Source organism: Cryptomeria japonica, chromosome 7, assembly GCF_030272615.1.
Source record: "Cryptomeria japonica chromosome 7, Sugi_1.0, whole genome shotgun sequence".
Lineage (NCBI taxonomy): Eukaryota > Viridiplantae > Streptophyta > Pinopsida > Cupressales > Cupressaceae > Cryptomeria > Cryptomeria japonica.
The window spans coordinates 149,513,833-149,585,921 of NC_081411.1; the positions used below are offsets into that span (position 1 = coordinate 149,513,833).

Genomic DNA, 72,089 nt, shown 5'->3' on the forward strand with positions numbered 1-72,089 from the left:
GATAGAACCTACCCATATTACAAGCCTCTTAGAGGCCAAATTTAGAGTAGCAGGTCGAGACAAGTTTGAAAGAAAACTTAAAAAACTACCCCCACAATCGGTAATCATGAAGAGTTGGAAAGCAAAATTCTATTGTCAGAACATTGTAGAGCTACCACGACCTGTTACCAGTTGTGTTATACTGGAACTTTGATACCGGTATGTTTTCCTCTTAACCAATTCATAAAAGAGCCCCCATTACCGGTACTAGCCGACTAGTTAAGAAGATGACTCCACTACCGGTTCTGTTATACCGGTGGAAAAAAAAAAGACAGATAGACCAACACCGGTAATAACAAGGAGTAGTCAATTTTTTTTGGGTCATATCGATTGCCAACATATTTTCTTAAACGTCAAAATGAAGCATATTCTAAGCAGCAAAAAATAGAGCCAGAATTACTTTACTTGTCCATGGTTGCATCATCCTGGGTTTGAATTTCAAGGGCATCAAAGGCTGGAATGTTTACCTCCCATCGCACCAGTATTGGATCTTCTTGAGGGCGACGAAGGACCTCCCAGATATTGACCTTCGTGTGTTGTTGTAGTCTGCCATCTCTCAAGGGGGTCAATGTGGTCTTTTCCCATTCCTCAGCCACTTCGGGCTGAGAAGAGGTAGTCCATCCCAAGGCCTCATCCTGCACCAGTGCATTTAGGTCTAGCACCCTATCTAAAGCTCATCCCCTTTCTACGGGTCATGAAATTGGCAGAATAGGATCAACATTTCTTATTTCTAGGATCACCATGAGAGCCCCAACTTTGATTCTGACTCTATGCACAATATGCTCGTCCAATTGTCTGCCAAATTGTTGCAAGCCATTCTTCACATGGTGGAAGTTTTGTCATTCGAGGGAATGATTTATTCGGTCATAAAGCACCATGTAAGCATGGTTGGATTGAATAAAATGTCATGGAAAAAGGCCCCCAAGGAGAGCCAACCCCTTCCATATATTATAATTTACTAGGGCTCCATGGAGCGAGGCTAGTGTAAGCACATCCTGTCTTACCAACTTAAAGAACACTAGCTCAAGTAGAGGAATCGATTGCAAGAGATCCAGAGCATTGGACAGAAAAGAACTGAGAAGTTGATAGGGAAAAATAATTCTTTTGGATTGAGGGGACAAAATATACTCACCAATGAAACATTTGACAACTCTTCTCAGTTGTGGGTTGTGCAGAAGAAAAAGTTGGTCGAGGTCCCTGTCATTGATGTGTCCATGAAAAGCCATTGAGGGTTCTGTAATTCGCATTGGAACCCAGTCGTTCCATGGCATATACTCCCAATGCATTTGCCTACACCCTTTGCGAGAGTCGTTCTCCATATTGTAGAACACTGAGATACTTCAAAAATCAAAAACTTCAAAAATTTCCACTGGGAATTGTGTATATAAAAGCAGGCAAGTTTCCATTTATAAGAAAACATTAACATCTCAAAGTGCAATAATTAGTCGGACTTTAAAATCAAGTTCACAATTTCTTGCATTAACTTGTGATCGTAATGCAGTCGGGAGGATGTGTGAGAGGCCAAAATCTGTTTTGCCCCATGTGAAGTGACATCATGAAAATCCTAGAGTACTTTGCACTAATCTTTCATTCATACCATCCACAAACTACATTTAAATGCGTAAATGCTAGTGTCTTGTCAGTCATCATGTTTGCAGGCTTCCAGTTAAATGCATACATGTGAGCACTTATTAATTAGTAATTTGTGATTAGAGTGATGTACTTTCCTTTTGTACCAATTCAAGCAATTTGGGAAAAGAAGACAGTTTGGTGGGAGATGCAACCAACTCAACTGAAATGCCATCGCAACCCATATTTGCTCATATGTCAGCAACAGAGTTGCCCTCTCTTAAAGTGTGGCTGAAAATGTAATCTGAAAATGTGTCAAGTAAATCCAAGATATGCTTCAAAACATATGATACGTGCCAAGTCTTAGATCTTTTTGAGGTAATTGAATTGATAATAACCAATGAATCCCCTTCTATATTTATGTTGGAGAAAATGCATTTCCTTGCTAACACCAGGCCAGCTAGTAAGGCATTTGCCTCCGCCAAGTTATTTGTACCCGAAGGGATGGGAGAAGCTTGGAAAGCACACATTTTGCCAGGTTGATCTCGTATGAAAACTTTGATCCCTGACTTCCCTGGGTTTCCACAGGAAGAGCAGTCAAAGTTGATCTTAAAGAAATTAGGTGCTGGGGGTACCCATTTTATGAAAGACCTATCCCTAACATGAGCTGAGGACCAATTCGGGGGAATACCTATTGGAAAAATAATACCATTCCATGATTTTTCAATTACCTTATCCCATTGGGTGAATGACTGAATATTCTTGGAATTAGTGAGAGACGAATTTATAATTTCTGCAATCGAGTTTTCCAAATTGATCAAAACTTGATCCATAGAAGAGGATATTTTTTTGAAAATTCTTTTATTCCTCTCACACCAAATAGCCCAAATGATGTGAGAAGGAGCACATTTCCAAATGTCTGAGAAGGTTGATGAAAAAAATAAAAGAGGCCAAGAGTTAAACATATCCCAAAGTGATTTCGGGAAGGGCATCATAACTTGGAGTTTATTCATGATGAAGAACCAACATTGGGAGGCAAAGGTACAGTGTAAAAATAAATGATCACCTGATTCTTCCTCTAAGCCACAAAATACACAATTAAAAGCTTGTTTAGTCACCAAGAATCTATAATGGGGATAATTATGACCAGGAACTAGTTTAAACCAAGATTTTAATTATAAACAAATTATTTAATTTATAATCATTTTTTTTTTGCTGTAAGATTTTTATATTCAACTTCTATTATATGTTTTAATAATTATATTCAATGAGATGCTATCATTGGATCAGTGCTTGTGAAGTGTTTGATATCATGAAATGATAACATCTCATTGATTAAAATTTTCACAATATATTATATATGATGAAAATAAACACTCTCCATATGTACCCAATAGAGAAATATAAAGAACATGGGATGAAATGAAAACCTTAGCACAACCTTACCAATCACTTGGGCTGGGAGCGAAACTTGGAATGGATAGAAATGTAAGGTACAAATATATTAAAAAAAATGTTATAAAATTGTAGGGTGCATATTACAGGATGAAATGAATGGAGACAATTGTTTCAATTATCTTGCATTTTCAAGAAAATCTTGATTGTCTAGAGTAGGTATAAGTCAAAGCAAATAAGTTTATGGGATCTTAAGCATATAAGACAAGATTACATGTTTTGAATGTTATGTAGATGAGTTTATGGAATCAATTTATCTTTATTGGTAGCAAAGTAATTCAATAGTGAATCTAAGTTTGGTCTAATGGTATGATTAAAGAATAAGGATTTGGTCAACTACTGAGAGAGGGGGGTGAATCAATAAATAGATAAACTGATATTAACTTCACCAATCTTAGAATCAACCTCTTAAAGTAAACTTAGAACTATCAATGCAATATCATTGTCACGATGAAACTGTCAAGTTAAACCGATTGTCTGTTACAATAGATTAATAGTAAACAACTTGAAACTCACAAACATCTAAATAATTTTATTGACATAAGTAAAACTTCATTTCATATTGTTGCCGGTTATCATGACTTATCAAAGTAGATTAAGTAGTTAAGAAAATCAACCATATAAAATATAACCACAAAAACATTCACCACTTGACACAATATTTTGACATGGACACCCAAAAGGGAAAAACACGGTGAGATGAGACTCACAAGATAACTATCTAAACTCTTCTGAAGTTCGCCCTGTTAGGAGACAAGCTTGTTAAAGCTTTACAAAAAGTCCTGTTAAGAACAGATCATGTTAAGGACCATCGGTTAAGGGATTGACTATAATGCCTTGTTAGAAGCAATACCCTATGAGGAGTAACCTCAATAGAGGATTTGAAATCCAAGCTAATGGACCACCTAGTTAGAGGATTTGAATAACACCAAGCTTGTTAGAGCTTACTCGGTTAGGGGATTTTAATCTGTTGTAATTATTAGAAAACAACAATGGTTTGCTGATTTGTTTGAATAACACTACACTTGCTTGTTCAGATCCTTTTCATGCTCCTATTTGCATTTACACAAACTGCAGATACATCATCCGGTTCGACAACCACACACTCAACTAAAACTTTTCCAACTCTTAAAGAAAAACAACTCATTGACCTTATAAACAAATCAATAGGTCGGTAACACAACAAAAACCTAATTCTCTCATAGAGATTACAAACAAGTTGGTTCAAGTATGACCGTTGGATTACATAACAATCTCTACACATCATTCAAGAAAGTCTCGACCACTCCTTGATCACCGCTTCATCGAACTCAATAACTCATCATGTGCTTTGCATTACATGCAATATACTTGCTCATTCCCTAGACAAAAACCATTATCTCAACGCGCCAAAAACACTTTGAAAATCTCTTTATACAATAAGCATAAATGTCATAATCATTACCGCTCATCATCAAATCATAAACCATTATAACCAATTTACCAAAATTAATCTGTTAGGGTTTATCAAATCAACTGATAGGGTTTACCACTTCAACTCTCTAATACTTAGCAATACCGGTTACAATTCCCTTTCACTAGCTCTTCCTACCAGTTACAAAACAATATTACAACAATATCATTACCAGTTAATTGACATCAATGACAACATAACATATTATTAATGCAATCTTCATGCAAATTCCAACAATCTCACCCTTTGGCATTGATGGCAATACAAAAATCAATACCATTGATTACTGTGATTGTGAATAGGAATCCTGGTTTACATTTTACCATGTACTCTCATTGTCATCAGTTGGTAGTTGGTTGTACATCTTGCCTCTATCAATCATACAATTCATCTCCCACATAATCACATAGTTTTTCTCCCCCTTTGACAACAATGGCAAATTGAAAGTAAAACATGTAATGTAAAACTTCACTGTTCAGCATCAACAACCTACAACTTGATTCTCCCCCTGTGGAATAACTCCACTTCTACATCAATCTTGCTATAAAATTCTGCAAGTAGCTCTACGACTGATGTACTCTACATCATGCTCAATTCACCTAATGAAGGGGTACTACCCCTAGCTGACTTCTAAGATACTCAAAAGTAGTCTTGGGCAGAGGTTTAGTAAAGATATCTGCAAGCTTCTCTTTGGTACAAACATGCTCCAAGATCACATCTTTACTCTGCACTTTTTCCCTCAAGAAATGATACTTCAATTCAATATGCTTGGTTCATGCGTGCAAAACACGGTTCTTGGAAATATGTATGGCACTGGTATTGTCACATTAGATCTTTACACCTTATTTAAACTTCATCTTGAAACCTTCCAAAATGTGCCTCATCTAGATAGCCTGGGTACAATTCATATAAGCTACAACATACTCAGCTTCAATAGTAGACTGTGATATACAACTCTGCTTCTTTCTACTCCATGAAACAAGTCTTCCTCCAAGAAAGAATGCTCCACTAGTTGTGCTTTTCCTATCATCAACATTACATGCCCAGTCTGCATCTATGTACACCTTCAAGTCAAAGTTTCCTTCATATGGATACCATAATCCATAGTCAACAGTACCTTTCAAATATCTAAAAATCCTCTTGGTTGCTATCAAATGTGTTTCGTTCGGATTCTTCTAAAATCTAGCAACTAGACCAACTGCATGAGTTATATCCGGTCTGATGTGAACAACATAGTACAATTTTCCAATCATTGACCTGTACTCCTTCTCATCAACTTATGTGACTTCATCTTCCTTATACAACTTACAACCTATAACCATTGGTGTTCCAACTGGTTTACAGTCACTCATACCAAATGTCTTTAATACCTCCTTCACATACTTAGACTGTGTGATGAAAATGCCACTCTTCATTTGTTGTATTTGCAAGCCTATGAAATTTTTTATCTCTCCCACTAGAGACATTTAAAACTCACTTTTCATTTCATTTGCAAAGTCATTTCTCATGTCATCATTCCCTCCAAATATGATATCATCTGCAAACACTTCACTAACCAGTATCTTATCTCCTTCAGATTTGAGATATATATTGCTATCTTCACTAGTACTCTGAAAACTTATCTTCATCAGGTGTGAATGAAGCCTTTCATACCATACTCTTGGTGCTTGCTTTAATCCATATAGTGCTTCGTGCAACTTACATACCATGTCTTTTTCATCAGTCAGAGCATAACCATATGGCTGCTCAATGTATACTTCTTAAAGTATTCCATTAAAAAATGTTGACTTCATATCCATCTGATATACTTTGAATCCCTTATGTGCTGAAAATGTAAGTAAAGTTCTGACACCTTCCAGTCTAGTCACTGGTGCAAAAGTCTCACCATAATCTTCTCCTTCTTCTTGTGCATAACCTTTGCAAACCAATCTTGCTTTGTTGCAGACTACAACACCATCTTCATTCAACTTGTTCCTGAATACCCACTTAGTACCTATCACATTTTTATTTACCGGTCGAGGTACTAGGTTCCATGCATTGTTCTTCTCAATTTGATCAAGGTCCTCCTCCATAGCTTTGACCCAATGATCATCTCCAAATGCTTCCTTAGTAGTTCTAGGCTCAATAGTGGAGATCATGCAAGAATTCTCTTTAATTCTTCTTCTGGTTAACACTCCAGCATCCTTATCTCCAATAATTTATTCAGGATTGTGATCGAGTCTCACATACCTCGGAATAACAGGATCATTATCTTCAGGTTCTTCTACATTATCATCATCTTCTTCTGAATCTACCTATTCTGGTTGAATTGGTACAACAACATTCTCTTTACTGATTTCAGGTTCCATAGGTTCTAGTTCCAAAAATAAAATGCAATGATCTTCATCCTTTTTCTCCACACTGGTTTCCTCTGAGACTTCAGGATATTCATCCACTCGAACATTGACACTCTCAATGATTCTCTATGTTTGGTTGTTATAACATTTGTAGGCCTTACTCTTGGTGGAATAACCAATAAATATACCTTCATCACTTTTAGCCTCAAACTTGCTAACGTAGTCACGTCTCTTAATAAAACATTTGCTGCCAAATATCTTGAAATAACTAACACTAGGTGATCTACCATACCAATATTCATAAGGAGTCTTGTCCTTACCTCTTTATACCAAAATCCGGTTCATAGTGTAGATAGTTGTGTTGATAGCTTCTCTCTAGAAAGTTTTCGCTACACCTCCTTGTATCAACATCATTCTAGCTGCTTCAACAATTGACTAGTTGTTCCTCTCTACAATATCATTCTGTTGTGATGTCCTCGGTGCAGAAAGTTGTCATTTGATACCATTTTCTTCACAATATCTAGTGAATTCCTCAGAAGTAAATTCACCGCCTTGATTAGTCCTCAAGCATTTTATCTTCTTACCACTCTCCTTTTCAGCTAAGGCTCTGAATGCCTTGAACTTACTAAATGCTTCTATTTTATCCTTCAAGAATGTGATCCACATCATTCTTGAGCAATCATTAGTTAAGATCATGAAATATCTATCACCTTGAATACTTTTAGTCCTTATTGGTCCACAGAGGTTTGTATGAACCAAATCTAACAAATGTTCTACTGAAAAATATTAGCTCTTGAAAGTTGAGGATGTCATCTTTCCCAATTGACATTCTTGTTGGTGTAAATAATTATTCATCTTGAATATTATTACACTTTACTTAGGAAATGCATATAATAGTAGTTTGGGTATGAGACACTTGGGTGTTTGTGACACATTGGGATAACATGTGTAGGAGAATTTCCACCTTTTGTGGTCTTATCTTGTTGTTACATTCCACATTGAGTGGGTGATCCACCTCATATGGAATATTATATTGTTTCTCCTACCTACCCACACCTATTTCCTACCTACCCTTGTTTCTTATTGAGCCACATGTCATGTTTGTGTGCTCACATATCCATATAGCCTTGCCTATATAAGCAGGCTCATATTCATTGTATGTAACACTTGATGATCTAGTTGATCAGTATTTTCATCTTGATAGAATACAATTTATTTCTATCATCTATTTTGTTCTCTCTTATTAGTGCTTTCCATTGCCTCTAGATCTTGGCAAAATCTCACAATTCTTTACATAGAGCATTAACTGGTTTGTCCAATTGAGGCAAACCTCTCACTATCTTGGACTTACTCACTTTAATAATGTTATCAAAATTTATATGACAAAATCTCCTATGCCAAAGCCAACTATCATCTACTTTAGCAACTAAATAGTTGCTAACTTTAGGATTCAGGTAAAACAAGTTACCTTTAATCTATTTGTCGGTTGCAATTAGTTCACCTTTGCTCCCATAGATTTTGCACATACCATTCTTAAACTCCAATGGATATCCTTTGTCATTGAGTTGAGCAACACTCAAAAGATTGTGCTTTAGACCTTCAACCCAGTAGACATCATCTGCACTGCTCTTTCCATTAACACAAATAGTTCCCTTACCTTTAACCATGTAGGGTGAGTCATTACCAAATCTTACAACTCTACCATCAAATTCCTTCAAAAAAAGAAATTTTCTCTGGTCACCAGTCATGTGATGTGAACAACCACTATCAATGATCCAATCATCAGAATTATCCATGCGAGAAACTAAAGCTTTCTGATCATATGTTTCCTCTTTAATGGCTACAAACACAATGTCTTCATTGGCATCACCATCACATTCCTCATCAGTGATACCACCATCAACTGCAATAAGACCATTAGGACAGTTAGTTGCAATTTTTCCAATCTTGTTGCATGCAAAACATTGCAAAGGTAATTTACCTTTATATTTACCGGTTCCTCTGGGCAACCACTTGGCCAACAATGCTTCAAGCTCAACCAAACCGTCTTCATCATCAACTTCTCTATTGGATCTAGATTCATAACTGTGACTGACATCTCTACTTTTCCTCATAGATGGGTTAGAAACTGAAGCTCTAAATGCAGACTCAGATTTTTGAACACTACCATTATAACCATTTAATTCAAAAGCAATAGGCTTACCAATGATGGAGTCAAGGGTTACCTTAGTTTTGTCAATAGATTTCAGCTCCTGAATGGCTGCAACTCAGATAGCATAGACCAGTAGCAAGGTTCTCAACACCTTACTAAACACTGTGGCATCTTCCACTTTACCACCACCAGTCTTGATCTCACCAACTATCTATTTTATCCTCTGACCATACTATTGGATATTCTCACCTTCAGCCATCCACATGTCATCAAAATTTCCTCTTAGACTCTCTTCCTTGGCAATCTTCACATGTTCATCACCGCTATAAATCTCTTCAAGTTTCTTTCATACCTCATATGCAGTCTCCAGACCATGGACATCAACATATTCTGCATCAGACAAAGAACTGATAATAGCCTCCAATGCTTGATTGTTTTCTTGTTGCTCTTTCACTTCATATTCTATTGTTCTCTCAATTAAACTTCAGACCTTCCTTCTTCATCATGTTCTACAAGATCTTTACCTCGAGTTGTTAGGCTTAGACCCTAGAGGACCTGAGATGCTCTAATACCAATTGATGGTATGATGAAAGAATAAGGATCTGGTCAACTACTGAGAGGGGGGGTGAATCAGTAGATAGAAAAATTGATATTAACTTCACCAATCTTAGAATCAACCTCTCAAAGTAAACTTAGAACTATCAATGCAATATCATTGTCAAGATTAAACTATCAAGTTAAACCGGTTGTCTGTTACAATAGATTAACAGTAAACAACTTGAAACTCACAAACATCCAAATAATTTTACTGACATAAGTAAAACTTCATTTCATATTGTTGTCGGTTATCATGACTTATCAAAGTGGATTAAGTAGTTAAGCAAATCAACCATATAAAACATAACCACAAAAACATTCACCACTTGACACAATATTTTGACGTGGAAACCCAAATGGGAAAAACCATGGTGAGATGAGACTCACAAGATAACTATCTAAACTCTTCTGAAGTTTGCCCTATTAGGAGCCAAGCCTGTTAAAGCTTTACAAAAATTCCTGTTAAGAACAGATCCTGTTAGGGACCACCCGGTTAAGGGATTGACTATAATGCCTTGTTAGAAGCAATACCCTGTGAGGAGTAACCTCAGTAGAGGATTTAAAATCCAAGCTAATGGACCATCTGGTTAGAGGATTTGAATAACACCAAGCTTGTTAGAGCTTACCCGGTTAGGGGATTTTGATATGTTGTAATTATTAGAAAACAACAGGGGTTTGATGATCTGTTTGAATAGCACTACGCTTGCTTGTTCAGATCCTTTTCATGCTCCTATCTGCATTTACACAAACTGCAGATACATCATCCGATTCGGCAACCACACACTCAAATGAAACTTTTCCAACTCTTAAAGAAAAACAACTCGACCTTATAAACAAATCAATAGGTCGATAACACAACAAAAACCTAATTCTCTCATAGAGATTACAAACAAGTTGGTTCAAGTATGACCGTTGGATTACATAACAATCTCTACACATCATTCAAGAAAGCCTTGACCACTCCTTGATCACCGCTTCATCGAACTCAGTAACTCATCACACGCTTTGCATTACATGCAATATACTTGTTCATTCCCTAGACAAAAACCATTATCTCAATGCGCCAAAAACACTTTGAAACTCTCTACATACAATAAGCATACTTGTCATAACCATTACCGCTCATCATCAGATCATAAACTAATATAACCAATTCACCAAACTTAATCGGTTAGGGTTTATCAAATCAATAGGTAGGGTTTACCAGTTCAACTCTCCAATACTTAGCAATATCGGTTATAGTTCCCTTTCACTAGCTCTTCCTATTGGTTACAAAACAACATTACAACAATATCATTACCGGTTAATTGACATCAATGACAACATAACATATCATTAATGCAATTTTCATGCAAATGCCAACATGGTCATCTTATATTAGATCATGAATCAACTCAAATAATCACATTGAAATAGCTAGACAATATCTTATCACTTCATTTTATTCATAAATAAGTTTTGAGTAAGGACAATTTTTTTTTGAAAGAAAACATATGTTAACAAGTTTGACAAGATTGTGTAGTTATAAAGTTTGAAATGTAATTAAAATATTTCATCCTTTTATAGGTAATTATATTTAGATATTTAATTTAATTTAAGGAATATTAAATATTCAAAAAGTCAACAAAAATAATAGTGTCATTAAAATTAATCATCAACTAGTTTGTTCATCTTTGAGATATTGATTTTGTTTGTTTATGCTACTAGTTTCTACATTTAGCTATGACTGATAATTCTTTATCTTTAGACTGTCTTTTAAGAAAGTGACATCTTTGTAATCTTGGGACTCCATTTAGGGATCGGTCGTCATATGTTCTTCAACCTTATGTGATGCATATGGCTCTAAGACAATGTTTGTTATAAGCTAAGTATGTATTTTCTATTCTAGACTGTTTGTCTTCTACTCTCCTTGACAGTTTGTTGACTGTCTTATTGTGTTCTATTCTTGTATTATTTCAATAAAAAAAGAATAATTTATAATTATAACCATTAAATCCTAAAGTTTTATTTGACAAATGACATCTAACATTTTTTACATGTATTTCATTTAAAACAAATTTTTTCAATTGATTGATTTTAATATAATTAGTATTTTCTCTAATGAAATGTAGGTTGGGATATTGCAGATTGAGAACATTTACCTTGGATTTATTAATATGTTAGAACAATTAATTGTGAAGCATATGCATGAATAATTCAAGACTATTGACCATTTTTACTTTGTAATCTTCATTTATTATTAATAAATTTTGCAACCCTTTTATTAAAAAATCCATTAAAAAATAAAAAGAAACACAAAAACTCTAATTTACGTAAACAACTCTTTCAAAATACCCCTTCTACACAAAGGTTCAAGTGCTCATATTAAAAATGAAAACATGCTTTTTAAACTAAATTATGCAATCCTCTATTATACAGAGGATTTGGCGGGAAGGTGAACTGCTTCACAATCTCTCAGGAATAGTCAGGATTCACAATCCGGGCCAACGTCCGTTGTCTCAAATTGGGTAGCTTCAAACTCTGAAAAATCAATACAAACTTTGCAAATAGATCATATCTACAGAAACCCTAAAAACCATAAGCTACTTGGGCTGTATCGTGCCGGACACCTGATAAGCCCCACTATATTCAAATAGGCTTTTATGTGCCTTTTTCCTTTGTACAGGCAGAACCATGGAAATATCTTCCTCATCTTCACCATACAACTTACGAATCCCTTTTCCACCAATACGGCCACTTTGTGGGCTGTCTGTGATGGAATCACAGGAGCCTTGCATGTCTACAATGGATTCCAGTTCCTTTACCACTTCCCTCATGGTGGGTCTTTCGGCGCCCGAATCCTTAAGGCAGCTTAAGGCCAAACCTAAGAACTCTCCAAACCCTCTGAGGTTATCTTGTCGTAATACAGGATCCATTAATTCCTCTTGCAAGCTTGCTACACCCCCATTTTACAAGACATTTTTCACCAGTACAACAATGTATTTCCCTCCTTCAATGGGTAGGCGTCCTGTAATCAACTCCAGCAAAACAATACCATAACTGTACACATCGCTTTTCTTACTGAGCTGCTGGGTTATGTAGTATTCCGGATCCAAGTATCCCTGCACCAAATATAATAACACCATGTCCCAGTGAGCCTTCAAATTGGCAAGTGTGACTCGCTCTATTTTGGCTGCTTTGTCCCAATTGTGTAGATGATTTTTTTCCTTCTATGGTTCCAGGGAGATAGAAATGACTATCCAGTTTTTAGGATGCATCAATGCACAAGTTTATAGATGATTAGGGAGATAGAAATGACTATCCAGTTTTTAGGATGCATCAATGCACAAGTTTATAGATGATTAGGCAATTATATTTGCAAATGAGTACAATTGATCAATAGAGCTTTGAAAGTGCAAGTAGCTTAGAATGAAGAGGACAAACATACAATTTTGTCTGCTTTGAAATTGCAATACAATTTTGTTTTTCAAATAAACATCTTTTCAGCCACTAGAATGCACCAATGCATCAATTATCCTCATACACTAGAACATATATATTAATGCATCCTAAAAATTAGAAAGACGTTTCTCTGAGAAAGAATGCACCAATGTATAAATTATCCTCATACACTAGAACATATATATTAATGCATCCTAAAAATTAGAAAGACGTTTCTCTGAGAGACACAGTTGTGTGCTTGTCCTGTTCACTCTAAACTACTTGTACTTTCATAGCTCTATTGACCAATTTTGCTCATTTGTGGATGTTAATAGCCTAGTCATTTGGGGATATTGCTACATTTTTTTTCCGTTCATTGTTTTACTGACTGATTGAAGGGTAATTCATAATTTTAAGGCATACATACCATTGTCCCTTTGACTTGACTTGAGACGTGGCTTTTGCTTCCAGCATTTACACCTGTATCGGCAACCAACTTGGACAGACCAAAATCTGCAACCATAGCATTTAGATTCTCATCCAGCAATATGTTATTGGACTTGACGTCTCTGTGTATGATGGGGGGATTGGCAAGCTCATGCAGATAGTTCAATCCCTTGGCACAATCCAGGGCTATTTGTAGCCTTTTTGACCAGTCCAGTTTAGATTCACCTGACATTGAAAGAATTGATTTTATCAATGTCTTATAATGATCTGGATTAAGAAACAAATCTAAAATATATTTTTCTGTTCCAGAATTTCTCATACAACTAAAACTTAATCTACAAAATCACTTCTAACTCACAAAATTTCATTGTTCAAAATATAAAAGCAATATATAAAATGATTAAAATGGTATCCAGTGTTCTTCTAATCCTTGTGTCAAAACTTTATAGAACCACAATCTGATATATTAGCACAGCCTCACAAGAACTGTCCATTTGTATAGCCGGCAAGCTTGATATCCTGTGTATTTAATATTCAGTGAAGCAGAGCATCCCTTCTAGAAATCCTGATTGAGTTACAAGTATGAGCATGTGGATGTGACATTCAATTCAGCTTAGTTTAGTCACAATCAATCCAGAAAAAGACATTTCCTTACAAAGAAAGGCAAGAGTTCACTGGCAGCTACTTCAATTAATTGCAAAGTTGAAACTTGGAAACATAGGGCAGGGAAAATGCAGAGCTGGCTTTTTCCTATATTTTTGAATGGAAGATGTTTGAAATGTTTTTTGTGGAACTGCTGGGTGATAGGTTTATAGAAATATCCCCTTATGGTAAAGCTTGAGAGCAGTTTTATAGATTTTTTATTTTCTGCAAGAATGTCAGTTCAGTTGATGGTTTTAGTGTCTATCAGCTTTATGTAGTAGTCTTTTGATGGTAAAATTCATAGTTTTACTCTCATGTTTAAGGTTCATCTGCAGCCTCTTGAGATGCTTCATTGCAAGACTGTTATGTACATTTGACTTTTGTTCGTGGTTTTCATACTGGACATACTATTGTTTAAGAAAAACACCCATTTTCTCATTATAGAAATGAGGATAAGATTTTACCATTGAGATTTTCTCTTAGAGTTCCATTCGGCATATACTCGTATACCAGCATCTGTTCTCCTTGCTCGGTGCAAAAACCAATGAGCCCCACCAAGTTTTTATGGTGAACCCGGGACAAGAGCTCAATCTCATTTTTGAATTCTGTTCCACCCTGCAATGATCCCTGCTGAGCTCTTTTGATAGCTACCATTTCACCTTCTGGTAACATTGCCTTATATACCTGCAAAAAATGCCGGAATGACGAGGCGTTTTTTCCAGAAAAAATGTTTAAAAGATATGCATGTAGCTTAAACCTATTTCAAACCACAATCAAACAAACATCAAAATCCCCCACATATTTTACAACTGTAGATGTCCATACCCTTCCATATCCTCCCGAGCCAATTGCATTGCTCTCAGAGAAATTATTTGTAGCCTCCTTTATTTCAGCAAATGAAAACCATCTAGCACCTTTCAGTCTAGGGGTGTTTACACTATCCATGCTATTGGCTCCCCATGAAGCTGCAACAATCAAAACAAAAGCTGCATATGAAACCAATTGACCAAATATATTAAGCATGTTGGGTATAACTATAAATAATTGTAATCCTCCTTGGTTTAGTGATGAGTTGGTGAGTTAAACAATTCTTCAGGAGTTCCAATGGCATGTCAAAGAAAGGAATGAGAATGAAACCTAGTAATTCTTTTTTTTGCAATTGAGCCTGGACATGCTCAAGCTTCAACTCAAACCCAATCACATTGAAAATTCTCCAATGGAGGTAGACATTTATCTGTGCCTAATTACATGAGGAACCATCTCAACAAAGGTATGTTTACTGAAGCAAATTAGGAGAAAAGAGAGAAAATACTGTACCAAAGGGTTTGTGGATTTCAATGGCCTTCTCTGCTCTTTTCTTTTGCCTTAGTGCATAAAGTCCTGTTATAATAACCACAAGAGCCAAGCAAAATGCTCCAAAAGCTATTCCAACAATAAACCCCAAACGTAGACCTTTGCTAGATTCTTCAGTCCCTGCAATCAGCCAACCAAGCAAAATATGGTCACTTACAGTCTCTTGCTATGGCCCATTATAAATAGGGTCTATGAGTATTTAACCCAGCTTGAAATTCAATTCTTTTTTTACCAATGATATATGGAGTTGCTATAAAGAAAAATGGTCCAAATCCCTCTGGAGGTTTGTAAACTTGTTTGCTTAGATTGAAACCAATCTGAATAACCTCTGATCGGGTAAATAACTCAGTATCCACAGGGAATAGCTGCACTGATATGATCAGATAGTCACTGCTATCAAAATGGAGGCGAAAAAGATGCACTGCATCTACACCCAACTTGGTCTTAAGACTCTCCTCCAAGTTTTTGAATCTCTCTGTATCTCTCAGATCTGAAAATGAGGGAGCCCTAAATTTCAATATACCCTCATAAGGTTGTTGGCACTTGCATGTCCTAGGATTGAGCGTCAGGTTTCCAGAGCATTTGTTGTTCTCACATTGTGCCATATTTGTTTCATAGCTTTTCTCAGATACAATGTTTTGACATGATTTAGTGCTTGAAAGATTAGTTCCTGGGTTACAAATTGGGTTTCCTGCAATCCTGTAAATTAAACAGAGGTAATCAGAACCAAAAAAACCTTTTTTGTCCATGTGGTCGTAAAGAAATTCCATAATAGTTGTATCAACAATAACAAAAGAATAGCCCACTGTACTTAAGTGAAACTTCAATCATTTGTAGGAAATTTAATAAGTTTTTTTTGAATTTATGTTCGAGCAATTAGTTATGAAAGATAAAACTGTATAATTGATTTTTCTTTGTTGAAACGATGACCATTTTTATTTTATATTTTTCTTCGATGATTAATAATTTTTTACTGATACACTCACCATAAAGCGGTTGTACGGCCTTCCACATCAGCTTCAGTTATATTGTTATTTCTAAGGTCTATCCATTGCAGTGCACTTGAATCACTGATGTCAATTTTTACTATTCCATTCAACTTGTTGTTTTTCATTCGTACTGTTTGAAGTACTGGCAGATTAAAATTTGTTGAAGAAAATCCAGATACGCTGCAATTATCCATGACTCTGTAACAACCAAACAAATTATTAGATCATTCATTTAGATTAATTTTTTTTTTCCCAGCCCAAATACCATTGGAATTTTGAATAACTTACATGGTGATCAATTCTTTTGAGTCGGTTAACCAGCGAGGGAGTTTGAATGAATTGTAGGAATTGTTGCTCAAGTCTCTGCGATTCAAATGAATCAGAGATGTCGCAATAGTAAAATTAAATTCTTAAAATCAACTGTCTTTATAATATCACCCACTTACATGTATTGGAGCTCATTTAAGGTAGATAAATCTGGTATATCACCATTCAGTCTATTGTTTGATAAGTTCCTAAAAACATCACACAATGATCCATTTTAGTATTTTACCATATACATTAAACTAAACAGGATATTTAATTTAAAAATTATAAAATAATTTATTTATTTTACTAAAAATATTAAATAAAATAAATATATTAAAATTCTTATAATCTTATAATCATAAATTTATGAAATATTTTATAATAAATCAATTTAAAAAAAAAAATGCAATATAACTCTTATAAATATATATTATTTATATGTTGATGAAAAATGGCTATGAGTTCTGCATATCGGCATCTTCACCTCGGTGATCATCATTCTCATCAGGGCAAGGGTTGCAACGTTGTTGGAAGGCTTTCATTTGGCAGGGAAATGTCTTCACAAAACCATCTATGGCAATTGGTAAAGAGTGGAAGAGCTGCTAGGGCAGAAAAAATGGAGGCTAGGGTTACTCTGGAATGGTCAAATGTGTGGCTGATCCCCATCACCTCGCGAATCCCTGGCTGCACCACCAACGCAAATTGCATACCACTGAGATTTCAAGCAAATGCTTCTAGTCCTGGCCATCCCCTTCGAAAGCCACAAAATATATCTCGCCCACATACCGATCATGTGGAGGGTTATAAAGGACTTGCCATGGATGGAGGAAGGGCAATGCCATATCATGGCCCTAATTTAGTTAATTCAAAGTCAGCTTTGAGGTTGGGGAACTCACTCCACCATGAAAGAAAGAATGCTATCAAAGCAACAAGGAGCGAGGGTGCCCTAACATTGATAAATCCCGACCCAGATTGCATCAAGATTTTGAATCCCAAGGAAGCCATGGAATTAAGGAACTATTGTAGAGGTCATGAGCTCTTTGCAAAATCGGGAGGGAATAATCAACCTCTCGTCGGAATAGCTGAATGGTGGAAAACAACATTCCACAAGCAGAATATATTTTTTACAAAGGTGCAAATTTCAATTTTATTGAATGGCAACCTAAATTCAATGCTAATAGATATGAATTCAAAACAATATCGAAATGGGTAGAAATTCATAATGTTCATGTTGAATTAATGCATGCCAAAATTCTTATAAAAATTGGGGATAAATTGGGCAAATTCATAGCTGTAGAAAAAAAATGGTCGAATAAATCTGATATAAAACTGTTAATAGAAGTAAATAAGGGTATGGATAATCTAAAAAACATAACCCTAGAGACAGTAGATGGTAATTACACCCTAAAACCAGTATGGTATATTGGCTCGGTATCTGAAGATTTAGCATTCTGCAAAAGGTTGAACCCTAATTTATAGAAGTCTCAGGTGAAGGCAAGAGATAAAGTCTCAGGTGAAGGCAAGAGATAACCACAGAGCATCGAAAGATATAATAAATATTCAATTTAACAATGATAGGGGCAGATTTATTATAAACATTGGTCAGCAAGAGACTGTTAATATCCCAACCCCACCTCCTTCCCTGGTCTTGCATAACAGTCCAAACAGAGCTGAAAATAACAATGAAACTCCTGCTTATGATAATGAGGATCTAATCCAAGCAGAACTGAACAATGTCATAGAAAACTTAATGGGGAAATTAGCTGAAGAATTTGTCGAGGAGGTACTCATTGATACTCCGATAAATAGGGCAAATAATGTCATCACCTTGAATCCAGAATATGCTCGGACCCCCCTAAAAACCCCCTCATTAAACATCAACCCAACTGAGGTTGCTAAAGAGGAAAACATCACAGTTTCTCCCACATTGGAGGAATCTCCTATTGTGGAAGGATTTAATGCAAATGAGGAAAGAGAATTCATTGTTAATGAACCGATTAGTATGCTGGAAGGGGAAAATAGCTTATTATAAGATAATAACTCAATCAACCCACAAAACAAAGGTATCCTCTAGATGGGAGGTGAGAAACTAACTCCAGACTATGGCAAAACCATGAGCAACAAAAGAGGTCGGAAGTCTTTTTTAGACAAAAAAAAGATGGACGGGGATGCAGAGGGGCAGGCCAAAATCACAACCATGTTGGGGCAAGGAAAATCTCCCCTTCCCCTCGTAAAGGAATAAATATACTAACATGGAATGTTAGGGGTATGGGGGCCCCTAACAAACAAAGATTAATTAAGCGAAGCATACTGAAATCTACTATAGACCTAGTTATGCTACAAGAAACAAAACTGGGTAAGACTGATATGAACAATTTTAGCAGAAAATTCATCCAATGGCAAATTGAAATGGTGGAGTCTATAGGGGCATCGGGTGGATTGAGTATAATGTGGAAAAAGAACTCAATTGCATTTACATGCCATACCAAGATGCAAAATTGGATGGCTGGTAAAGTAAGAGCTCTTAGTCTAAATCTTGAGTTTATCATCATTAATGTATATGGCCCAATACCAATAGATAAAAAGAGATTAGTTTGGCAGGAAATTGAACATTTCTTAAACAATCAAGATGAGAAACACATCATCATAGGTGGTGACTTCAACACCATCTTGTACTCAACTAATAAAAGTGGTGGGATAATAACCATAAGACAACCACAAAGAGACTTCATAAACTAGATAAATAACAATAACCTTCTGGAAATATGGACTGAGATGAGTTTTCACACATGGAATAATAGAAGAAAAGGTTTCTCCAACATTGCAGAAACACTTGACAAATTTTTCCTCAAAGGAGACCTAACCGACCTCAAAAGATAATTAAAAACTACCGTATTGCCATGGTCAGGCTTTGATCATTACCCGGTGCTATTAGAACTTATGGGGGAAGCAAAGCAGATTGGGTGTCCCTTCAAGTTCGAAATGATGTGGTTTACACATGAAGACTTCCTCCCCAACATACAGAAATGGTGGAAGGATAGTGTCTTTGAAGGATCTAAGATGTATTGTCTTGTCTCTAAGCTGAAAGAGATTAAACACAAACTGTTAGAGTGGAAGAAAAAGAAATTCAAAAACATCTTCGAGGAGAAGTCAAGATTTGAAAAAGAGTTGGAAACAATAAATAATGTTGTGATGCAAAATGGGATGACCTATGAAACATACAAGGCCGAAAAATAACTTTTATGTGAATATGAAGACATTCTGGCCAAAGAAGAGATATAATGGAAATAGAAATCTTGAGAGACATGGTTAGAAGATGGAGATAGAAACACTAAATTTTTTCACAATAGTGTCAAAATGAAAAGGGCAGCAAATAAGATTACTTGGATCATTAATGACAGTGATCAAATCATTATAGATCAAAATCTGATCGCAAAAGATGCTACCAAGTACTTTGAAAATATTCTCAATAACTAGGAGCACTCGGACCTCCCTAACAATAGAACCTTATTAAATAACATACCCAAACTAATAACAAAGGGTGATAATCAAATGTTAAACTCTAAAATCACCCATGAAGAAGTCAAAATGGTTCTGGCACAATTTCAAGGAGACAAAGCCCCTGGACCAGATGGCTTCCTTGCTGTTTTTTTTCAGAAATGTTGGCACATCTTAGGGGATGAGTTTACTAATGCCTTGGAATCTTCCCATAATGTAGGGAAGTTTCTAAAAGAGATCAATAATACCTTCTTGGCCTTAATTCCAAAGAAGGAGAATCCCTCAAAGTGGGAAGAATTCATGCCCATTTCTTTATGCAACATGACTTATAAACTACTAGCTAAAGTCATGGCCAATAGACTAAAAAAATTACTGCCTACCATAATATCAGAAGAACAAACTAGCTTTGTACCCAATAGATCAATTTTGGATGGGATTATTATAGTCCAGGAAGCCATCCACTCCTGTCAGTTCCAAGGGCAACCTAATATGCTAATAAAATTAGATATTAAAAAGGCTTATGACAAAGTGGATTAGTGTTTCCTTTATAGCTATATGAAGGCCTCTGGCTTTAACAAACAATGGGTTAATTGGGTCTACTTCTGCATATCAAACCCTAGGTTCTCTATCTTACTAAATGGGAAACCAAAAGGCTTCTTTGGAGCATTTAGGGGGCTCAGACAGGGAGATCCCCTGTCCCCATTCTTATTTATCATTATGTCTGAAGCCTTAGGAAGAAGCCTGGATGCATCACGGAGAGCTGGCAAACTGGCAGGGATTCAAATCACCGAAGGGGTAGATCCATGTACTTATCAATAGTTTGCTGATGACACAATGATTCTAGGGAAAGGGAAGTTGAATGAAGCTAAGGAAATCAAGAAAATACTACAATCTTATGGGTTGGCATCCAGAGAGATGGTAAACAAGGAGAAATCAGAGATATTCTTTTTCAATATGGAAGCACAGGAGGAATTTAGAATAGCTTTGTGTCTAGGGTACAAAATAGGTCATATACCATTCTCGTATTTAGGAATGCCTCTGGACAAAGGTATCAAAACCAACAAACTCTAGGCTCCCCTAATTGAAAGGGTTAGGAAGAAGTCGTCATCTTGGAAAACCTTATGGTTGACAGGGGCAGGAAGATTAACCCTCATAAAAATAGTCTCAGCGGCAATACCTATCTATCTTCTATCATGCATACCACTTCTGAAAGGGGCCTATAAGAAATTAAATCAAACAATCAAAGATTTCTATTGGAAAGGTACAGAGGATAAGAACAAAATGAAATTGATATCATGGGACAAGATATGTCAAGGAAAGAGTGATGGAGGCACGGGAATAAGAAAATTACTATGACAAAATAAGGCCTTAGGGGCAAAACTAGCATGGATGTACACATCCTCAAAAGCCAAATGGGCTAGAATCCTTAGGAGCAAATATATATCACAAAATCATAGAGAAGCAGTATTTAGGGACACAGACCCACCCAAGGGATCTATAATATGGAATTTTATAAAAGAGAGTCGAATGCTCATATCAAATTATCTATCCTAGGATATTCATGATGGTAAATCCCCCTTGTTCTGGGAAGATTCCTGAGGGGGATACCCCCAATAGATAGATTAATGGATACAATAGGTATAAAGGACCAAATGAAATCTCTATGGGGTAATCATGTAAGGGATTATACAACAATGGTACTAGAATCACCAATGGGAGGGAAAAGGATACATGAGGGACAAGTCGTAACTGTTGGTAGGGCTCGGGTATTCGTGTTCATCACCATGGGGGCCCCACTATCTATGAATTCTAAATCGTTGGATATTCCAGTTGATGACCGATCTTCTGAAAACAAGAACCAGGGCCGGGGGGAAAAACATGCTCCCATCCTTAGCGGATATCAAAGTCCAAGAACTGATGCAAATTCTTGGATGCAGAATAATAATATTCAGACCTAAGCCAGATGAGCTTATATGGTCTAGATCAAAGGATGAACAATACAATTGTAAAGATGGTTTCAGAACCATATATGATGAGGCAAACACTATCAAGGACTACATCCCAAATACACTATGCTAGGACAAATTTTGTCTCCCAAAAGATGGCTTCTTTGCTTGGGCGACAATTCAAGGGAAGGTCCTAACTGCTGAACAATTTAAACTTAGGGGATACGAAGGGCCCTCAATTTGTCTCTTATGAAAAGGAGACGAGGAGACAAATGACCATTTCTTCACAAACTGCAACTACAAACAGAAATGTTGGTATTGGCTGATGGCTCAACTAGGTTGGTCAAGTGCCCTTATCCCTTCCCTAAGGGAATGGCTCAAAGGTTGGCGAATCATCAAAAGGAATAACATCTTCCACAATTTATGGATATGCAGACCAACAATAGTATTCTGGGAAGTTTGGAAGGAGAGGAACAAGAGAATTTTTCAGGAAGCAAAAATGAAGGTAGAGAATCTTATAGCAAAAATAGAAGCCTTCATCACAGAAATATCCAACAACAAGAATGCAACCATCCCCCAACATGATAAAACATTTACAGACTGGGATAACTTCATTAGAAGGAAGTGGAAGGGGATTAAAATGCCTCTGTTCACTAGGAAGGGTAGCATAGACAAAACCGAAGCAAGGAAAGCATGCAAATGGGTGCCCCCGAAGGTTGGATGGTGCAAACTCAACTTTGATGGATCATCCAGAGGTAATCTAGGGGAGGCAAGGGTAGGCTGTATAATTCACTCAGATGAGGGGAGTTGTATTGGATCTAGATCTAGATATATAGGTCAATGCACTAACAATAAGGCAGAACTGTTGAGCCTAATAGAGGGTTTAAACCTCTGCAAACAATTAAAAATATCCAAATTGGAAATAGAAGGGGACTCTGCCATTATAGTTAATGCAATGATGACCAGAACAATGCCAAACTGGGAACTCAGAAGTCTATTGGACAAAGCACCATCTCTAATGGAAAGCTTCTCAGATTACACGATCAATCACATATATAGGGAGGCTAATACATTGGCAGATAATCTAGCCAATATAGGGGTAGATGGAACAAACACAACCACATCATTAATACCTAGCCAATCAGATCAGGTAACTGATAGGTAGGCAGGGGTCTAGCTATAATCCTGAACAACACATTCATACACATATTGGCAGGCATATATATGTATATGCACAGATAGCAATATATATGTACGTATATATTTGTACTTATATACTTATATGTGCATACATGCATATATATGGTATCAAATACACACACACACACACACACGTAAACATATATAACTATATATAGATACATACTCACACATATATAGATATATGCGTATATATTCATATATATACCTACAAATAATAATCTCAGAGAAGAGTTCATCATAAACCCTCCTTTGATTCCTAATAGATTTCTCAATATACTAGATATATACACTCATTTGTATACACAAAATATGTGTGTATTCCTATATATATATATATATATATATATATATATATATATATATATATATATATATATATATATATATATATATATATATATATATATATATATATATATATATATATATATATATATATATATATATATATAAATATGTATATCTATACATGCATACAGTTATAAATGTATATACATACATAGACATATATACATTTAAACATATATATATTTACATATATATATATATATACATCTTCATATATATATATATACATAGAGACTGAAATCTATATATATATATATATATATCACATGTCAGACATCATCATATAGGCACTCCTCGACTGCTTAAAGCAATCATACATTGGAGATGCTAGGGAGTAAGGCTAACAGATTATCATGAAAAAGCAATCAACACTCCTATAGTTGATACAAGAGGGAAATATGGGGATGGAAATATGTTAGATTTATCAAAGAATAATCATAATACTAATCGAGAGGTGAATGGGAAACCATCACCAGATGAGCCTATCACAACCAGGGTTATAACTCGATTTACCAATAATACTGGTTAACAAAACCAGTATATCTAAGTGGAGACACCCACCATTTATCTTTGTAAAAAAGATGGACTCCGATATTTGTCTTTTCCTTGAGAAGCATGAGATGTCCTTTGTCGGAGAGATATCTAGCAAACACTGGTCGGTTATTCTGAGATCGAAAGATGATCTGGTCATTCATGCAATCAAGAGGATTCTGGGAAATGAGATCATATACACAGAGCATAGGAAATGAGTCAACAGTGACATCTCTGTGGGGTTTACAACAATATTACTCACAATGGGAGAAGGTAAGGCAGTCACAGTCTCACTATGCAGGCTAATATTCAAGAACGAATATCTGGTTAACCTAGAAATGGCTATCAAATGCGTGGATGATAAACTATATATACGTTATCCGGAAGATTACATCAAAGATGCGGAAGCCATAGACAAGGAAGAAGCACTCGATATAGAGTTTAAGAGGCCTATTCTTAGCAGCAAGGATATGAAACTATGCCGACAATGACAATCAGAGATAACAAGGAGTATTGCATTCCTTAAACAATGGCTTGGTGTGGTAGAAGAGCCAAAAGGTGATTGGTGGGTAAGTTATATGGTAGAGGAGGGTTGGACCTCGTTCCAAGCTAGTAATCCCAATAACATGGAGGCTAAGGAAACACAGGCTTCTTGCATGGAAGCCGTAGATGATAAGGATAAATAAGAAATTTTCTTAACACAGTTTTGTTTGTCGTATACTGATATAACTACTTTAATACATAGGGATGTAGGATCTATAGATAGTATAAGGCACATATAGAACTATTTATGAAAGAACTTTGATATTAGGATGGCTTAGAAATGTATGACTCTGTTATAGCATAGATAGAGAACGGTAAGGATAGTTACTTGATGTTATTTACAAGACATGTCTATACTAAAATAAGTGAAGTTTAGAATTTGGGTTGTTCTTTGAGTTACTTATATACTCTTATGTTGGCTCTCTATTATTAGTTTCTCAGACATGAATGAATAGGCTCAACCTGAGGATACCCACATTCATTCATCTGCGAAATGCAATAACAGGAAGTACTCTCGTAACTCTTGCATATTGGTTTATTTCAACATTTGCATTTAGACATCTCTAAGATCACAATATTAGGGTAATATCATGAACTACATGACACATGGGTTGTGTTATTTTCACTCTTGATGACCAGTGTTTATGCCTCTATTATTATTGTAGCCTAGGTAATCTTTCATATTATAGCCATCAATATGATCTGGATGCTGACTTAATATGAAAGAAGCCTAGGTTATAATAACAATAGTGGAAAGTATAACAAAAGTATGCAGAGATAATACTAGTTCTTTCTTCTTTTGCACTGACACCTCATGAAGTGGTTTGCAGCAGGATTGTCTTGTGCATCTATTTTGCAGGTAAAGAAGAAGGCATAAAATATGGTAAAAGCGGCAACTGTTCACAAGGAAGTCTGGTAAAAACAAGTTAGCACATGGAAAATTACAGATACTACCTGTGAAGGGCTTTTTGTATGCCCGGAATGAAGAGATTGTAAAGGAATATATGTAACTCAATAAATGATGTAGAATTTTAAATACTAGATACTGACTGGACCTATGGTCTCGGGCAAGGCCGGAGGTTTTCTCCTCTCCACTCTTTCCTACTGGCGCTCGCACTAAGCGGAGATTGTAATTTTATTTATTAATAAAATATGGCTTTGGTCTTTTACCGAGGAAAAATAAAATAGAATTATATGTCATGTCATCTTATACTATTTAATTAATTAATTTATTTTAAAATTTAGTAAATTATATTATCAAAAAATAATTTAATAATTAATTTAGGAAAACTAATAGCTATAGTTTGGTGAGAAGCACGTGCAACATCCTGCTAGTTTAGTTTAGTTAATTTATAATGAGATGGCTATGATGAGCCTTTTTTATTTTTTTTATCAAAATTTAATTTTATATATAGGTAGAATTTTCAAGATGAATGATCTATATGTTAAGAATTATAAATTTTTAATTTTATATATAGTTATGCATAGAGTGTTTATGGATTTCAAAGCAATGAAATTATTGAATTATATATATATTTTTCTCTAGATGGATTTTATCTATCAAGAAGAAAATTTAAATTTGAAGTTACTCATCTTTCATATATCATTTTAAGGTTTTTGATATGTTAATTATAAATATTAGTTTAAATTTCTTCAATAAATTACAATAAAAATAATCTATTAAAATATAAAATTTAATTTATTTTTTTTCCTAATAAATATTGGAGATAGGAAGAAGGAAGAAATGAAAGAAATAATTATCAATGTGGAGGGGAAAATGAAGGAATACAAAAAATTGGAGATAGGTCAAATTGTACAGCAAAAGAGACATGAAGGTGACTTTCTAGTAGGTAGGATTTAACAAGGAAATAGAGTAAGATCAAGAAATTTTGGGTCCCCAACGATTGAAAACCAGCGACAAGTGCAAATAAAATTCCTTTCATTCCAAAGGTCTTCGAGTAGAAAAAAGAAATCTCCTTGGATGCCTTGAATCTTGAATGCTTGCTAACTAAAATCAAATCAAGTGCCTTCATCATGTGCCAAAGATTTTTGACCATCAAGAAAAAGAGTGCATAATTAGTCTAGTGAATAGTGGGGCAAGGGAACCAATATAAAATGTATGTTGAAAGGTTTTTTCTTGGTTGAATGTAATTCGCCTAAAAAAGAGAGGAGATTCTTAGTGAATGCCCTCTCCTTATGAATGGTGTGGGACCTATGTGAATATGTGAAGGATTGGGATCCCAATTTCAACCCACTCACCCATACCCTAACAAAACCCTAATATAGATTAGATTATATAGATTACCCTCAAAATATCAAGACTTAGGTATACAAGAATTTGTGTCATGATAAACTTGGAGAGCCTATCACTGCCAAAGATAGAAATTACAATAGAAGTAAGGCCATGGCTATTATAGATTGAAGCATAAAGAGTACCAATAAATTATTCAAAATTCCATAGACTTTGGGCATAAAATAGAGGATTGTAAGAAGGAAATGGTCCATGCTCAATGTGCCATTAAGGACCGAAATTATTTGGGTAATATATTCCAAGTCACACTTTCAGTGGGCCAAAATTCTACAACTTAAATACATAGATATTAGAGGTCTAGGTAGATAGAATCCTAACCACAACAAATTCTCCCAATGGATCATTTAAATAGAAATTTATGTTATCACGCAAGCATGTGATAACCAAGCATATCACATGGGAAGTCAAAGATGACATAATGGTTGTGTTTCGAAAGGACACCTAGCTCTCAAGGAAATTCCCAACATAGACCAATCAAGACAAATATTAGAATCAAACTAGGGTTGAAGAGTGTGTGATTACCTTTTAAATAATGAAAGTGAGGGAAGTAGGGAGTGGAATTGGGAGAAGTTGCAAGGTCTTAACACCCCAAAAGAACAAATGGAAAATTGAAAAGAGTTAGTAGTTAAAAAAAATTCATCATAGGAGGAGAGGAGTGTATGAAATTATGCAAAGCTAAGAGAGAAAAATATAATATTAAAATAGAATATAATCTAGAAGAAATTGATCCAAAAAGGAGGATTGGACAACACACTTATGTTTGCATAATTTGTTATTCCCAAAGTTGAGGCGTTCACATGGGTCTCCTTCCAAAAAAGGATTCTCACAGTCAAAAGACTTCAAAATATTACGTTAAGGGGTAGGTATTTAATGTGTAAAAGAGAATGAATCTACTGACCACCTACTATTGAATTTCAAATTTGTAGACACATGATAGAAATGGGTTCATAGGAAACTACATCAATTCATCCCCCACCTCAAGACATCTTATCTTTATTCTCTATGTGGTTAGTTCTCTACAAAAGGCTACCTTCTCTAATATTTGGATACAAATCCCTTCAAAGATCTTATGAGAAGTCTAGAAAGAAATGAATTGATGTACATTTCAAGGTAAATAAATGCCAATAAGTAACTTCCTAATCAATTTAAAAAATACAATCGAGGAAATTGTTAATTACATAGAGAAAATAAAGAATTAAAAAATAAATCTTTGATTTCCTAAAATGAGATAATGAAGACTTACAAAGGCCTTAAGGTACCCCACATTAAAGGGTTTGTTAGGTATAATCCCATGTTGAATTCCAAACAAGGAATAATATGAAACCCAAGTCTTGAAGGCTAGTTCAAACTCAATTTTGACAAAGAGCCAAGAGGTTACTTGTGCCTATTAGGAGTTGGTTGTATAATTAGGGACCAAAAATGGATGGTGATTAGAGTAGGATTAAAAAAATTACATCTAGTAACACTAATAATTCAAGGCATAAATGCACGCTATCCTCTTAAGCCTCCAAACTTGTCATCATTATAGAGTTAAATAAGTGCACAATGAAGGGGATTTGACAGTTATCATATATGTTATAAGAAGAAGAGATTCACCAAATTTCTAAAAAAATGTTAAATTTGTTGGTCCTTCACTAGATCTCTAATTGCCTCCACATTTAGGTATATTTATAGGGAGATCAATGGGGCTACAAATTCTTTGGCCAACCTAATAATAGATTTATTGGTTGATCCTATAGTAGATAATTCCCCCCTCATATGAAAAATGCTAGCACCATACATGATTTGTAAGATCCCTTATCAAATAGCAAGACACCATCACTAAAAGGTGCTAGGATTGTGGTAGGCACAACTAAGGCTGATGTATTTGGTGTTCTACCAAGAACGAATTCTAGGAATATGAAACATGATGGTAAAGAGTGAAGGAGTCTCCTATTTTTAATTATTGAATTCATTATGTTTTTCCCTTTCTAGGTATGGTTTCCTTGGAGATTATGTGCATAACATAAATATTGCAATGTGTCTGGTAGTCAAGAAAAGGAAAACAATTTTTCTAAGAGTAGATTTTTGACCTCACAATCTAGAACATTCCCAAGATGCATATGGTGATAATGCTACATGCTATTAGACTCACTCTTGGTGAGCTTTTTTCTCATGAATAATAGGTATAGGGTTAACACCAACATCTCTTCCATGTTTGTCATGATTTTTGTCTAAATTAAAGAATACACAAATTATAAGGGTGGTCTCAAAATCCTTAGTTAGTCTATGGTGGTGATAAGGGGTCCGAGTTATTCTTGATGATGTAGTGATAGGCTATGGCTTCTAGCTTGGGAAGAAAGTCTAGCCTATTCTCAATATTATTTCAACCAATCCATAAAGAAACTATTTATAGTTTTTGTAGTTGGTCAAAATGAAACCCTTAGTAAGAACCAAGCCATATAGCACATTAAATTTCTAAAATTTTCCATTAGGGTAGCATCCTCATAGGGTATAGGTTGGTCATTTGCTTTTGAGGTTGGCATCTTGAAAAATAACATGGATGGGGAGATAGAATCATAATAACATGCATGGAATAATAAGATTTGTAATAATATACAATGATTGAACAAATAAGCCTAATAAAATTGAGAAAAAACTATATAGAATCTATTATATATAGTAAATATAAGAGATATACATGCACCATAGGGCATCGATTGGTCATTTGATTTAGAGGTCCGCCTCTCAAAAAATAGCATGAGGGGGAGATAAAATCATAATAACAAGCATGCAATAAAAAGATTCCTAATAATAAATAATGGGTGAACAAATAAGCCTAATACAATTAAGAAAAATCTATATAGTCTAATTATATATAATAAATATAAGAAATATGCATGCACCATATTAGATTTTTTTGTGTAGGTCCTCCACAATGAAGTAACATTTTTTTTCAAACTAATACAAAATGTATGGCCCCCCTAGGCCAAATTCATTGATTAAAAAAAGTTTTATTATTATATGATTTATTTGTAAAAATATCAAGTAATTTTTTTTATTAAATATTAATAAATGCTTACTAAAGATTTAATAGAAATAAATTTACATATTATAAATTTGAGGTGACTTGTGGCATAATATATAAAAATAATTTTAAAAAATATGAGTTATTATGTGACAAACTTCTATAAAAAAATCTTTAAATTGTTATAAGATAATTAATAAAAATTAATTACTTATTTTACATAAATAATTTTGTAAGCCTTTAAATATAATTTATATTTATATATTACAAAATATTTTTTTTTTCAAAAGATATAATGTTTCTACCATTTATAAAATTGAAACTAAAATTTCTCTTTTGAAAATCATATTTAATAATTCATCATGAAAAAACTTTACAATCATAAATTTTTCTATCAAACTACATCTTATATAAAATCCAAATTTGTACAAAATATTAAATATTTATTTAATAAAAACATTTATTTTCAAATTTCATTAACTTTAGAAAGAAATATGTATGCCTGCTCTCTATCAAAATCTACTACTTATGGACTTCATATACTCGCTCTGTTCACCATATAATTTAAACCAAATAAAAAATCTATCAATCTAAGTGTTAAAAATACCAATAAAATACTAAAATTAAATGCTTTGATTGAAGAAATATAATGAATAACTTACAATCTTACCTTTTCAGAGAAGCTATTTGATGCTCTGAACCACATAACCCACATAAAAAATTCAGTCACAATCAGTGAAGAGGTAAAAGAAGGAAAAGTTTCTTACAGTTCTTCAAGGCTTACTAGGTTGCTGATGTTGGAGGGAATTGAACCTGTTATCTGGTTTCTGTCAAGCCTTCTGTTTCCCAACAATATAACCCAAAACACAAATTAAATGTGCATCCATAATTTTCTGGTCTGTGAAACAGCTATGAAAACCATAAACAGGGCATAGCAAGAAAAATCATGGAGTTAGATTGTCAATACTCACAAGACAGTCAAAGTATTTACAAGTCCCAAAGTAGTGGGGATTTGTCCTTCAAACTCATTACTGTCAAATAGTCTGTAGATGATAATAAACAGTACTTAAACACAGTCAATATCTATATCACAGTACTGTCAAATAGGTCATGATATATGAAGAACAATGCTTTCTACTCACATATGAAGCAGATTCATATTCCCACTGAAGAGTTCAGGAGGAATGGTGCCTGACAGATGGTTTAGATTGAAATGGCTACAAAAATCATAAATATGAAATTAAAATTCATTTGTATGATCAATTTAAGTTTTAATTGTATATCTTTTTTCAGTGACATTTCGAATTATACTTTAAATTGAAAAACTGATATCAATTAAAGACATCAAGTTTCCACAGTCTATGTTAATGAGTATTGAAAAGTTCTGAAGTTGATTGTGTGTATTTTTGTGTCAATGTTTCGGATCATACTCTATGATCTATTATCAGAACAACTTCTTTTCTAATTCATTGCTCTGATAATGAATAATAGAATATGACCTGAAACCTTGACACAAAAAATACACACGATTAAATAAAATGTTTTCAATATCCACTAATACCAACTGTCAAAATTCATATTGTAACTTATAACTTACAAGTGTTGTGCATTAACAAGTTTGTCTAATCCAGACTGAGTAGCATTGGAGACCGGAAGACTCCCAGTAAGTTCATTGTCTGCAATATCAAACCATTCTAGATTGGTCAACTTACCCAGAGTTGGAGGAATTGGGCCTGTAAACTTATTTGAATTCAAAGCCCTGACAAAAACAAAAATTCTATCAGTAGACTTTCATACTCTGTCTATGCTTGCTAGATTAGATTTCCAAAAGTATTACTCAATGACATATATGGAAAGGTGATTATAATCTTACAAAAAGCTGAGATTAGTCAGATTCCCCAATTCAGTCGGTAGGTGTCCATTGAAATTGCACGCAATCACTATACTGTGGGTAATTGAAATTTATTAGTCATAAAAAGGAGAACTCTGCAATTTAATTGTTGTCTAATATTTTTTTTTTAAGATTTGATGACTTTTCAGATCAAATTTTACGATCTATTATCAAAATAAGAAGAGATATTAACAGATCTAGATGACTAAATATAAAAAATTCTCACTTTTCTTGCTATCTTATTTTAATGATAGAATATAAAATTTGATAAAAAATTCAATCAAATCCAAAAAAAATATCAAACTCATAGTATAAAATTAAATATCATTTACAGAATATTGGTTTGTCACTTACAGAATTCTCAAAGAGACCAAGTTTCCTATACTGTTTGGAAGCCTTCCTGTCAGGTCTTTGTTGTAAGATAAATCCCTGAAATGTTCATGTTAAGATTAAGAAAAGGCCAATAGGTAAAAACAAATAAAAGTAGAGATCCCTGTGATAAAGACTACTATTCAATGTATTTGTTCTGTAATGAGCTTACAGAGTTTGAAGTGCAGTCAGAGAACCAATTTTATTTGACAGAGCTCCCTTAAGCCCCACGCTTGATAATTTTCTGTACATGAATGAATATATTTATGATAGTAATTAATGTGAAGACATATTTTATAATGATAGTAAATAGCAGAATGTAATGTTTTATCTTAAATTTAATAATAAATATAATTTTTTTAAAATAAACAATAAAAAAATAAAGATATGATCTATTAACATTATCTGTTTCTATTATTTAAGATAATTTTTATAAACTTGATTATAATTATCATTCTTCTCTTCTTCAAAGTGTGTCAAGAAATTATGAAAATAAAATTGAAAAAACCTGTTAGAAAATTGAACATTATTTTGAATATATTAAATGAAATTTATATATATATATATATATATCTTAATCCTTTTAAAATTAAAATGAATCAAAGGGTGAATTTTTCAAAAGTAAATTAATAGTCACATAAAGAAGTAAAACAAATGTATTATAAAAAGACAAAAATAAATAAGTCTATTTCCAAAATTAAAAAAAATCAATGTGTCCTTGTATATAAATAGTTAAATAGTCTGGGCTAGAGCTTGGTTCAATTAGGGAGAGCATCCCAGTTAAAAAACTATCTACTGGTGGAGTCTCAAAAAAATAAAAAATGAAATAAAAAACTATGTATTAGTGTGGGCCTATGGCTTACTCATCCTCAAGGAGTTCATTGATGGCTCTACTCCTGAGAATCTTGGTCATCTTAGAATAGGTGGTATTGGTAGGGATAGTTTAGGTGATGTGAAAGCATCCTATGGTAGTCATGGTTATAAAACCATTAGATGGTATTGGTAAGGATAGTTCAGGTGATATTAAAAAACTATCTATTGGTGTATTCTAAAAAAATACAAAAAATAAAATAGTTCCTGTGTAAAATATAATCTTATAATTAAAAAATAAACATGATTAAGAAAGGGTCTATGGAAGCTTTGGGGAAACTATTTTTATGAGAAGACAAAAAATTGTAAAACAGGATAATTTAGAATCTTGTGCAGGAAAATAAGAGTCCCTACGTTTTCAAAATTCAGATTCAAAAAAATTCTCTATAATTTTTTAGATTCTTACTAATAATTTTAAATTTAATATATAATCATAAATTTTAAGCTTACCCATCATTACAAAATCTACTAAACTCCTACTTATAAAATCTCCGGAAAAAATTCTAACCCTCAACCTTACAAAATCTCTTTCCTAAACAAATATACACAGCGTGGGCCACTACAATCAATTTTATCAATTTTTCTTGAAGGGTATCATGAATTATCTGTGTAAATTCATATCTATCTCAATTCATCTCATACACTTTCATGTTTTCTATTTTAGTTCTGTGGGGAATTTTTTTAAATGGAAGATTTTTCATCGTTTGAGCTAGGAGTCCGAACCTACCTCTGTCTATTCCACCAAATTCATCATAGTCTCATCCCTTATGATGTTGGAGCCTTGCACTCAACAAGACTTGACCTTAATATACTCATTAAAAACCATTCAACTTTACCAATAGACCACAGACCCATTGACTTATGAAAAAACTTTCAAAACCCAAAACAGAACACCAAAAACAAATAATAAATAATAAGCTTACAGAGTTCTTATGTTAACAGTAATGGAGATCTTAATGGCTCAGGAATCTTACAGTGAAGTTATGCGACCGTCTGTGCAGGCCACCCCATCCCAGTGAGAGTCACAGGGATCTGTGCCACTCATCCAATTTGTTGGCACCGTATTTTCCCAAAGCAAGCTCATGAGATACAGGGCAGAAGCTGCATGTAAAACACAATACCCAAATTATAAGCCTGTGCAGCTTTTATCAGAAGATCACATAGAAAATGATAAATTTTTAGAGAGCTTACCATCCTCGTTGTTTGTGACGCCTGTAACAACAAAGCACAGGGAAGCCATGCAAAGAAAAATCAAACATAACCCACCAAAATACCTAGTCCTCATATCCTCTTTGAACTTAAGAAATGCTAAAAATAGTTGCAGTTCTATAGTTTTACAGGTTATGATTGAAGAAACATAACAGTAATGAAGAAATGCCGTACAGAATCTTGTAAGTCTCAACGTGGAGTACGTGTAGTCCAAACATTTTGGAAGATAACTCAAGCTATAAATAATTTTAAAAATTATTAAATGAACAATAAAAATAATTAAATGATTTTGAAATTAGAATAAAAAATTATGTATTTATATATGTAATGAAAATAATTATTATAAATAAAATAAAATAATCTTAAATAGATGTATTTAAGATATTTATACTAATCTTTTTGTGATATGTTTTATTTATTTTTAATAAAAAGCTTTCAATGGTCATTTTCAAATTTAATTGTTCATAATACGTGGATTACTAGCTACTTTCACATTGAATGACATAAGTCTTTTCCCACATATGTCGAGTAACATTGCATCATTGTGGTACCACATGTTTTGTCATTGACCTTACATGTGGAGTAGCATTGTGTTCTTGGGGTGCCACATGTTTGGTGGTTGATCTTAAATGTGAAGTAACATTGCATCAATGCACATCCCATATACTTGGTGGTTGATATTTGTCAAGGAACCAATCTAAATATTAGATGAACAAGAAATGTTTTTAGAATATAATTTAAACCTTTTTTGTCTTTACATAGACCTGGATAGAGAACTTGTTGGATAATGAATTCCAATAGTCATGCCTCTTTGACTTCTCTTTATTTCCCTCCATTGGTTGTCCATTTTCTTTTCTTTTGGAGGCTTCAAATTGGAGTGTATGGATAATGTAATAATCATTGTATTGCTGATGTATATGAGCTTTTATATATATAACTAGAGAATAGAAGACAAATAAAGAGATTTCCCTTGCTTTTCTTGTGGATGTAGACAAATTGGTGAACCATGTAAATTCGTTGATGTATATGTTTATTAATTATTTTATCTCACATTTGTTAAATCTGATTTTGTATTTATTTATTTGCACTTTACATCAACAATTGGTATTAAAGAATGTTGAGAAGCTAAATCTAAAAATTATGAATTTTGGGAAGATAAAAGAGGTATATAAAAGGAGAAATGAAAAATTATTAGGACAAAACATTGGAATGTGTGAGTGTTGGACTCTGGTGCTTCTTTCCATGCAAATTCATGCCTAGAAATTTTGAAGAATTATCAAGAAGGCAAAATTGGTAAGGTCTACCTCAGTGACAATGAGCCATGTGACATTATTGATGAATAATGATGAACAACAAATACCCTAATCGATACTGAGAGGGGGGGTGAATCAGTACATACAAAAACTTCTCAACAACTTATCAAGTTAAAACAATGCTAACCGGTTGTCTTCATCATTGAACTTAAACATGGCAATACCGGTTAAACACAGTAAGACTTCAGTTAGCTAAACCAGTAAAACTAAATACTTCAAATAACATTCAACACTTGATAACTACTTCACCAATATACTCATGCATGTGTTGTATCAGTAATACCATAACCATTAGCTTTGCATGCATATTCACCTAAACAAAGATTGCTCAATCATCACATGAAAAATGCACAACTCATGACACAATTTTTTCATGTGGAAACCCTGTTAGGTCCAACAATGAAAGCTAATGTACTGAGAGGGGAGGGGTGAATCAGTACTTCAAAAATCTCCTTTAAAAGCAATCTTACTAATAAACATAAACTGTATATAGTTGATCTCATAATATATGAAGCCAAAACATAATTATAGAAATTACATCCATACTCATTTCACTCCATAACACAAAGATTTTGGTTACGCAGAAACTCTTGGTTAGAGAGAAAAACTGTGGTGGGGATGGCACCCACAACTTCACTACTGCAATAATAAAGGTTGCTCGGTTAGAGCTACATATTTAGCTATTTTTGATAGCTTACCCTATTAGGAGTATCAAGATCTTTAGATCTACCTTGCTAAAGGATTTTTACAACACTTATACAAAATGCTGCACCTGGTTAAAGGCTTTACAATTTATAAACTTTGTTAGAGTCTTTTACCCTGTTAAAGGTTTCTATTACAACTCAATTGATTCAATAAAATCTTTCCAAATATCTGCATCTTTACATCTGAAATGTTATAGTAGATTCTATATGCTTAATATGAAATTACCTTGCTCATAGCATACCTCGGTAATTGATAAATCAACTCAGTAAACCCTTCTCTTTACTCTGTCCCTTAAACTGTTCTCTAAAGACTTTCTCGGTGACCTCTGAATATCTTTGTCTGTCGTAGCAGTTACAACTCAATGTGTCCTCTTATGATTTTCTTTTTAACTCTTCTATCACACATGTCTCTTCTTTTGATTCTCAAATCACTCTGTATAAATAGATCTCTAGGACGGTGATCTGTTCATGCTTTGATCTTACAAACAAGATTCATCAAATGAATAAACATAGAAATTATTTCATTGGATAAACTTCCTCAAAATCATACAAAATATTGAAGTGCAATTTCCTATGTGATAACGGTTCCCTATTCCTCGATTCTTGTAACATGTTTCCACATATGTGTCTAGGTTTATTGAATCTAGTAACATGTTTCTACTTGGTTCAGATTACTCGGTATACCTTCTTTGCTGCTTGGTAGATATAGAACATTACTTGGTAGACAGCTCGGTGTATACTTAACTATGTGACTCCTTTCTTCTATAACCAACTGCTTTAGTGCTTACTGACTGAATATTTCGATAGTATTAACTGACTAGAGTATATAGGATGAATTTGGGCATAAAACTAATGACAACTTAGTAAATAATAACAATCTCTCCTTTTGACATTAGTTTGGTATGTTTGACAAAACTCCTTTCAAAGTCATAACCCAAAATCTATATACTTACAAAATTTGACTAAAATGACAGCATATACAATTGTCAATAAATAGTAATATACTCAAATATATACTCCCCTTATCAATATACTATACATAACTTAATTTGCATGCTCTTGTGATCAATGCTCGGTGTTCATTGTACTGTGTTCTATGCTCCCCCTATCAAATTCAACTATACATTCAGTTCTGTTCTACTCGGTACACTCCCTCTTATACTCAGTACACTCCCCCTTTTTGACAAACATCAAAACTAGTTACCATTAGGTGGAGGCAACTGGTCAAAAATAGATTTATACTTTGTACTAGCATCAGTGAGAGCAGTGGAGAGTGCATCCTTGACACTATCCATTAGGGAATTCTGAGCTGCAATATCAGCTAATAGTGAAATCAAACCATCTAAAGTTCTTCCCTCTGGTTGAGTAGATAAGTGGGTAGCTTGGTTGATCCGCTCTTGGACTAATGATAAGTGGAGAATAAATAAAGTCTGAAGAGTCATGATATCCATCCTTATTTTGTGCTCTTCATTACAAATTTTTAACTATTGAGCCATAAGAGTTTGCAGCTTGGTATAGAAATTCTGAATAGAATTTGGCTTGGTGGTCAATTTATTGGAGAGATCGGTAATCTCTTGTTCAATGACTTCAGTCTTATGCTTGATATCCTTAATAAATAATGAAAATGTATAGGGCTTCTGAAATAAATAAAGAATATGTTTGAGTTGAGGGGACCACTCAGTAATGAATCGAACAAGCTTGACTTTACCTATAGCAATTGCTTTCTGCACTTCTTCAATCATTTTGGTAGTTAGCTCTTTGTCCTTGAACTTGCTAAGGTATTCTTATGCATCTACTCCCGATGCTTCTAATTTAGTGAGTAGTTCATCCAGTTGCATATGTATGGTAGCATCTTTATTCATGGTAGCTTTAGGTAGCATGTCTGTCAATAATGCTTTAACCTTCTAAAGTACTTGGTTCTTCTTTTGAAAAGCAATTTGTCTTTCTTGTTTTGCTTTGGCTTTACATAGTTCTCCAAATTCAAGAAGTGCTTGCCCTTTTTGTTTTGAAATGTCAACATTTGGCAACACAATAGGCTTTGATAGATCTACCTTAAAACTATGCTTCTTCACTTTCTTTTCTTTGGATGATGAGGCTTTCACCGGTTGAACGAGTATAATGGATTTGGAGGCTTGTTCACCCTCGGTAGGTTGCTTGGTAGAGGCAACACTTTTGTTGGTTCCCTTAGCCTCTGATGTGTCCTTCAATGATTCCTTGCTTGGGATCTTAGTGGCAACAGTTTCAGTGCATGTAGGTGCTTGAGAAGCCTGTTCCCCGGTGGCCTGAGAAGTAGATTCTCCTTTTGTAGATTGTTGACCCTCTTTGCCTTGATCAGTGTCCTGAGGTTTCTCGATTAAAACTTGCTGAGTTACCAGAGGATAGGACTTGACTTGTTCCAAAACTGATTCACTTGATACCAGTTTGGCATAGGCATTTCCTTCTATCATCTCTTGTTCCTGTGCCTTAGTTTCCATGGCATCCTCATCTTGTTGAATAGTTGAAGCAAGATCTTGCTCGGTAATGTCAACTATTTCTACTTCACCTTGAGTTTCTTCACTCTGAATTCTGAAGATTTCTTGCCATTTTTCTTTGGTTTCCTTTTTGACTTCAAGATAAAGTCCATTCATCATTTTCAAGGCTCTATGCTTCACTTGAAAATTTGTCTGGTAGTTTTTCAAATGATTTCTAATATCATCTACCGACATGTCTAGAAAGAGATGTACTAAAACTCTTTCTCTTATCTGCTTCTCCTAGTCCATAGCATATTTCCATCTTCTGTCAATGTGAGAGTATAATGCATTTGGAAGAAAGTTATTTACTTCCAATGGAACTACTTGGAATTTGAGAAGTGTACATACAACTGACTCTTCTATTTGTCTCTTTTCTTCTTCTGTCCGGGAGTCATATTTAACATACCTGAATGACCCGAACCTCCATATTGTTTCAATTTGGCACAAAAGTTGTCAACATTGTGTACATCTTCCTTTGTGCTATTAACAATCTGAAATTTATTTTTGTCTTTAGATTCTGTGTCACTTGACTCCTTATTCAAAATGAGTCTCTTGGTCGAATTTCTATAAGTCTTTGTAACTTTAGGCAATTCAACATTTTTTTGCCTCTTACTGGGTGACACTGCAAATGATCTAGTGTTAGGTCGCTTTAACTGGTGGAGTCGATGATACCTTAGGTGTATCTTGTTTCTTCCTTTTAAATATTTTGCCCTTTGGTAACTCGGTGCTCAGAGTGATGGCTGCTTCTTGACCCTCAGATTCTTCCTCAATTGTAAGTTGATCACTCTTGATAGGAGTGGAGGTAGAACCTTCTCCAAATTTCTCAGTTAGCACTTTGATCATTTTAGTGGCTTTTCTTGTAGCCTTCGGTACTACTATGCTCATTTTTACTTTTCCTTTGACCTCTTCATAGGTACCATACTTGATCTTAGTAGCATGCCTTGGAAGTGTCAAAAAGGCATTTATCTATTGTTGAGAAATATCAAGATCCATCTCATAACCCATGGATGGTAGAGATTGAGTTCTAGGATCTACTGCATTGACATAACTGTAGTCGGTGTCCACTTCAAAACATATAGTATCCTTATATTTTTCCACTAACTGAGGTGAGATTTTATACCTGTTATGCATCTTTTCTTGAAATTTGTTGAAGTAATCATCCATTATCTCATTTAAATTATCACCTAACTGATTGATAAAGTTATTTATTTGATGGGTGATTGGTCGGTGTAACTCCCAAACTATGTTACCGACTGATGGGAAGAATTTCTGAAAATAGAAAAACATGCACACTAAGAGTGACCCAAACTTTAGTGTGTTTGTCAAGTTATTCTTCTTAGGTTTCCTTATAGTGTTGAGATTTTCAAATAGGTTTTTCAACAATACTTCACATAGATCAATCTTCATACCCTTTTTCACAATATTGTATGCCAAATCTACAACTACACATGGTACACTACTTTCTCTTGCTGATTGAAAGAAACAATAACCGATGACTCTAATTGCAAACTTTAGCTCTGCATCTATAACATTATTCAATTTAAGACCTTTGCAATCAGACTCAACTCCGGTTAAAGTTATCAATTCCTTCTGTGAAATCATTTTCTGTGCTCAGGCATGGTCATATATAGGGTATCCGGTTATTATGTGAATGATCTCCTTGGTGATTTTGAATAGTTGCTCCTCTAACCACATAAAGTCATCATGAACTTTGCTCAAAAAAAATTTAACCCTTTGGGGTTTGAAAACTCGAGGGTAGGTTAGGGCTTTGGTCAATCCCTTGACTTTGATATGCTCATACTTGCTATCTAGAATTCCATCAGTGCATAACTCATCATACATGTCCTTGATCTCGGTATGACCTAGCTCTTCAACATGACACTTAGTGTAGAATTTGACATCTTCAACCGATAGAACCCTATCCGGAATAAGAGAAAATGCAATTTTCTCATCGGGTTCAGATGCAACTTTGGGAGGTAAGGAATACTTCAGTGAGGGCTTCTCAATAGTCTCAACTACAACAGGTTTCTGCAACTTAGGAGCCATTTCAAACTTGGATTTCTACTAACGAAAGAGCTTAGGGTTTTAACTAACCAAAAAAATGCTTTCGACTTAGTAAATATAATGCAGATGTTCACAACTGATATTGACCGGCTAACTGGCTTGAAGATGCATTTGAGATTGCTGTATAAATACCTTGAAATTTGCTCGAGAGATGTTTGATCGCCTTTGAATTGCTTAGCTCTACTCTTTGATAACTGGTAAGTGTAAAATGACCGCACGAAGAACTTTAAGTACACATTTTACCTTATCGGGCTTTGTGCAGTTAGGTAAGAAAACATTAAATGCACTTGGTTCCACTAAACCAATTAACTTCCTTTTACACTTTTACTGACTAGATAGGCTTCCTGCACTTACCAACTTCTCTGGTACTCCAAAAGACTAGATAGAATTTCAAACTTGCTAATGCATCTTAGCTATGCAAATTTTGAAATTAAGTACATGATAAAATAGGAATTGTTAAGATCTAACCTTGAGAGAATGCAGCCCCTTCATACCTTTACTGATTAATTCAAAGTAGATGCACCTAACTCGGTAGGTAAGGTGCTTTCTTCATTTTTTGACTCAATTTCCTTATTTTTCCAAATTTTCTATAATTTGATTTTTATCTCTTCAGTATCTCCTCTGGGTTGATCTCTGCAATCTTTAGCCAAGTGTCCAACTTTATGACAATGAAAGCATGCCATTCCAGGATTTCTCCATGATCTTCAGTTGTTCATTCCAAACCTTATCATACAGTTTGCACTTATATGTCCATACCTTCCACAACATTCACACCATATTCTTGTATTGTAATCCCATGGTACTATAGTATATTGTCGGTTAAGATCTGTGTGAGTTCGGTAGCTTCTAGTATTTGCTTGGTGTGAAGACCTTATATAGTTTTTCTGCTTAAACCAACACTTCTCGGTACTGTGTCCATATCTATTACATTTTTTGCAAAACCCCTTGAATTTTGCCTTCTAAAAATTGCTAGCAGACTTTGTCCTACATTGTTTAGGTGTGTGACCATACTTATTGCAATTGTAACAATAACCATAAGACCTAGTGACATTCAGTTGCTTACCTTTTCTGATTTGGCAAATGTTGGCAGTATGTCCTTGTTTTCCACAGTAGTTGCAGATAGGCTTCTTTCCTTTGATGTTCTCCTTGTTTCCAGCTTTCTTTGATGATTCCCCTCTCTCGGTGGTGTTGATCCCTTCCTCGGTAGAGTTTTTTCTTTGTAACTGAGTCCCGCATCTTTGTTGGGTCTTCTTATATTTAGTTGCTCATCCAACATCCTTGATGCTTCATAACTTTTCTTCAGTGTTTCTTTTGATTTCTTCTCTACTTCAAGTTCATTGGTCAATCTTGATAATTCAAGTTTCAATGTTTGATTCTCATTTTCTTTTAGATTTGCTTCATGATGTGCATAGCCCAATTGATCAGAAAGATTATGTTGAATTCCAGTCATTCTTGTGATTTCATCATTCTTTTCAGACACCAATGCTTCTGGTTGTTATTTTTCCCTTTCCATGTCTCTTATGTTATCCTCAGTTGTTCTTAATGCATCAAGATTTTCAGTCATCTGTGTGCTGAAATGCTCATGTTCTCTTTTCATTGCTTTCAGCTGTTCAATCAGTTCTTTGTTATTTTCTTTCAGTTCTCCAATCATTTCTTCAATCTATTTTGATATACTGTTCTCAGATGATCTCTCAATTTGTTCCACCAACTCTTGTGAGTCCTATAAATCATCAGACAACCTTCTTCTAACTTTCAGTGATCTTTGCATTTGTCTCTACATATCTGCAATCACTTGATTAGCATGATCCAGTTCTTCTTGAAGATTCACATTTCTCTGAAATTGTTTGTAGCCTTCCATTGATAAGATCTTTCTCTTTAGGCTATTAAACCCTTTTCCAAGATTGAAGCTTTGATACCAATTGTTAGGTCCAACAATGAAAGCTAATGTACTGAGAGGGGAGGGGTGAATCAGTACTTAAAAAATCTCCTTTAAAAACAATCTTACTCATAAATATAAACTATATATAGTTGATCTCATAATATATGAAGCCAAAACATAATTATAGAAATTACATCCATACACATTTCACTCCATAACACAAAGATTTTGGTTATGCAGAAACTCTTGGTTAGAGAGAAAAATTGTGGTGGGGATGACACCCACAACTTCACTACTGCAATAATAAAGGTTGCTTGGTTAGAGCTACATATTTAGCTATTTCTGATAGCTTACTCTGTTAGGAGTATCAAGATCTTTAGATCTACCTTGCTAAAGGATTTTTACAACACTTATACAAAATGTTGCATCTATTTAAAGGATTTACAATTTATAGACTTTGTTAGAGTCTTTTAACCTGTTAAAGGTTTCTATTACAACTCAAATGATTCAATAAAATCTTTACAAATATCTATAACTTTACATCTGAAATGTTATAACAGATTCTATGTGCTCAATATGAAATTACCTTGCTCATAGCATACCTCGGTAATTGATAAATCAACTCGGTAAACCCTTCTATTTACTCTGTCCCTTAAACTATTCTCTGAAGGCTTTTTCAGTGACCTCTAAATATCTTTGTCAGTCATAGCAGTCACAACTCAATGTGTCCTCTTATTATTTTCTTTTTAACTCTTCTATCACACATGTATCTTCTTTTGATTCTCAAATCACTCTGTATAAATAGATCTCTAGGACGGTGATCTGTTTATGCTTCAATCTTAGAAACAAGATTCATCAAATGAATAAATATAGAAATTATTTCGTTGGATAAACTTCCTCAAAATCATACAAAATCTTGAAGTGCAATTTCCTATGTGATAACGGTTTCCTGTTCCTCGATTCTTGTAACACAATTCCACATATGTGTCTAGGTTCATTGAATCTGGCAACACATTTCTACTCGGTTCAGATTACTCGGTATACCTTCTTTGCTTCTTGGTAGACATATAACGTTACTCGGTAGACAACTCGGTGTATACTTAACTTTGTGACTCCTTTCTTCTGTAACCGACTGCTTTAGTGCTTACCAACTAAATATTTCGGTAGTATTAACCAACTAGAGTATATAGGATGACTTTGGACATAAAACTAATGACAAATTAGTAAATAATAACAAACCCAAATGAGAAAAACCATAGTGGGGATGAATACTCACAAGCTTGTTTTCAAACTCTTTTGAAGATCGCTCTGTTAGGAGCCTAGTCCGGTTAAAGACTTTACAATAAGGTTCTGTTAGGAATTGATCCTATTAAAGATCACCCAGTTAAGGGATGGCTATATACCCTGTTAAAGGTTACCTCGCTAGAGGATTTGAAGAACTCAATGATCTTGAGTCACCTGGTTAGAGGATTTGCAATAAGCCTGCTAAAGCTACCTAGTAAATGGATTTTCCTACTATTGAAATGGTTAGAAGACAATAGGTAAAGCTCTGATCTGATAACAACACTACATGCTAAGGCAGATCCTTTTCAACTCCTCTACTCTGCAATCACACTCTGCGGTTTTCCACTCACTGGTTTGGCAAGTATCTCATCACTCGGATACAAACACAACATTTGCCAACACAAATAATAACAAACATCATTGACCTTATAGACAACAATTAGGTTGGTAGCATAAACCCTAAACCCTAAACATTTTAGGTTTACAATTACAAGCGGTCCAATCTTGATCGTTCAAACACTTTGCATAGAATAAAACAATCTCAAACATATGACAAGTCATTCTACATCATCCATTCTTCATTGCATATGGAAATCAGTAACCCACCACGCTCTCTTCACATACCACTAAGAAGAATGTTCATTCTCGAGATAGAAATTTAATGCAATCGATCTTCACATGCAAGATCCTCAAGGAAATCCTTCATGTGCACAAAAATGACGTGGCATCTTGATATCATCCTTATCTCTTAGCTAACTCATCACAGAATGTCACTAGTTGCATCACACAAGCTAGATTGCCAAACTGGAAACCTTAGAGCCGAGACTACCAACCGGTAGTCACACTTAGTGAAACCCTGACACCGGTCCACTTCATCCCTTCATACTGGTTCTCCTACTTGAACATCAATAACAACTTCTTCCAATCTTCATACCGGTTCACCTGCACTTATTGACATCAATGACAACATACATTATCATCATACCGGTTCATCATATGCCAACAATTATTGGTAAAGGTTAAATGTGTTGTTGAGATAAAAAAGGGAAATAAGTGGTTGTTATAGGATGTGAGACATGTTCCTAATTTCAAGAGGAATTTGATTTATGTGGGAAAATTTTATGCTTAATGATGTAGCATCATTTTTTCATCAAATACTTGGAAGGTGATCTAAGGAGCCTTAGTAATTGCAAGATACAACAAATTGGACACTTTCTATGTGGTAGAAAGTTATGCTGAAGTGGAAGTTGTGATGGCTATTGTGGAAAGGGGGATGAAGCTTTGGAACAAGAGGTTCAGGCATATGAGCAATAAGGGACTTGGATTTTTCTCAAAAGGGATCACTTCCAGGTTTGAAATCTATTGGTTTAAAGTTGTGTGAGCATTGTATCTATGGCAAACAAAGGTGGACTGGATTTTTTAAAATTGAACATGATAGGAAGATGAGGCCACTAGAACTTGTGCACTCAGACATGTATTTGGTCTTATAGAGGTAACCTCTAAATTGGTGGGTAAAATTAATTTTTAACTTTTAAATATTGATGTTTGAACTCACAAGGTTTGGGTTTATATGCTAAATAAAAAGTTTGAAGTACATTTAGAAAATTTAATTTTTTTAAAGCAATTGTTAAAAATCAAACTGATAATAAAGTCAAGTGCTTGAAAATGGATAATGGTGGATAATTTTTCTCTTTGGAGATTGATAAATTTTGTGCAGATAATTACATACAACAAATCAAAATTGTTCCATTCACCCCTCAATAAAATGGTGTAGCTGAGAGGTTGAATCAAACAATCTTGAAGAGATCCCAGAGTACGCTCTCTAATTCATGTTTAAGTAAAGATTTTTGGGTAGAGGAAATTAATATGATGATGTACTTGATTAATCAAGGCCCTTCATATCAATTGGAATATGAGATTTCGAAGGAAAAGTGGTTGGGAAGAAGAATTTCCTACAATCACTTGCTAGTTTTTGGCTATGAGGCTTTTGTTCACATTTTCAAGGAGAAGCAAACAAAGTCGGATGTCAAATCCAAATGATGTATTTTCATTGGATATGGAGAAGATAAATATGGTTATAGGCTATGTGATCCATTTTCCAAACCACTAATTCAAATCTAGGATGTAACGTTTAATGAGAAAATAATACCAAGTCTACAAGCACATGGGACACAAGCGAAATAATGCCACCAATTGATATAACAATTGATAACTTGATTAATTCAAGACTCTAGGATAAATTTCACTAATACAAGGGACTTGTGTTGGAACAAGAATCTTCAACAACATACAATTTTCAGCCCCATATATACAAATCACCACCCTCTTTAAATTCTTAATCCTTTGCACTTGGTTCTATTGAAGAGAAAAAATCAGTGGGAGTTTCTTTACCTACATAGCCTCCCACAACTCCTACACACTCCTTCACACTTACAACATAGTCATTTTATCCTTCCCCACACTCTATACAAACATTACCTTACTTGGCATAGGTTGTGGGAGATGTTACTCCTAGTGGCTAACACATGAGACGCCATACATTGTTTTGCAGTGGCCTCTGTCCACTTCATCACAATTGCCACCTATGCTACCTCTACCATGAATAGAGTAGTCACATAACCATGCATGGGTAATATTGACACCACATAGGCACTAAAGTATTCACAAGTAATGAGGGAGCATCTAAATACAATTTTTCTTCCCTTGTATACTTCATACATCCTGCTAGCATCACACAATCAACAACCAAAAAATTATTTTGATAAAATTGGGATGTAAACTACACAATGAAGAAATGTGCAACATATAAACAATGAAGAATGAATAAATATAGAGGTTCATTCACAAGAATTAATTCCTCAATTAAGGAGGTCCACCAGGGAGTGTTGTCCTCTAACTAAGTTTGACCATTTTTTGTCAATCATTTATTATTGTTTGATCAAGCAGAGCCAACTACATTCATAGATTCCTACAAAGACATAAGCTGTGAGAAATGAATGGATGAAAAGAAGGAAAAAATGTATTTGTAAATGGCCAATCACATATGGGACTTATTCATTCTTCCAACCAATCAAAGAGCATTAAAAAAGTGGTGGGTATGTAGATTAAAAGAAAGAAAGGGAGACAAGAAATGATATTGGGATAGATTGTGGTGAAGGGGTATGACCAATAGAAGGGTGTAGACTTCAATGAAATTTTCTCACTTACTATGAAGATGACTACCATCCAAGAAGTTTTGGGTTTGTAGTTGTTTATGACCTCAAATTAGACTGACTTGATGTTAAGTCTATATTTCTTCATGGTGACATATAAGAAGAATTGTAGATGCAACAACCTAAAGGTTTTCAAAAAGAAGGGAAAAAAATAGTTTTGTAGTGGAGGAGAAGCTTGTATGAGCTCAAATAAGCCCCATAACAATGCTATGTAAAGTTTGATTCCTTCATGGTTGGGCAACACTTCAGTAGGTGTGAATCTAATCTGTCTATCTATTACAAAGTGTTGGACAATAGTGAGTTTTTATTACCATTGTTATACATTGATGATATGCCAATGTTTGACACTAGTATGAATGTTGTTAGTAATCTAAAACAACAATTAGCTCATGGATTTATAATGAAAAATTTGAGGGAAGTGAAGAGGATTCTTGGTATGACAATAGTCTGAGATAGAAAGAAAAGAGAGATCAATTTGTCATAAGAAAAATACATTGATAAGGTCTTAGATAAATTTGATATGAAGGGTATGTAAAGGCTATAAGCACACCACTTTTTGATCATTTCTTCTTATCCTTTGAGATGTTTCCCAAGACACAATAATACCAAGAATATATGAAATAAATTTTGTACTCATCCATTGTTGGGAGTCTCATGTACACAATGGTATGCACTAGATCTAACATTGCTCATGTAGTGGGGGTAGTCAATTAATACATGAGCAATTTGAGTAAAACTCATTGGTAACAAGATGTTAAGTGGATTTTAAAATATTTGAAGGGAACTTAAATCTATGTTTTGTGCTTTGGAGGGAAATATTCACAACTATAAGGTTTTGTTGATTCCAATATGGCTAGTGATTTAGACAAACGAAGATCAAATATTGGTTATGTCTTTACATTTGTTGGTGGGCACAATGGAAAGTATAAAAGAGATAAAATAATGACAAGAACAAATTGTCTTCTCATCAATATATAAATGATCAACTGGATTAACCAATACATTGAATATAGGCCTGCTTATATAGGCAAGGCCATATGGATGTACGAGCACACAATCATGACATGTGGCTCAATGAGAAACAAGGCTAGGTAAGAAATACTAGGGGTAGGTAGGAGAAATAATATAATATTCCACAAGAGGTGGATGACCCACCAAATGTGGAATGTAACAACAAAATAAGATGACGAAAGGTGGAATTTCTCCTACAAGCTATATCCCTATGTGCACACTTCCCTAAGTGTCTCAAATCCAAACTATGAAGAGATGCATTATCCTAAATTAACTTAAGTAAAGTGTAATAATATCCATAATGAATATTTATTTACACCAATAGTTGGGGTAATGATCAATTGGGCTTCTATATTGCAACAAGTGGTTGCACTCTCAACTATTAGAGCCAAATAGATTGCTCCCACCAAAGATGCTAAGGAAATGATATAGTTGTAGAACTGATCAATTGAATTGGGTTGCAAACAATATGTTTTTAGTCTCTTTTGTGATAGCAACAATGCTATTCACTTGGTTAAGAATGCAACATTTCATAATTGATAAAAATCTTTGTTTTCTTATGCTGTAGCTTCACTCTTCAATTTTGTGTTCTAATTATGTTGATAAAAATCTTTGCTTTATTATGAGAATGATAATTGACATGCTGAATATCGAATAGTCTTGTTTCTTGATGTAGCTAGTATGTTAAATTCCTTGCATAACTATCATAGAATAACTTATTTTAAAAAAAATAGTGAAATGAAGTAAACATTTATAAATTATACACCATGTGCATGCATATATATACTGACATAGGTATATATACACATATACATTTAGGTATATATCATGCCATGATTTTATTGATATGTGATTGAATTCTCATAGTTGACCTACAATCATATTAATGCATATGTTAAAATAGAAGATATAATGTTCATTTAAAACAATTGATGCATTGTTAAATGTCATATGATTATTATTCATGCAAGAAAAGTGATATGCATTTACATTTGTCATGATAACTTAGTAAGAATTAGATTACATTGAAAATTGTGTATTTATCATTATTGTAAGAAAAGACTAAGGAATAGTGTTACTGGGCATATGCATGTCATGTCCTTTTCTTTCTATGTATGTTATGATTTCCCTTCTAGTACGAGTGTTGAATATGGGCTCACAGAGGGAAGTTGATATTGTTTTCTAGATCTACCTATTGTTTTATAGTTTATATGCTTGGCCAAGCTATTGTACCATTGAAATAGATGGATGTTATTATATTCTCTTTGCCATATCCTGTTAATAGGACATAACATTTCATATGCAAGCAGATGTAACTGGTTGTGTTAGATTTTATCCCGCCTATCATTTCTGGTTGTTAGGCTTCTTATTCTTCTTCTTCTTCCATCTTCTACCCATCACCAAATTTGTCGCTGCATAAAAGAGGGGCAAAATGTAGACACTTAAAAATAATTATTTTAATTATTTTTAATTTCTCACATAATTAATTTATTAATTAATTATGCAAATCTAATTCTCGTCAATATTAATTAATTATAATTAATATTGTCACTATAGTATGTGATTGATTTATTTAATAAATCAACCCCTATTTTTATTCTTCTAAAAATTAAATCTTCTCAAATCCTCCCCTTAGCTAATTAATTTCAATTAATTAGTTAACCTACATGATTCCTACAAACCATCTTCCTAATCCATCATTAACCTAATAAATTATTCTAGAAACTCCCTAAACTCACTTAACCTTATTCTTCTAATTTTTAATTCCCTACACTCATTCTCTCTCCTAGTCAAATCCCCCTACAAATCCTATCCCACCTAACCTTTCCTCTAATCCCACTCCTAATGAGTTGCTAGTGGCTACTCATCATGATTAGCCATAAAGTCAACTTCTTGTCCCTTCCATCCAACCACTATCCTTAAATGCTATTTTCCTAGGTGAATGTGAGATTTTCAAAATCTCACATTCCTTTAGGCATCTCCTCTCCCAAGGAATTTTTAATTCCTTCTTATTCTTCCAATCCCCATGATCATCCCTTTTTGAAGAATTTTAAATTCCTCCTCCCCATTCTTCAAGGAATGTCCCATCCCTTTCTCTTCTGAAGGCACATTGGGAAGTCTTCCCAATGCACCTTGAGGAGTGTGGAGAGAAGAAATGCCTTTAAGGAATATCTATTTGTCTCCACACCCTCTCTTGGGCCTTGTGTGAGCTCACAAGAAATCCTAGCCCCTCATCTTGGATCCATCCTAGCCATCCATTCTTCCTCTCCTCTTCCTATAAATTGAGGACTCCATCCCTTCATTAATCATCTCCAAGTTTAGTAATCTTATGCTACTAGTTTGAGCCTAGACAAGTCATCATAGCATCCTTACCATGCCAAAATCATCTCTCATCCATACTTAATCATCTCATCCATATCATCCCTCAAGATACATCTCATTTGTGCACACCATTGGAGAGCCATCCACATCAAAAAAGCAATGAGAAAATCAAAATCAAGTTGGAGGCACATTGGGTGCACTTCAACTCCATCTAAGCTCCATCTGAAGGAGAAGATAAAAAGATTGTGAGGTATATGCACATCATTTGTGTTTTTCATGTGATTTAAGTTGTCTCTTGATTTCATATGCTTTTATGTTTGATTTGCATGATTTGCTAACTAATCCACCTCATTCTCCTTTTCACCATCTTCATTTTGGCATGCTCGGTGGGACCCACATCCTTGAAAACTAATATTTTTATGTTTTTGTGAGTTGTGAGACATAGGTTCCGAAACAACGTGAGAGACTGCAAATCAACACGAGTGACTCGGGTTTAGCGAGAAAGAAAATATATTTCGGCGCGAGTGTAGGCGCCTCAACACGAGCACAAACACATCAGCATGAACATCCTATAACATTTATATTTTTCCTGTCCCTTGTTAAACTTTTAAAAATATCACTCTTTGTTTTTCTGTTTATCGCGTGCGCTGGCATTTCGGTGCAAGTGATTTAAATTAGCACAACCATTTTTATAAAATTCCCGCTCTGATTTTTAAATTTGAATTTTAAAAATTTTACCCGCTAATCTATCAAGTTTTTGTTTTTCAGGGTTTTAGTGTGAGCGCAGGCATTTCAGCATGAGTGCAGACATTTCGGCATGGGTGTAGGCATTTCAATGTGAATGATTCAGATCAGTGTGACATACATGTATAAAACCCTTCTTTGTTCTGTGTTTACTATTATCTCTTTTTACTGGTTCTATTTACTACAGTGCGTATGCAGGCGTTTCAGCGCCCGTGTAGGCGCTTTAGCATGGCTGACTGCACTTTAGTGTGTGTGCTGTATGTGCAGTATAGTAAGTACTAACTTCCTTTTTTTAGTGTTGCAGTTTGAATCGACCGTCCAAGACCTTAAACAACAACAAAAAAAACTACTAATTCACTTTTTGGTAGGTTAGCTAGGAGACTCGACCAGACATTATGTTTTTTTTTTAACTAGGCACCTAGATGTTAATTAAAGGGTGAATGAATCATTGTTTTATGTTTTGAGAAAAGCATAAAGGTAGGAGATTATTCTCTCATCTAGCTAGACGATCAAAATCTAAACCCTCCAACCTTTTCTTGTTTGATTGCATGCTTACCCTTAGCAAGCCTGCCCTCCCAACTTGCTCTTTTAGAAGGAAAGAGGGGAATGACCCAAGTGAGTACACCTGAACCTAGGGTTCCCAACTCACTATAATAAACAGGCCGTTGACTATGAAAGGGTCAATGGTTGGGGCTATATGAGAGTTCACTCTCACATTGGGTGCTTAGTAGGATCCTAGAGATCTCAATCATGTTTGCATGACTGCTAAGTTCTTGGTGCTTCATTGGGCTATAGGCCTCAATTGGGCTTGTGCAATTGTGAAGGGTAGCTCCTAATGGAAAGAATTACTAAACAACTTATTCATAGTGGCCAAAAACCTTCTAGTCATTGGTGCAGGAGGTCAAACCTCCGAAGCCACCCATATTTTTACGGCGCTTAGTAGAGACACAAAGTTTGCCATGAGGAGTTTTCATGGGAATTGATGCTTGGTTGCAATAGAGAAGTGAGTGTCATGGAGGGGAGCTGGTGGGGTCAAGCATCTAAGTGTCCACTCCGGGTAAGCATAGCTGAGAAACCAATTGGGATCTAATGACTATTGTCCTTGCTAGCCTTAAGAGTGTTGTATATGAGCATGAGTGTGTTTGAGTTAAAATACATTTGATCATTGTGTTTTCTTTGTTTGATACATACTTGCCAAGAGTAGACTAAAGAACACATCATTATCCTCAAACACTTTGCAAAAACACTTGTCCAAACACAAACAATTATCCAAGTCATTGCCCACACAAAGTCCAAAATTGCATCGAAACTCCGTCTGTCTCATGTTTCATAAGCCCAAGTTGTATAAACATCCTAAGAAGTCAATTCACCAACCTATCAAGAAGAAAAATCTCACATATGCACAACTCCTTAGGCATCATAAATTTTGGTATACCAATCGTAAACTCTTGCTCAAACATAGGACATTCTTGCATCACTACCACGATTACGTCCATGGTCATAGAAATGAGTTTGATGCTAGTGATGAACTAAGAGTTTTTGCTCTCCATCAAGGTTCAGCTTTGTCCTTTAACACCAACTATCAACAAAATCAGGGTGGTCGTGTCCTTTCATACAACTTGCCATCTGAACCAATCATCTATTGAGTCATGTGCATGCCAAGAATAACCTAGTCATCAAGTTTCTTCTATTCATCACTATCATACCTCCTCAATCAATCACCCTCAATCTCCTAAGGACTTAGCACATAAAATCAATTTCCCTCCACTATCAAATCAATTATCAAAATCCAGATCCAATCATCCTTTAATCCAATTTAACCTCACATTAAGGTTGCATGCCTTGTGAAGTTCCATTTAGACCTCATCATTAATCATTTGGCTCTTGTGCTTGAAGAAGAATCCTCTCCAAGTATCTTTTGCCTTATCCTTTTTGAGTCGATCAAGACTCTTAACTTGCACCTTTACTTTGCTTAGGGTCATTAGTCAACCCTTGGTGGAAAAGAGGCTTTTTAATCATCATTCCAAGGTCTAAATTCTACCCAACTTGGTCATTACCTTGCTTTTGGTTTCATCCACCACCTAAAATCCTCCTCCAAGGACTAAGGTGTCAATCCTAATCAAATCCGGGCTCTAATCATAGAACCCCACCAATAAGTAAAATCCCTTGTCATCAAAGGCAAAATCCAAATAATTCCACAAAAATCTTGTTAAGTCCTTTCATCAAAGATTTCTTCCTCCAAGCTTTTCGAAGGTTGTTTGTGTATGGTCACAACTCGATCCCAAAAGAAAAAGATGGCTGAAAAATAATATGGCATGCCAAACATTAGTGTCCTATATGAAGATCCCACACAAGATCCTACACAAAGTGAGAAACCTAGCAATCAAGATCAAAGCCAAAATCCTAACATGGTTAGCCAAGATGAACTCTCTCCAAAAGTGCAAAATTTTCTAGCGGACTCTTATAACCAAGAGATGATTGAAAATTTTATCCAACACAATCCTACTGCACTTCTAAAAACTCTCCTTGAAAATGGAGCTCAACTTCCGCCTGAATTTGACAGATCTGCTCTCGGCCAACAACCACAAGGAGACCTAGCTCCCACATAGAATGCTGCACCTATTAGTCAGACTCAATCAATTGCAGCCCCATCAATCATCCAAACTCAATCAATGCCACCCACGACACCTCCCACCATGGTCTCCATCCCACCTTCTTCCTCCTTACCATCTATACCACTATCGAATCCAATCTCATCTATTCTCCAACACGCTTCTATACTACCTCCTTCCATTCAACCACACATCTCTATTCCACAAACTTTGCTTCTTGTCAACAATGTTGCAAACTTTATTCGAGCCACACTTAATCCCATTACAATAATTTGTGGACCACAACCATCACCCAAATCCCCGCGATATCGATCATCACATCTCATATTCCTACCTACTCATCATATCAATACATTGGTGGTGGTACACCTTCCTTGAATCATCTAATTCTTGGGGCAAATACAATTCATCATTATCAAATTCCACAACAAGACCTCATCAAGGAAATTCAAGACATGAAAAATATCATCAAGGACATGAAAGAAGGGATTAATAAGAGGAAACCTTACTCATTTGAGGAATTTTGTACTTGTCCTTATGACCCATCTATATCAGTTGCACCTTACCCTCCAAGATTTGAAATCCCTAAATTCACCAAGTATGAAGGCAAAGGAGACCCCTGCGACCATGTCTGGGAATTTCACATCTTATGTCAAGAAGTCTCCTATACTGACCTATATCTTTGCAGACTCTTTCCCAAGAGTCTCACAGGAGACACCCTCACATGGTTCTCATCTCTACCACAAGGCTCCATTGTCTCCTTTCCAGACTTGGCAGAGAAATTTGTACCTCACTATACGTACAACATGGCTAATGACGTTTCCATGATGGACCTATGTAACACAAAACAAAGGCCCAGAGAGACTTTCACCAACTTCTTACAAAGATGGAGAAATCTTATCAAGAAATTCCAGTGGGACATGCCAGAGAAACATCAAATTGAATTATTTCATAAGAACTTGGTACCTGAACTTTCAAGACCTTTGATATCCCAATGTATCAAATCCCTCCAAAGATTGACCGATAAGGGCCTCACCCTCGAACATGTCTTCTTGGAGGAAGAAACCTTGAAACATTAACAAAAAATGACACAAAGTTCTTCCTCTTATCATAATGACAAACCAAAGTTCTAGTCTAAAAACAAAAACATAGTCAATGATGGTGTAACTGATGCAAAGCAAGTCCAAACTGTGGCTGCTCCTCCAAAATCCACCACCAATAATCATCAATTCAATAATCAAAACAATCCAAATCAATCCCAAATACCTCACAAAAATCTCTTAGTCCAGGGATGACCACCCCGATCAAATAACAGGACTCAAAAGACTTCACTCCTCTTGCTGAGCTTATTGAAATGGTGTTTCAAAAACTTGTCTAAGCAAGTGCAGTGGTTTTTTCGTTCACTCGCCCATTTGACCTCAATCAACACAAACCTAGATGGTATAATGAGAATGAGTATTGTGAGTATCATCGTATCAAGGGACATGATACACGAAAGTGCATGAATCTCAAAATTTACATACAAGATCTCATTGATAGGGGTGAGATTGTAGTAGCAAATGCAAAACCTAGTAATAACAATGACAAACTTAAAATGTACTAGGAACCCTTCCTGAAGCATGATAAAGGAAAAGGCTCATTATCTAACGCAGTGAGTTATGAATACACTAATCATATAACTGGATTTTACTCTTTAGTAGGTTGCATCAATCCTGCAGACAACCATGTTAATGCCATAACTATCCAAGGAGCTAATCCTCCCCCTCCCCAAAGAAGACCAAATCCGGCTAAGATAGTCATTCAAGGTGCCATGCCTTCCACCTCCCATCCCCAAAATGATTACAATGTAACCACACACCGAGGTAAAGTGACCATCCAAGGAGTTCCTCCTCCACCAAACCCCCTGCCCATGTCTTCCACCCATCGATATGACCTCCTTGACCAACTTGGGAAGACCCCCACCTAAATTTCCATCCTAGAACTTCTCAAGACTTCCCCTGTACTAAGAAAATTTTTGAGCAAGCCCTCCTTGAGTCTCACGTTCCTGATAACATCAATGCTACTCAATTCCAAGCTCTCATTGGAAACCTTTCTGCCCAACAACGCCTTGTATTTACCTCCAAAGGTGCTCTTGTAGATGAGGATCACAACAAACCTTTGCACATTGAAGCCCTTATCCAAAAGAACAAGGTCAAACATATTTTGATAGATAGTGGATTTGGACTTAATCTATGTACATACAAATTAATTAAACATTTGGGACCTTTTGAGGACTTGGTAGACACATCAGGAAGGATCACCATAAAAGCATATGATGATGCAGAGAGAGTTTCAAAGGGCGTGATCTCCTTACCTCTTCAAGTGGGCCCTATTACAATTGAAACCCCTTGCCAAGTACTAGAACTTGATCTCCCCTATAACATTCTCCTCGATCGGTCACAGATTCACTCCTTGCAAGTCGTACCCTCCACCTATCACCAATGCATCAAATTCCCCTTTAATGGAAGAGAGATCACTATCAAAGGTGATCCTCAACCTTTTCAATATTACAAACTCTTAGAGGGGAAGCATCCATATCATTGCCCACTAAATAGACCCTCACCAATGCCTCCATCTAACACATCAAATGTTGCCTCCACTTCATCCCAATCAGATACTCAAATCAAAATCTTGGACAATGGCTATGGAGAATACAAATTGGAGGACGTCTTATTAATAGGAAACCTCCCCCTCTCTCCTAAGTCATTTGGAAAATTGAAAGAGCTCGAAAAAGACCCGAAACCAGCCATGCAATGCCAAAACACTACCTTCCAGCAATGGGGCTCACTTGATGAGGAGAGCCTTGAAACAAATGTCTCTTCATGGTTGTACTGGGAAGAAGATGAAGATCTAGCAAAAATATCCAAAAAGATGTACCTAAAAGCATAAACCATGGTAAAAAAAAAGGGTTACAAAGGACACAGCCTGGGACCAGAGGAGAAATTAAGAAAAGCACCCATAAATCCTATCTCCTACAAATACAACAAAGGCTTGGGGTACACCCCGGTTCCCAAGATTACTATCGTTGGTGCCCCCTCATGTCCTTAATTGGATGTCGAAAGCACTGATGAAGAGGAGTTCCACAAAATGCCTTATGAATATGAAAGTGATATCTTATTTGACACTCACATCAATACCATTATGCCCATAACCCCTTCCACTTCACACGAGCTACATCTCATCAATCCTGAACTCATAGAATGGGGCCAATGAGACAAACCCAGGTTAGACATGTGCGCCAATGATAATGCTCTCATTACTTTCCTGACGGTTTGAAATCTGGAAGATTGTAATAGAGTAGATGTTATTCAACTTCATGAAAAGGGATACTTTGGTAGTTAGGTCAATCCCCTTAGTCACAAAAAAGATAATCAAAGCAAAAAACATGATTCCCCAGGTGAAAACCTCTTTGAGGCACCTTTGGATGAGCAAAAAATAAAAAACAAAGGGCGTATCTGAAAGTGAAAACCTGGAAAAGGCACTTGACGATGCCCGAGACTTGACCTCCCTACCATTGGTTACCTTCCACAAGATAGATCAAATTTGCTGATAGAAGAAACATACAACATCAACATGGGCACCGAAGTCACTTTGGAAAATATGCTCATTGCCAAGTCTCTCATAGAAAAAGAGAAACAAGATTTCATCAACTTCCTTACAGAGGTAAAAATCAATTTTGCATGGTCCTATGCTGATATACCAGGGTTGGATCCTACCTTGTTGGTTCACAATCTTGCTATCTGCCCAGACGCAAAACCTATAAAAAAAAAAGTGTGCAAAATGCACCCACATATTGCACTCCTAGTCAAGGTGGAACTCCAAAAGATGTTAGACACAAAATTCATCAAACCAATAGACTACGCTAAATGGATCTCCAACATTGTAACGATCAGCAAGCCCACCAAGGGCATCCACATCTGCACAGATTTCCAAGATCTAAATAGAGATTGTCCTAAAGATGATTTCCTGCTCCCTAATATAGATATTGTAGTCACATAAATCTATCCACTTAATTAAATGAATACTTAGTATTTATTTGATTATTTAACCATCAATTAATAATTAATTAAATTAATATTTAATTAATTCATCTTAACCCTCTTCTCCTATTAATTAAATAAATTATTCAATTTATTTGATTTAATTCACTTAACCAAATTCAGACCATTAATTAAATAAATAAATCATATTTATTTAATTAAATATTCTCTCACATTTAAATAAATTAATATTTATTTAAATCCCCCAAAATCCCACCTCTCACATTTAAATAAATTAACATTTATTTAAATCACCTTTATCCTCTCTACCCACTTGCATTTTCCTACAAATGCAAGTTGCACAATTATTTTAAATAAGTTATTTATTTAAATCACCTTTATCCTCCACCCACTTGTATTTTCCTACAAAAGCAAGTTGCACAACTATTTTAAATAAATTATTTATTTAAAATCCTATTTATCCTCACCCACTTGAAACCTTTAATGGTTTCCCTTAAAGTCTTCAAACTTGATGGCTTTAAAGTCTTCAAACTTGATGGCTTCCTTCTATAGTCTTCTTAAGCCTTTAATGGTTTCCCTTAAAGTCTTCAAACTTAATGGCTTCCCTTAAAGTCTTCTTAAGACTTTAATGGTTTTCCTTAAAGTCTTCAAGCCTTTAATGGTTTCCCTCAAAGTCTTCAAGCATTTTAATGCTTTATCTTCCTTTTTCTCATTTAAATAAATTAATATTTATTTGAATATTTATCCAAATACAAATTACACCATTTGATTGAAATAAATGATTTTATTTTAATTGAAAATACCATAATTTCTCCCACTTGCATTTTCCTACAAAATCCACTTGCATGTCTAAACCCCTTCTAGATTCTTCTAAACCTTTCCTAATTAACCTAATCCATCCCCTAAATATTGTCACATTCTTAAGCAAATTGGAGTCACTTCTCAAAGACTCCAAAGTCTTTGAAAAGCAATTAATGATTTGTGTGTTCAACAAATTAACCTCTAAAGTCTTCCAAACCACTTATGGCTCTTACATGACCATTAATGGTTAATTCTACTTGCACCCATGGTTAAGGACTTTGACCTCTAACTTAACCCTCATGTAACCCATGTGTCTCTTCAAAGCATTTATTTCTTTGACTAGGGTAACCATCATGTCCCCTCAAGCATTTAATGCTCCTTATCTCTCCTCTCAAGCCTCCTCATGGTGACACTTGTCAACATGGGATTGGGTTGAAAGTCTCACATGGATTGAATATCTTTCAATCCTAACCCTTGTTAAGATTGCTCAATCTTAACCCTTCATTTCCCCATTTCTTCTATAAATAGAACCCTTCTCCTCAAGAAAAGAAAGAAGCATTAGAGTATTGTTGTTATACTGGCATTAGCATAGAGCTTTCTCATAGCATCACTATCTACACTTGCATAGCATTTGCTTATCATAGTCAACCATCTTGAATCTCCATATGGCATCCATGGCTAGTGCTAAAAGTTGAGAGCTACACTCATTTGGGACTTGGAGAGGAGAAGAACAAGGGAGGAGCAACTATGAACATCTTGATTAGCTATTTTATTCTATGTTTATATGCTTTCTATTTCATGCTTAATATCTCTCTTGATATGCCTGTTTAGGATAATCTTTTTTTGCTAACACTAATGTTTGTTTCTTGTGCTCTTGTGTGTGTTGCCATCAAATAGATTTTCTAATCCTTTTTGCAAAGCATCATTTGGTGAACCCGACATGAATCCAAACACCAAAAATATCAACATTTTTTTTTACCCATAACATGTTTGAATGTTGAAAATGTCACACAGGTTGCACTTTTGACACTGTTTTGGCACGTTTGACATTGTTTTGACACTATTCACCTTGTTTCAGCACTTTTGCCTTCTCTATGTTTCCCTTTCTTTTAGCGCGTTTGTGTTAAATAGCACCTCTGTTCAAACGCAAACTAGCGCTATTGTAACAAAACGTTGTACAAATCACCTTGTAACCAAAAAAAAAATTAGGCTTGTAGAAGCCCACCAAATAGGCGGATTTTACTAACTATTTTTCTCTTTTGTGCAGATTTAAATTAGATTAAAAAGTAGATTTATATTTTTTACTAACTTGTTTTTGAAGTTGGTTTTAAAAATGAATTCACTTTTTATTTTGGTTTAAAATTAACTTCACATTTCAAATTTGGGCTCTTAAAAAAGAATCACACATTTGTTTGGGGCTCTTAAAAAGAATTTCATTGTTCCAAGGTAAAAAGAACCACAAACTTATACAAAACAACTTTATTTCTTGCAAGTTAGGAAACAAACTTCGTTTTGGTGCTTAAAATCAACAAAACAAAATTTATTTTCTTGCATCAACTTAAAAGAAATTTACAATCAACATTTTATTTTGGGAAATCTAAAAAGAACAAGCATTTTTTCCTTCAAGCTCAAAAACAATTTTACTTCAAGCAAGATGTGTTTTCAATTTAGTTGACTAGGATTTCAAAGTTCCTAGTTTACAAAATATTTTGCCTTTGAAGTTAAAAAGAACACCATGACTGTTGGAGCAACATCTCCAAATAGTTAGATCACATTACAATGATAGATTAAAAAGAACAAGTGTTTTTGGTGCTTGGCACACTTGTGCAAAGATTTGGTCGAGTGGTCCTACTTCTAACACACACTATCCTCTCCCTTGGCTTTCATGGTCCTAGGTGCAAGAGAAAAGTGTTAGTAACACTCAAATTTTATCTTTTTAAGAGAGGCCTTCCAGGGGATCGATACTCTTGGGAATGACCTTGAGCGGTAAATCCTTCGAGCCGCTTAGAAATCAGGTGTGAGCGAAAGCTGTAGCCTTGGGTATAGCTATTCCTACAGTGTAACTGGCCGAAAGGACAAATGGGCCCCACCACTGGTTACAAGGCTCTCAAGTGAGTCACTACAGAATGAACTTATGTCCAAAAACATCGAACATGACTAAACACCTTTAAGTAGTAGCCCACCCATTCTATTGATTGAGGATATTTGCGATATAATTTAGTGCAAGAGCATAGATGGTTTTGCTCCCAAGATACTCACCATACATATTTCCTTGAGTAGAAACATAGCTTTTTGAAAAGTCACTTGTGGCTTGATAAAAGTGGTGACTCCCCCATCATAGGGATCATCTATTTGTTATGCTTGTGCAAGACTTAGTATATCACATCCTTACCTGCCAAGGCGGGATTCATAAGGTATGTAGTACCAAAGTTGAAGAAATATCAAGATGTGGGCTAAATTTATCACAACTGGCCATTTGACCTTAGGGATAAAAAGTGTTTGAAGTGTGTTCGTTTTAAAGACCAAGTACAAAATTGAGCTGACTTCAGGCTTTGGAAATACACCTTAAAATACATCTAAAGGAAGGGTCATATACAAGTCCAAGGATTGGGTTGATCTAGACCCATACTCATTTGTGCCTTTGGGGGCAACATTCTTGTGTTTGTGTGCTTGCTTTATTTTCTTGTCAAGGAAAAAATCAGAAAATCAATCCCAAAAACAAAGTATTCATCCAAAAATCTTTCAAAAACAACCAAAAACACATCAAAAACAAAGTGCAAACAACAAAGAGTCAAAATTTTATGACCATTCTTCACATCTTGCGAAAGAAGAAGTGTCATCAGAATATCAACTTGAAAAGAAGACCATTAAGCTCAAAGGCTTTGATCAAAAGGAGGAAATTCTTCTATATAAATAGACAAATCTTTGTCTTGCATAGAGTATTTTTGCATCGCATGTGTCTCTACCTTCAAGGTAAAACAAATGAATTTGATTCTGAATCATTGAACCACAGAGCTTTTATGCAATTTAGAGCTCTAAGTTATCACAAAAACCAAGGAGGTAAGATTAATCCCAACTTCTTCCCAAACGTTTGTATCACATACAACACAGCTCGAGAAATACCACCAACACCTGAAAGGGAAGAGGTAGAGTTTGTCCCATTTGTAACACAAAGATTTTATTGAAAGTTGAAAACATTTTCATCCATCATCTTACTCATACATCATCATTTCATCATCAATCCATTCCAACTCTCAAAACATTAAGAGGTTCTTGTCCCAAGTTCTCTTTTAGATATTGCTTGAATCAAACACATCACATCACTTTTTAGATTGTTTCTACATCTAGGATAAGCTCATCCTAAGAGACACATCTACGCAAGTTAAAACTAGTTCATGAGTGAATCCTCTCATTACTAGGTAGTTCAATCTGTAACACATCTCAGATTGTTCTACACCTTATCACATCAAAACTTATCAAACAAACAAGCAATTCAAAGAAGAAATTTCAGTTACATCCACCTTAAAAGTGCTAGAGATCCACGTGCAACACAATTCACCAACCATCAATCTCTCATTTCATTAGAAACTCATCATCATTTTCACACAACTTCAACAAAGACTCATAAGCAAAATGGCTCAAACCCAATCATAGTCGAGGCAACAAGAAATAGAAATGGAAGAAGAAGAAGAGGAAAAGGAAAATCTCAATGAATTTCAAGAAGCACTTGGAGGAAATGCGAATGATGAAAACCCAAGTACTCCTACTCCTGCAACAATAGAAAGGGCCCAGCAGCAATAGAAAGGGCCCAGCATAATCCTCTCTTTAACAGACTGTTTGATGAAATACTCAGGGGCAATGTGGATGCTCACTTCTTAAGACTCGCTCAAGAAGGAGAAAAACTCCCCTCTGACTTTGATCTCACCCAATTAAGACAAGCATCAGAAAGACAAAGTCACCATGAAGAGGAAAGAGGTAGAGATCCCATCAGATATAAAATTCCTCATGGTAACCCACCACCTCCTCCTCCAAATGAAATGGAGTTGTTGCGGCAACAAGTCGAGAATCTCGCCCAACAGCTTCATAGTGGTGTCAAGACTAACCAACTCTCACTCAATGAAATCTGTCCCTATCCTTTTGATAGGAATCTTTATATGCCACCCTTTCCAAGAGGATTCAAAACACCCAAATTTGAAAAATATAGAGGAAAGGGAGATCCCCGTGATCATGTCAGAGAATTTCATTCCGCTTGTCTCGAAGTAGCATATGAAGACACCTACCTAATGTGCCTTTTTCCCCAAAGCTTGGGAGGAACAACCACATCATGGTTTTCCTAACTACCAGGTGGCATTAGAACATTTGAGGAACTCATCCAGAAATTCCTCGCTCATTACTCTCATAACATTGAACGTGACATCACCATGGCTTATCTGTGCAACACCAAACAAAAACCAGGTGAACTATTCTCAGTATTCCTGCAACGATGGCACCAAATGTCTAGTAGACATTCTCTTCAGTTACCTAAATGAGAACTAGTGGAAATATTCATTTCCAACTTAAACAAAGAAATGGAATTTCACTTGGATGTCAAAGACACAGACTCTTTTAATGATATGATCACCAAGGGTTTGAAACGTGAAAGGGCACTCATCAAGAAAGGACTCATCAAAATCTTTAATGAACCAAAAGATGGTCCTCGCCCGCACTTCAATAGTGATAAACCAAGCTTCTAGAATAAAAACAAGAATATCGTCAACGATGGGGTTGTGGATGCCCGGACTATCCAAAATGCACAACCTGTGGTTTGGTTTGCAAGACAAAATCCTCCACCTCAGAACAACACAAATGTCCCTTCGAATGAAGGTCGCATCACATCTCACGACGAACCAAGACCTCGTCAAAAAAAATAAAAATGAACATACACTCCCTTAGGGGAACCCATTGAAATAGTATTGCGACAACTCATTTCTCAAAATTTGGTCACTCTACCTAAGCTATCAAACTATGAGCCTCAAGTCAAACTGGCATGGTGGAGAGATACTGAACACTATGAATTCCATCAAGGGAGAGGACACAAGACAAGTAATTGTCACCGATTAAAAGATCTTATCCAGGATCTTATTGACCGAGGAGAAATTGAAATTGAAGGACATGACCCAAAAACAACAAATAATGATCATCTGATGTTCAAAAATACACTTCCATCACAAGATCAAAGGGGTCCTTCCACTTCCAGGCGAGGCACTGATACCACTGATTATACACAGGCTGCATATAATTACACTGTAAATCATCTGTATGATGCCAGTGAACAAGTTGCAACTATAACCTTCAAAAATCCCAACTCAAATTGCAATGTTGTTACACGTCGTGGCAAGGTCACCATAAAAGCAGCTCCACAAGGTACCACCTCCATCCCAAAGCAGTACAGTCTTGTGGAACAATTAGATAAAAAGCCTGCGCTTATATCCATTTTAGAGCTTTTGCACCTATCGGCATCTCATAAAAATATCTTGGATCAAGCACTCCAAGAGGCGTCAGTCCCTGCAAATCTGAATACAGACCAATTTCAAGCCATGGTTGGAAGTCTAAAGTCATCACCTTGTCTCACTTTTTCTAAAAGTGACAACTCTTCTTTCCAGCAACCTCATAATGCTTCGCTACACATTAAAGGCTTTATCAACCAGCATAGGATCAAGTGAGTCTTGATAGATAATGGAGCAGGCCTGAATATTTGTACACTACAGTTGGTCACAGCATTGGGATATCCCATAGAATTAGTGGATCCTCGTAAGAAGATCACAATCAAAGCTTATGACGATGCAAAGCATTCCTCCAAAGGAGCTGTGGTACTACCAATCCGAGTGGGCCCTGTGGTAAAGCACATCATCTGTCAGGTTTTGGACCTTCCTCTACCATACAATCTATTATTAGGATGACCTTGGATACATGCCATGCAAGCCGTTCCATCCACCTACCATCAATGTATCAAGTTCCCACATAATGGTGTAGAGATCACAATCCTGGGCAATGCAAATCCCTTTTCATTTTGCCATAATATCAGTCATCAACCAGAGATTACCGTTCCTAATAATAGAGAAGCCATTTCCTCCACATCATATATAAGTCCAGCCTCTCTTGCTAGTTCGAACACCACTATACCAAAGCAAGAAAAGCTTAAAATGAAAATAGCAGAGGAAGGTCCTAGGGAATACAACTTGAGTCAACTCTTTTGTGTAGGACAAATGCCCATTTCTCCTAGAACACATGGTAAACCATAGCAGGTACTCCAACAACCCCTAATCACGCCAGCATGTGCTTTGATGCCTTTCATCCTTGGAAAAAGTCAAGAAGAAGAAACCCAAGATGAGGACTTAGCAGACTGGATCTATAAAGATCCCATCACCACTGATATACTGCAAGTTAAACTTGCTACAGATCATTATGGCAAAGGTCTCCTCATTATGCAAAGAATGGGGTATGATGGTTAGAGTGCTTTGAGATATTACAAACAAGGACGACATGAACCTCTACTGCCAGACTTAAAGCCCAAAGGTAATACAGGCCTAGGCTTTGAAAAAGAGATCTTTCCTAAACTCAAATTCAAAGGAAAACCCAACAAACCATTATGTCAACCTACTACCAAAAGGACACCTTTCATTATTAAAGCAGCATCAAGCACCATCCCAACTGCCCCATTGAGGCTCAAAACCCCAACACAACTATCACCAATGCCAATCATCCCACCAAGCAAACCAGTAATCCCATCAGCAACATGATTCGCAGTAGCAACTGTATCAGAACCCGCAATAGCATCTATGGCACTATTAGTTCCAGTAGAAACCAATGAGTCAATATTACCAATACTCCCTGTATCAGATTCCTTGATCCCCATCAAACTTCCTGCAACACCGATCACTACAAAGGTACATCAACCAATCACACCTGCAGTATTTAACTCAAAGGACATCCCAGTATGGTAATCGAATGCTGGAAAGTGACTCAGAGACTGACTCACATGAGTGGGAATTTGATTTTGTATAGCTTAACACTTCAGATGAGGAAGGCACATCACTACCTCCACCACGCAAAGACATCCTTGTTTACGGAGAAGCACAGATAAAGACCACTTGGGTTCCTGAACTGGAAACATCTTCCACAAACCCTACGTCTCATCCTATGCCTGATTCTGACAGGGAGAGTACCATTAACGACCTTCACCATAACGTCTTAACCCTCACTGATACCTCTAACAAACTTAACCTAATCGATGAATTAATTCCCATTATCCACCCTGAACTCATCGAATGGAACCAACCAAATCTTCCATGTCTTGACTTCTTCCAAAATGATGAGGCCATCATTGACTTTTTGGAATTAAGGGATAACCTACCAAGTAGGGATCACAAAGATGGATTCGCCATTGAACTTAATAGCGTAGCATACTTCAGGGCAGATGCCAAACCTTTCAGCTGCAAAAATATAACAATAAAATATGGATCTTCTAGTGAAAACCACATTGTAGCACTGTTTGATCCAACAAAAGTAAAAAGAAAGAGCATATCCAATGGTGAAAACCTCTCTGAGGCGCCTGAGGATGAAGGGTTTGACATTCTCCCTGCTAATGTACAACAGAAACGATCAACGATTCTCATCGAGGAAACCAAAGAATACAATGTGGGGACTCCTAAAAATCTTCATCTCATACATCTGGCATCTCTTCTCACTCTAGAGGAACAACCTAAATTTATAGAGTTCTTCCAAAAGCGTCAGATCAACTTTGCATGGTCATATGTAGACATGCCTAGGCTTGATCCTAATTTAGTCATGCATCACCTCACTGTAGTAGAAGGAGCCAAACCTGTCAAGAAGAAGCTGCATAAGATGCATCTCCAGATTGCAGTGCTAGTCAAAATAGAACTCAAGAAACTCCTAGATGTTGGTTTCATTAGGCCAATTGATTATGCAGAATGGATCTCCAACATTGTGCCTGTCGGCAAACCAAAAGGGGGCATCCGCATTTGTACTGACTTTAGAGATCTGAATAAGGCATGTCCTAAGGATGACTTCCCCCTACCAAATATCGGCATCATAGTGGATCTGACAGCAGGACATGCCATGCTTTCACTCATGGATGGTTTTTCAGGATACAATCAAATAAAGATCGCACCAAAGGATCAACATAAGAAGGCCTTCACATGTCCATGGGGCACATACTGCTGGAATGTAATGCCTTTTGGTCTAAAGAATGCAGGAGCAACCTATCAATGAGAAATGACCACTATCTTCCATGACATGATGCATACTATGATGGAAGATTATGTTGATGACTTACTAGCAAAATCACTCACTAGAGAAGGGCATCTCCACATCTTAGATAAAATCTTTGATAGACTGGAACAATACCATGTTCGACTCAACCCAAAGAAATGTGTCTTTGGAGTGACCTTCAGGAAGCTTCTAGGATACATTGTCTCAAGCAAAGGTATTGAGGTCGACCTAGCAAAGGTAAAAGCAATCATGGACATGCCACCTCCAAAGAATATCATTCAGCTAAGGACATTACAAGGACGGCTTCAATCCATCCACAGATTCATTGCACAATTGGCTGATAAGTGTCACCCATTCACACACCTGCTACACAAGAACATCTGCTTTCAGTGGGATGCCCAATGCCAGCAAGCATTTCAGACACTTAAAGACTATCTCATGAATCCACCATTGCTGATCCCACTAGATCCAAGTAGACCATTGTTACTCTTTATCTCAGTGACAAGTACAACATTGGGTGTACTACTGGCACAACATAATACAGAAGGAAAAGAGTGTTCTATTTACTACATCTCTCGCACACTGGTGGGCTATGAACTCAATTACACGCCTATTGAGTGAGCTTGCCTCACAGTAATCCTGGTAGCCACTAAACTGAGGCACTATCTATTAACACACAAGGTACAACTCATTGCAAAGATTGATCCACTCAAGTACTTACTCAGCAAAGCAGCTCTGACAGGCTGCTTGGCCAAATGGGTGATGATTTTAATTGAATTTGACATCGAGTATGTAGATCGTAAAGCTATCAAAGGGCAGGTCATTGCAGATCAGTTGGCCAATGTACCCCTCATAGGCGATCATCCTCTCATTTCCAATTTTCTAGATGAAGAGATATTCATGATCACAATAATACAACCATGGAAACTATACTTTGATGGTTCATACACTAGGCATGGCTCGGGGGCAGGCATTTTGTTTATCACACCTCAAGGTGATAGCATCCCGAAGTCTTACAGGCTCACATTTCCATGCACCAACAACATTGTAGAGTATGAGGCCTTGATCATAGGACTCAGGCTAGCCGTACAATGGAAATTTCAAGAACTACAAGTATATGGTGACTCACAACTAGTCATTTGACAAGCAACAGATGAATATCAAACCAAGGATGATAAACTCATGCCATATAAACAAATGGTGGACAATCTAAAGACATCATTTACTACTATCACTTTTGAGCAGATACCAAGAGATCAGAATCGAGCCGCTAATGCTATGGCTACCATTGCGTCTCTCCTAGATCTTCCACAAAATTCAACACGCTACGAGTTCTTGGTCGAACAGCTTTGGATTCTCGCTTATGATATCCCCAAATCCAAAATGATATGTCGCCTTGTCAGTTTTGAATCCCCATGGTATGGTGAGTTCTACACCTATCTTCATGATCACACCCTTCCTCCCAACCAATCAAATAACCAACGTAAAACCTTCATTCACCAAACTGTTTGATATACCATTATTGCCGAAACCCTATACCGATGCGGTCTTAATGGTACCTCCTTCAATGTTTGGAACAACGTGAGATAACAAAGGCTTTGGAAGAATTCCATGAAGGAATTTGTGGGACTCACTCAAGTGGTCCGTCACTAGCCAAGAAACTCCTGTGCAATGGATACTATTGGCCATCAATGGAAAAAGATTCCTACTACTTTGTCAAAAAGTGCAAGAAATGTCAAGTTCATGGCGACCTGATACATGCACCAGCCTAGGAACTACAACCAATCACAACACCATGGCCTTTTTGTCAATGGGACCTTGACCTTGTGGGTAAGATTCATCCATCTTCATCCAATGGACATAAATTCATTATTACCGCCACTGAATATTTCACAAAGTGGATCGAAGTTGTTCCACTTACCCAAGTCACCGGCAAGAAGATCACCTCATTCATCCTCAACTACATCATTTGCCAGTATGGTGTACCCATGTCCATCATCACAGATAACAGTCTTCCTTTCAAAAATCAGGATGTCTGTGAACTTTGTGAGAAATTTCATATCCAACACCACTTTTCCACTCCCTATTACCCACAAGGTAATGGTCAGGCCGAAGCATCCAATAAAAACATATTGAGGATACTAAAGAAGATAGTCAATGATGTCGGTTGTGATTGGCATGTTCAACTAAATCCAGCACTATGGGCATATTGAACTAGCATTCAAACCCCTACAGGCCCAACTCCCTACTCATTGGTCTATGGCGCCGAAGCTATCTTGCCTATTGAGGTTGAGATACCATCACTACGAGTTTCCTTGCATAATCTCATTGATGACGAAGCCTATTGAATATCCCATCTTCAGGACTTAGAGTTACTTGATGAGAAGCGACAAGCTGCATACAACCATCTCAAAGCCTATTAGTAGTGCATGAGCAGAAGCTACAATCACCGAGTTAGACCTCGTACATTTGAGGTAGGTGATCTTGTTCTTTGAGAGAATCCTCGCAACCAACCAACCAGAGAACATCAGGGCAAGTTTGAATCAAACTGGCTAGGCCCATATGTTGTCACTGCTGTATTTGGGTCCGAGGCATATCAGTTGGCTACATCAGAAGGAGAACCACTCGCAGATCCAATCAACAACATGCACCTCAAACGGTTTTATACCTAAGCTGTACAGAGCATCAGGCTCCCCTACATACCAGAAAACACCAAAAACATTTTGACAAAAATGTCTAGAAGAAAATGCAAAAACATCAAAATAGTAAAGAAAAATCATGCATCCAAACGGTGAACAACCACTCCATTGGCACCTTGGGTAAGTGTGATGGTGAAAACATGGCAAACAGGCGCCATTCGTAAAGGCTATGGCTCCATTATCTTTCTGGCTCATTGCGATCACATTCATATATACACACATCCATCCATCCAAACCATGACTTGTTATTTGATCTATAATCAAAGAAAGTACTTTATGCATCTTACATCCCGCTCTATCATAGTCATGTCTACACTTGGGGGCAATACCCTTAACATCTAGAGGATGGAAGTGGATTCTACATTATTGGTGATTCATTGGTAAAAACATTCAAAAATGTCTCACAAAAAATCCAAAAACATTAAAAAATGTCTCACAAAAATCCAAAAACATTCAAAAATGTCTCACAAAAATCCAAAAAAACATTCAAAAATGTCTCACAAAAATCCAAAAACATTAAAAAAAAACATCTCACAAAATCCAAAAACAACGGAACACATCGGAAATCACACAAAAACATGGCAACACCTTGTACATACTCATCCAAGCAGACACCAAAACCAACATTGACAAATACTCACACAATGATCACTTATCAAAAATTGACCAACACAAATTGACATCAACAATCAAACTGTCTTCAACAAGGATGCATACTTCCTTACCAAAACAAAGACAAAAATGATGTTTTCTTTGACAAGAAAATTATGTTAAGCTATCAAATACTTGGTTGATTTGTGAGTAATTCATTTGTTTATCTGTATCAAGGTCTTTCAGGATTGTTTTGTATCATTTGCGCATTATTTTTGATGAAGTACTGGGGCATGTACTAATGGTGTCTACGTGGGAAGTTCACCAAGCTACATGATCTTATGCAAAATACAATCATAGATCACTACGGCTTGCTGACTACATCGTATACCTCGACCATATGAGCATGAACCATTACCAAGGATCCATATTCTTTATTCTTTATGTATATACTGTTTGTTTGTAGGTACAATGCTCTTTCTTTGGTTCCTCCTACCTCATCCAAACTGGATAAAGGTTTTATCTCTTATTACGGTATGCACTTGTCTCAAGATATCATCAGCCTAAGATCAAGGAGAACGATCCAAGTCATGCATGAACGGAGATAATCCTTGTCTATTTCACAAGCAATACTCAGGTCAACTTGATCCATTATATCAAGTTGCTTGTATTAACTTGCTATATCAAATCCATGTAAGAAATACTCTGGTCATCTTGAATCTTTATGTCAAGTTGCTTGTATTTTCTTACAACATTTTAAAGCTCAATGATGAAAATAAAGCACTATGGATCGTCATCTCATCTCATCTATATATATTGCATTTCGTTGCATTCTACCCATCCATACATTCATAATAGATGCATATCATGCATACATAGTCATAATAATGCATACTCTATTTTACTCATCTTCTTCCATAGGACTCGGTCCTAGTCCTCCATATCTTCTATCTAACATCAAATCCCCCCTCACCCTCCCTATCTTGATCATCAACATCATCCTAATCCCTTCATCGCTTCCCATCCTCACTCATCCACAAAATTAAGCTAGTTACTTTGTCTACACAGATACATCGACTCCCACACACCTAGACTATCAACAGATACTCTGATCAAGTATCTTCGGGTCTCAATAGGTAATCCATCATGGTAATCCTAGACTACATCAGGCATTTATCATAATGACCTAGTCTCAACGGGGTTGCCATGATTTCCCACAACCATCCATCACACACACACACTATCAATTGATCAACCAATAAAACACAATCCAACGGATAATTACATCAATTATCTACGTCTCAATGAGTATTTTTCTTCATATACCTTGACTTCATCGGGCAATTACATCGATTGTCTAAGTCACATCAGGTCACTTTGATTCACTTACTCAGACTTTATCATGTCTAAGTGACCAACTGACATCAACTGTCACGCTTTGACTTGACTGGGGCAATTAAACCAATTGCACCAGATTGTCCAACCAATTTTGATCAATTGTATAGCATCAATCCAAACCTCACACTACATCTGCTATGTATCTCT

At 35.7% G+C, this 72,089-nt stretch overlaps 1 protein-coding gene across 2 annotated transcripts; it reads right to left on the minus strand.

The window, feature by feature from the left end:
- Window positions 1-11,938: 11,938 nt before the first annotated feature.
- On the minus strand, window positions 11,939-34,689 carry LOC131047210 (leucine-rich repeat receptor protein kinase HPCA1). 2 transcript variants are annotated; one of them, XM_057981073.2, is made up of 18 exons: window positions 34,470-34,689; window positions 34,253-34,379; window positions 32,581-32,652; window positions 32,394-32,468; window positions 32,022-32,093; window positions 31,746-31,907; window positions 31,291-31,365; window positions 31,120-31,191; window positions 30,916-30,987; window positions 16,899-16,967; window positions 16,741-16,815; window positions 16,450-16,650; window positions 15,696-16,162; window positions 15,428-15,583; window positions 14,936-15,075; window positions 14,575-14,794; window positions 13,449-13,693; window positions 11,939-12,702 (listed from the first exon to the last, which is right to left on the minus strand). In XM_057981073.2, exons 1-18 carry the CDS (start codon window positions 34,561-34,563, stop codon window positions 12,550-12,552), a joined length of 2,547 nt encoding a protein of 848 aa, XP_057837056.2. In that variant the 5' UTR covers window positions 34,564-34,689; the 3' UTR covers window positions 11,939-12,549. The 2 variants fall into 2 exon arrangements, with proteins under 2 accessions (XP_057837056.2, XP_057837057.1); XM_057981074.2 differs by lacking the exon at window positions 11,939-12,702 and adding an exon at window positions 12,721-12,836.
- Between the last annotated feature and the right edge of the window lie 37,400 nt (window positions 34,690-72,089).

Coding starts and splice junctions, on each gene's coding strand:
- LOC131047210 (XM_057981073.2), bottom strand. CDS start 34,563: ATGAGGACTAGGTATTTTGGTGGGTTATGTTTGATTTTTCTTTGCATG. Junction 15,076..15,427: donor TGAAATCCACAAACCCTTTG/GTACAGTATTTT, acceptor TGATTGTTGCAG/CTTCATGGGGAGCCAATAGC. Junction 12,703..13,448: donor GTCAAGTCAAAGGGACAATG/GTATGTATGCCT, acceptor TATTTGGTGCAG/GGATACTTGGATCCGGAATA.